Source organism: Aedes albopictus, chromosome 3, assembly GCF_035046485.1.
Source record: "Aedes albopictus strain Foshan chromosome 3, AalbF5, whole genome shotgun sequence".
Taxonomy (NCBI): domain Eukaryota; kingdom Metazoa; phylum Arthropoda; class Insecta; order Diptera; family Culicidae; genus Aedes; species Aedes albopictus.
The window spans coordinates 404,171,610-404,243,698 of NC_085138.1; the positions used below are offsets into that span (position 1 = coordinate 404,171,610).

General features: G+C 39.6%; 2 protein-coding genes and 1 long non-coding RNA gene across 3 annotated transcripts; 2 read left to right on the forward strand and 1 right to left on the reverse strand.

The window, feature by feature from the left end:
- The first annotated feature begins 7,376 nt into the window (after window positions 1-7,376).
- LOC109411417 (leucine-rich repeats and immunoglobulin-like domains protein 1) lies at window positions 7,377-34,157 on the forward strand. The gene is made up of 8 exons (XM_062856150.1): window positions 7,377-8,132; window positions 22,626-22,769; window positions 23,297-23,646; window positions 23,763-23,913; window positions 24,312-24,469; window positions 32,218-32,364; window positions 32,430-32,868; window positions 32,985-34,157. Exons 1-8 carry the CDS (start codon window positions 8,066-8,068, stop codon window positions 33,158-33,160), a joined length of 1,632 nt encoding a protein of 543 aa, XP_062712134.1. The 5' UTR covers window positions 7,377-8,065; the 3' UTR covers window positions 33,161-34,157.
- LOC134291964 (uncharacterized) lies at window positions 24,760-25,759 on the forward strand. The gene is made up of 2 exons (XR_009999381.1): window positions 24,760-25,344; window positions 25,422-25,759. It is a non-coding gene; the product is annotated as an uncharacterized LOC134291964 (long non-coding RNA).
- Window positions 34,158-34,294: 137 nt separating the features above from the next.
- On the reverse strand, window positions 34,295-49,154 carry LOC109426280 (uncharacterized). The gene is made up of 3 exons (XM_062856151.1): window positions 48,143-49,154; window positions 35,604-35,805; window positions 34,295-35,535 (listed from the first exon to the last, which is right to left on the reverse strand). The coding sequence occupies exons 1-3, from the start codon at window positions 48,955-48,957 to the stop codon at window positions 35,305-35,307; spliced, it is 1,248 nt and encodes a 415-aa protein (XP_062712135.1). The 5' UTR covers window positions 48,958-49,154; the 3' UTR covers window positions 34,295-35,304.
- Between the last annotated feature and the right edge of the window lie 22,935 nt (window positions 49,155-72,089).

A 72,089-nucleotide genomic window follows, 5' to 3' on the forward strand; every position in this document is an offset into this window, starting at 1 on the left:
GAAAACCTTTTTGAAGAAAAGATTGTTGGAAAAACAGGATAAGAGAGATACGTTGTCTAGAAAGCTTAATGATATTCTAGCGTGGTATAACAGTACCCCTTCTACCGTTACAGAGAAATCGCCCAGTGAGATGCTCTTCAGGTTCAAGCCAAGAACGTTGTTGACAACCGTCAACCCGAAGGCACATTCGAGTAGGACGTTGGGAAACGGGATTAATCGTAAAACTGTTACTTTTGATGAGACTAAAAATTCTGAAATTGTATTTTACGAAAATAAGAAAATTGTAAAAAACGAAAATTGTAACTCCAACCAACAATTTAAAAAAGGGGAAAAGGTTATGTACCGAAACCATTTTAAAGAGTTAGTTAGGTGGATCCCAGCGATCATTTTAGAGAGAATCGGTAAGTTTTTGTATAAAATTAAGTTGGTGGAGAACGGGGAGTGTGTGGGTTTTGGGTTCGCGCGAAAACGGCATTCCGGCTGGTGATGCTACGGCGAAGCATCACCAGTGAAAAGTGTTAGTCGGGCTCGCCGGTTGGGGAAAAAAGAGACCTGCCGCGTCGTCGTCGTCGCCGATTTGGCTGTGCTCATTTTCGTACGGGCGGTTTAGTGTGATTTTGGAGGCAAAGTGAAAAAGCCGCTTTTTTTATTCGGACCGGCTGCGTCGTCGTCGTCGTCAATTTGAATGTCCACATCGTCGTACCCGTGTGTAGTTGTAGCGGTTCAGTGTGATTTCGGAGAAGAGGCCAGTTAGTGGAAGATGCTGTAGCACATACGCACTGGACACTTCGAAGGATGTTTATTGGTGACCTCTTTCCATTTTATCATAATAATTAATGCTAAAGGATTTATACAATTCTGATCTGGTTTTTGTGTATTTATCTAACAAATATTGAAAAGTTCGTCACGTCATGTGTCGGCGTTAGTACCCAATGCACATCTAGTTGATAATAAATATGTTTCTTTCATTTTTTGCATTTACATAAAAATTTGAATGGTTTGTCATCTTCGGTGTCGACATTTGTAATATTTTAGTCAAAATGAATAAATGTTTTGACTCAAGTCAGAGCGTTGATGATTGATCATGAGTTTGATCATGATTGGTGATTATTGATTAAGATTAATCAAAATCATTAATCATTATCACAAAAAAATCTCATTTAATCTTTAATCCTTAATCCTAATCACACTGTTTTTTCAATCTAATCATTAATCAGTAATCATAATCATAAGAAAAAATATCAATCAATCATTAATCATTCATCACCAAAAATGATTCATCATATAAAATATATGATCCAATTTAAAGTGGTTCAAATGCTGTTCTAAATAATATAATTTATGATTCTGTTTTCAAAAATCTCCCGGACAGAGTGATTAATCATGATTTTAAATCAATGACTCATTTTTAATCATTAATCATAATCAATAATCACAGATAAAACCAATTTAAATCATTAATCATAATCTTTAATCATCCTAAAAATCAAATTAATCATCATCAATCATCAATGATTAGTCATGATTAGAATTTTTGTTAGTCATGAACGCTCTGAAGTAAAGGTTGCATGAGAGTCCGTCTTGGTTCGTCGTTGCATCGCGTTGTCGTTCTGTGTGCGTGCTTTTAGAAAAAAAAAAACTAGTTTTTGTGCGAGTCGGTCGTGTGATGCCAGCAGCGGATGACATTTCAGCCCGTCTTGGTTCGTCGTTGCATCGCGTCGTCGTCCTGTGTGCATGCTCATCTTCGTACGAGGCGGTTTAGTGTGTTTTTGGAGGCAAAGGAAGTGCCGCTTTTTTCATTTGGATCGGCCGCGTTGTTGTCGACAATTTGAATGTGCACATCGTCGTACCCGTGTGTTGCTGTAGCAGTTCAGTGTAATTTCGAGGCCAGCTAGTGGAAGATGCTGCAGCTCTGGTTTTTGTGTATTTATCTATCAAATATTGAAAAGTTCGTCACGTCATGTGTCGGCGCTAGTTCCAAATGCACATTTAGTTGATAATAAATAAATTCCTTTAATTTTTTGCATGAGCACAAAAAATTGAATGGTTCGTCATCTTCGGTGTCGACACTTGTAATATTTTAGTCCAAATGAATAAATGTTTTGACTCATATAAAGGTTGCATGAATTTCTGGAAAAAGAGAGGGTCGGTAAAAGATAGACGGCAAACCATGCGGTAAGATCTTTCTGATTTATTTATCACGTGTTATTTTGTTAATACTTGTGAATTGATCACGTTCAGCATTGTCACGCGCGGAAACGCAAACTACAGATGCGTCGGTGTTTAGCATTGTGTTCTCCTTAGTTGCGAATGAATAACTTATGTAGGGTGAGTTTTGAGGCACGAAAGATCGCGTTCGTCGTCCAAGGTTTAGAAGGGTATTTCTTCGCGAGCGCATTATTAATCGCGAATCAAAACATTACACTCGTTTACCACGACAAAATCCTCAACACATCTCCATTTCCCCTGTCCAAACTCCTAGTGATTTCTCGTAGTAACGCAGAGAATTCCTCGGTTATTGGCCTAAGCGAGAATCACGTCATCACTTCCTTCCCTATCCTCAATTGACCTGCATTCGGACGCGGCCGGTGCTGGTATTGCTTATTGAACAGTATTGGGATTCCAGCATTTACACAATGAAGAGAAAGCTAATCCCAAGCATCATTTGTTGGTTCTTTGTGTAAATGCAGTTGTCCTTGCAATAACAGAGGAGCAACCGCGGGCGGTCAATCATGCTCATGCTCATGCTCAATTAAGTTGGTGGAGAACGGGAGTATCAAAAATGTACATGTAAACCAGATAAGATATCCAAGTTCATTTGTAAAAACTAATATTTCTAAGATACCTGTACGATTACCAGGATCAATAACTACTAAGCGTAGGCGTAGCGAATCAGTAGGTGAATCGCCTCCCAGGAAGGTTCAAATCGATGTTAGACGAAATCGAAGTGGATCAAATGATTCAATTTTCCTCAGAAGATCAGTTAGAACACGAAAGTTGCCAGAAAGATTTAGATTTGAAGATTATGAAAAGAAGTAGTCATAACTCAAAAAGGGGAAAGTTGTTATGTATCTAGATATAGTACCACAGTTATCTATGATCTAGATAAGAAACTGAGCGGTCACTCATTTCCGCCCTGTGTCGAATCAGGCAACCCTATTAGAATGATATAAAAGGACAGCCATGCCATTGTAAAGGCCTTTTTTATCTATTGCTCTCCGAGCGAACAACACAGTGTAAGTAATAAGTATAGCGTGTAAGAATAAAACGTTAAAACCAATACCGCGTGTGCAAGTGAGTCCCATCCTCCGAAATCCCCGAACACAATAGTAGAGTGACTCAATGAATGTAGAGTGAAGTCAATGTCAAAATTGGTTGGAACAATGTTCATCTACCAAATTTAGTTTTCTACAAGTCTGTAAAAATCTGGTATAAACCATTTCCATATAAAGGCCCTAAGTTCGCTTTCATATACATATATCCTTAATTTAGTGTCTCTTTCATGCTAAATCCTTGGCTAAATCATCAATTCCATCCAATACGTTTCTAGAAGATATGTTTTGAAGACTACCTTCAAACACAGCTTCCACTTTTTCAGGCTCCGCTTGAAGAGTCATTTGTTTTCTTCGAATTACTACCAAATGATGCTTGCTACAACATCAACCCACAACCAGTCACAGTACGACGTCCTACCTACATCCGACTGAGCTACAACGACGTCATCTGCCAAGGTCGTCTGATGGCTTATGGCTTCTGGTTTCTGGCTGGTGCAAAAGGATCTCACATTTATCAATGTAAAAGAAACATAACACAACACCCACTACCGCAGTACCGCACCGTTGGAGATTACAAGGTAAACCAAAAAGGGAAGCCATGAGCATGGTGGTGGAGAGGCTGAACTGGTAAGATGATGACGCTCCTAAATAAGCAGTTGTGAAGACTAGTGTGAAGATGAATTTTGTTGTCTTGTACAAGAAAGCTCGAGTTACAAAGGAGTTGAAGTTTAAAGCGAACTCTAAAAAAATATCATGTAAAGTGCATTCATGCGTACACGATTATGGTATTATATTATTGCATTATTCGAGTTATGCATAAGTTCCACAGGCAATTTTGATTTCAAGTGGAGGTGTCAGTCTTTTTTGTCAAATGTACAAATATTGTGCTTCATCTGTAACATCAGACAAACATCTATGAATCATTATCTCGGCTTTGTCATACAGATGTTGTCTTTTTGGTTTATTAATGCGTAGACCAATATTTGCTATTGTGTACTGCTGACTTCAGAAACAACAAACACGCCATGCTGCTTTTATGACTCTAAAATTTGAGATAGTCCCAGTCTTGGACCCATATGTCGACTAAACAGTTCTCTCACACAAATTCGGCTGTCAGAACCACCATGTAAATAGAGTTTTCCGCTCCATTTTATCATATTCTGTTAAAACGAATCTCTCCAAACTTTTCCGAAAATCGAGAAATCCCGAAGAAAGTTGACTCTCCTTTCATTGCGGGAGTTGTTTTGATCTGGATTTTCCTAGTTTCCACCTAAACAGTACGAACGGGAAGTGTAATCGAGATACAAGCAGAGGAGATTGAAACGGATCACCACAGAAGAGAACGTGTTCAGTTCATTCGTGCCATTCACGCCAAGTTGTACGGATGTTGCCCAATTTTCGAGCGCTTGTTCATTAACAAATTCTGCACGGAATAGAAAAAAAGCTATTCGATAAAAGCCAGTACATACTCTCTTCGATGTGACGGACACATTGAAATTTCTGTGGTCATTGTTCATGTTTTTTTTTTATTTTTTTAGACAGAACCAATGTTTACGTTAGTAGGCTGTGGCATATTTTTGAAAATTTGTTGAAACCGTTGCAAAGTTGTTGGAATTAGTATGCTCTTAAATGGCATAAAAAGAGAAACCTCCGAATTTGAGTCAAAAATATTGATATTTAGAGGTGGCGCAATTACCACTCCACTCCACTCCACTCCACTCCACTCCACTCCACTCCACTCCACTCCACTCTCTCTCAGAAATCTTTTGTATTTTTCCACAAATTACTTGGAATATTTCTCTAGGGATTGTTCTCTTTATCTCATTCATAAAGAAAAGTAGTCTACTAAATCTTCAAGAAATTCTTTTAATTCCAAGGAGTCTTCATGAGGTTCATTCGAGAATACCTGCAGGAATTCCTTCAAAAGTCTTTCTAGAGGTCCTCCCTTTGTTAGTTGATTTAGAAATTCTTCATAGATTACTGCAGAATTACTTTCAGATATCAGTTTCGGGGTCTGGGCTTTCCAGAAAGTTTATTGCCAGCAAAGCAAAGCAAAGCAAAGCAAAGCAAAGCAAAGCAAAGCAAAGCAAAGCAAAGCAAAGCAAAGCAAAGCAAAGCAAAGCAAAGCAAAGCAAAGCAAAGCAAAGCAAAGCAAAGCAAAGCAAAGCAAAGCAAAGCAAAGCAAAGCAAAGCAAAGCAAAGCAAAGCAAAGCAAAGCAAAGCAAAGCAAAGCAAAGCAAAGCAAAGCAAAGCAAAGCAAAGCAAAGCAAAGCAAAGCAAAGCAAAGCAAAGCAAAGCAAAGCAAAGCAAAGCAAAGCAAAGCAAAGCAAAGCAAAGCAAAGCAAAGCAAAGCAAAGCAAAGCAAAGCAAAGCAAAGCAAAGCAAAGCAAAGCAAAGCAAAGCAAAGCAAAGCAAAGCAAAGCAAAGCAAAGCAAAGCAAAGCAAAGCAAAGCAAAGCAAAGCAAAGCAAAGCAAAGCAAAGCAAAGCAAAGCAAAGCAAAGCAAAGCAAAGCAAAGCAAAGCAAAGCAAAGCAAAGCAAAGCAAAGCAAAGCAAAGCAAAGCAAAGCAAAGCAAAGCAAAGCAAAGCAAAGCAAAGCAAAGCAAAGCAAAGCAAAGCAAAGCAAAGCAAAGCAAAGCAAAGCAAAGCAAAGCAAAGCAAAGCAAAGCAAAGCAAAGCAAAGCAAAGCAAAGCAAAGCAAAGCAAAGCAAAGCAAAGCAAAGCAAAGCAAAGCAAAGCAAAGCAAAGCAAAGCAAAGCAAAGCAAAGCAAAGCAAAGCAAAGCAAAGCAAAGCAAAGCAAAGCAAAGCAAAGCAAAGCAAAGCAAAGCAAAGCAAAGCAAAGCAAAGCAAAGCAAAGCAAAGCAAAGCAAAGCAAAGCAAAGCAAAGCAAAGCAAAGCAAAGCAAAGCAAAGCAAAGCAAAGCAAAGCAAAGCAAAGCAAAGCAAAGCAAAGCAAAGCAAAGCAAAGCAAAGCAAAGCAAAGCAAAGCAAAGCAAAGCAAAGCAAAGCAAAGCAAAGCAAAGCAAAGCAAAGCAAAGCAAAGCAAAGCAAAGCAAAGCAAAGCAAAGCAAAGCAAAGCAAAGCAAAGCAAAGCAAAGCAAAGCAAAGCAAAGCAAAGCAAAGCAAAGCAAAGCAAAGCAAAGCAAAGCAAAGCAAAGCAAAGCAAAGCAAAGCAAAGCAAAGCAAAGCAAAGCAAAGCAAAGCAAAGCAAAGCAAAGCAAAGCAAAGCAAAGCAAAGCAAAGCAAAGCAAAGCAAAGCAAAGCAAAGCAAAGCAAAGCAAAGCAAAGCAAAGCAAAGCAAAGCAAAGCAAAGCAAAGCAAAGCAAAGCAAAGCAAAGCAAAGCAAAGCAAAGCAAAGCAAAGCAAAGCAAAGCAAAGCAAAGCAAAGCAAAGCAAAGCAAAGCAAAGCAAAGCAAAGCAAAGCAAAGCAGGGTCTTGAGGAGTTCATACAAGGAATGAACCAGATGAGTTCACCTTTACCGATGCACCAACAAACTAGAATGCGGGAAATGACTAAGTTCTTCTCTTCTATTTAGTTCTACCCACCGATTCACGCAGTCACCCCTAAACAAAATTCGAGCAGTTTAGTGTTCATCCCCTTAGAGTTTGTTGCCATCGCCATTATTGCCATATCCTCCCACACGCTACAAAACATCCTCGTGCTGCCGCCACATGAACCACAAGCACCACAGTTGACACTATGCTGGTACTCCGGCTCTCATCTCTGCTCTGCCGCAGCGCAGCATAGAGCGAGTCTACTTTCTATGCTCAATCTAATTCTCATCGCATCCATACCGGTCGGCGCGGAGGCGGCCGACCGACCACCCGTCTCTGACTAGAAAACAGCTGTGTAACCGCACGCACTTTCGCAACTTTCGGGGGATGTCTTCGAGCTGGCAACCACTGCTAACTCTCTATCAGTCTATTGCGCGAGGGTTGAACGTTCGGATCGGACCGGACCGGTGTGCTGTGTTTGCTGCGGTCGGTGGTGGATCCTAGCTCGTTGTGTGTCGTCGTACGCGGTGCGGTGGTGGATTTGGCGCGAAAGGGTAGGCGTTTTCCGGCATTATTGTTCGTGGGAAAGCTAATCGCGAGCGTAGTTGCCAGTTCCGGTTAACAAGGTCGTTTCGGCAGCGGGTTGGATTCGGGCGTGCGTGCGTGAGTGCGTGCGGCTAGAGGGTGGTGGGCGTTGGAGGAGAGTGGATGCAAATCAGCTCACCGTAACGCACGAGAGTAGAGTGAATCGAATGCGCTTTTTGTGTTGCACTTGATTGCATTATTGTGCCGTTGCGGTGAAAGATTGTTTGCCTTCTGAGTGATGGATGGCTATTCTACGTGCAAACGATAGCTGGAAGTATAGTGCAGTGTGCTCGTACGAGACTGTTCCCATTGAGGAAGATCGATAAAATTTTGTGGCTTTGTGGATGATGCTTCTCTTTCGTCGGCTCTGATTACGAAAGATTGATGAGGATTATTGGAACAACTTCTGACGAATGAGCCTTGTAGAACCCACATCAATCGAAGAATGTGTCAGTAGTTTTAAACTATTCCAATGAAGATGCTCAATAACGATTCCCAAGGAATGTTTCATCACTCAAGCTAAGCTTGAGGCAATTTCCGTGGACTGAGGCAAACTGTCAGTTGCAAACATCGGCGATTTAAAACTTCGAAAAGTACCGAAAACTCGTTGTGGTTTGTTTTGATTGATTAGGGTGCTGTGCAATCTGTGTAAGAAGGTAGCAGTTTCGTTAAAACAAGTGAATATCAACTTAACATCGCCTCTGGGATAATATGCTGTACATGGCAGTTCATAGTCTACGATGGATGATGATCCTGATATTATTGCTGTTTATGAAAGGTAATTTGCAGTAACAGGAGATAGACCTCACAGTAAATTCCATATTCATCATTGTTTTGTTTTCCATTTTGACACTATATCTGTATTGTACGTTTTATTTGTCGGCTTTTCGGGCCCGTATGAAGTTGATCACCAATATTAACTTCTTTTCCCGATCAGCCTAGATAGCTGTGTAGTGTCGGTAGCGGTTGGTTCAACTGGGTAGGAATAGCACTCTGGACCGTCTGTTACAGTGGTAGGGTCCACTAATCAGGTGACCCCTAATTCGAGGTGTTATGTGGCTTTACGCTTACCGTGCCTAGGAATGAATGGTTAGAGGGGGTCTTATAAAAACCTAATCGCAAACGGAGCCTGTGGAATACCAGGACGTCCTCCACAGTATTTGCCCTGGCAGCCTATTTATTGCACCCATAAATAAATAGAAACGCTCCATAGAAAATCAAAAAGCGCTCCATAAAGAATAAACATATGTTCCATGAAAATGTGCAATATTACCCATACATTATTGAAAACGTTCCATGCTTTATAAAAATAGTACCGGTAAAACATAAAATTTTCTCATTAAAAGTGAAATTTTGCACCAATAAATAATACTGAAATGCTCCATAATAAAATACAAATGCTCCATAGAAAAATACAAATGCTCCATAAATAATTAAAATTGTACCCATAGAAAATTGAATATTGCTCCTTGGAAAAATTAAATTGTACCATAAAAAATTGAAATTGCCCCATAGAAAATAAAAAAAAACTCCATGAGTATTATCAAACTGCACCATAGAAAACATGAATTGCTCCATGAAAAAATGAAAATCTTCCATAGATAGCATATTCTCATAATTTAATTCGACAGGGCTGAATTGCTTTACATTGCACTGCTTTAGTGGTGCAAATGTTTGAAGTTATTGAGAATTTTCAATTTTTTATGGAGCAAATTGTATTTTATGTGGTGCAGTTTGATAAAACTTATGGAGCATTTGTCTATTTTCTATGGTGCAATTTCAATTTTTTATGGTGCAATTTAATTTTTCTATGGAGCAATATTCAATTTTCTATGGGTACAATTTTAATTTTTTATGGAGCATTTGCATTTTTCTATGGAGCATTTGTATTTTATTATGGAGCATTTCAGTATTATTTATTGGTGCAAAATTTCACTTTTAATGAGAAAATTTTATGTTTTACCGGTACATTTTCTATAAAGTATGGAACGTTTCCAATTATTTATGGGTAACATTGCATATGTTCATGGAACATATGTTCATTCTTTATGGAGCGGTTTTTGATTTTCTATGGAGCATTTGCAATTTTTTATAGTTGCAATAACCTTTTGCCATTTGCCCTTGCTATGCTAACCGGAGCAATAGCGCGGTGGACCTTGTGTTTCTCCAAGACAATCAGCTGCCCTTCTTGAATCTCATACTTGAGGCTGAATAAGGGCGGGATTATGAAGATGTTATTAATTAGTTTAAATTTTCACCTATATGGTTTCGCATTATGCGTTTTACACTGTGTATTCTGTGCATCCTCGCCTTTGGCGCACTCAAATCGATACCGATCTGGCTTTATTGTTGATGTTCTTTATTGTGTTGTGATTGTTAAGAGTTTAATCTTGCCTAGTTTAGGTAGTGGCTACGGTTAGGATAGCTCAGATCAATCTTCAGCACAAAAGAACAGCAACGATCAATCTTTGCAGACTTATGCAAAATGGTGCAGCCCAAGTGGCGTCCAAGAACCTCACTTTCGTAGGGAGAATTTCTATCTAGGAAACCTGGTGAATTCGGTGTTTGCTACTTTCAGTAAAAATAAAATGGCAAACTCACGTGTCATGCCTCGAGCATGTGTGCTTGTCAACAACGCAATCGTTGCTACACTCATCTCTGAGCTAACTACTAGAGATGTATGTGCTATCACAATCGATGTATCTGTTGGAAACCTCAACAGGAAATACGTCTATTGTTCGGTATATTTACCGCATGATGGACCATCCCCTACGGATGCTTTCAAGCATGTCATTGCATACTGCACTTCAAATGGCCCTCCACTAATTGTTGGTAGTGTTGCTAATGCTCACCATATAATCTGGGGCAGCTCAGACATCAATTTGAGAGGCTCCAGTTTGATGGAATACTTAAGTAGTAGATCTTGGATTACTTAACATAGGCAACCGCCCAACCTTCATGGTATCTGCTAGAGAGGAAGTGTTAGACATAACGCTTTGCTCTAGCAGAATTAGTCACGAGCTGACCAATTGGCATGTGTCAGATGAAGAATCTCTATCTGACCATCGCTACATCTTGTTTGAACATGTGCATGTTACTTCGCAAACTTTGCGTTTCAGGAACCCTCGGTCAACCAACTGGGATCTCTTTACCGATTTGGTTGCATTCAAATTTCATGGATACTCACCATCCATTGACACTCCAAGTGATTTAGATGATGCCGTTGACTACAACGGCCTTCATCATGGAAGCTTTTGAAGGAGCTTGCCCTCTGCGGTCTGTGAAGACCACAAGAGGAACCCCTTGGTGGAACTCTGATCTGGCGAAGCTCAGGAAACAATGCAGAAAGAGTTGGAACAGCCGCCGTTCTGCAGGATCGGAGGCTTTCAGTTCGGCTCGCAAGACCTACCGGAAAGCTTTTCGGTTTGCTGAACGATCCTGCTGTAAAAACCTTTGTACAAATGTTTCCAGTCTGAGTGAAGCCAGTCGGTTGAACAAAATCCTTGCAAAATCTAAGGATTTTCAAGTGAACGAACTTCGTTTGCCAAATGGTGATTTCACTTCCTCTGATGAGGAAGTTTTGTAATGTTTATTCAGTACACACTTCAATCAAAGATTTTTAAGTAATTTATTATATTTGCTTCAATATTACATTACAATATTACAGGATGAACCTGATGTCTTTTCTTGTAGTTATCATTCTTTAGCTTCAGCTCGGAGTATCATTACTTTAGAATCGATTGAATGGGCACTTAATAGCTTTTCTCCTTTCAAATCTCCTAGGGCAGATGGAATTTGTCCTATTTTGCTTCAGAAGGGATTTGGTCATTTCAAACATGTTTTGAAAAAAAAAAAACTTGTTTGCAGTTTTGCTACAGGGTATATTCTCAAATCCTGGCGGGATATTACTGTAAAGTTTATTCCGAAAGTGGGTCGTACATCGGATGAAGAAGCAAAAAGTTTCAGACCTATCAGTTTGACCACTTTTCTTCTGAAATGCTTAGAACGCATTGTCGATCATCACATCCGTGATGTTCATCTGGCCAATGTGCCTTTTCATGTGAACCAACATGTATACCAATCTGGAAAGTCCACTGTGTCTCTTTTGCTCAAAAGCAATCCTGCTTGGATGTTTTCTTAGATATTGAGGGTGCCTTTGACAACGTGCCTTTCGATGCCATATTGGAAGCGTGCCATGGTATATCTCCAATGATTTCCAATTGGATTCATCAAATGCTCAAAAACCGACATCTCTGCTCCAGAGATGGCATGCTCCTCAGCGCGAAACGTGAGAAGAGAAAACATACACTCTACACACGACTTTCAACGAGAACGAGGGTGGATTACGCAGCTTTTTTCATACACAAACCAGTCGCTCACTCTCTGGCATCCTCTCAAAATGAGTGCTCAAACAAATGTTAGAACAAACATGGTTTTCAGTTTCTACGTGCACATTTTGTGCGCGCAGAAAACGTGCACTCAAAAATTCGTGTTGAGAGCGCTCTCAGTCGTGCTTCCAGTGCAATACTGTGTGTACCACCCACAGGCTTATGAAAGTACTAAGATGGTTTCTTTGGAAAAGTTTGTTTTTGGAAATCCAAGGGCTGTATGATGGACCATTCCTTTCGAGAACTTGCTACTAGATGGCGTAATATGAATGCTAATTTTATAGCTTTATATCTCAGGATCCTGCTTACTTACAAAGATGGTTTCTTCGGCAAAGTTGTTAAGTAGATCAAGGGCTTACATGTGATGTGCCGTTTATTTTAAAATTCTGGCACGGGGTGGCGCTAGTTACAGAATATTGAAAGCATATAAATGACAGTAAAATTAGAAGTGTTTTACTAGAAACGCTTTAACTTTGTGTAGAGTTAACCAATCAAGCCCAAATTTGTTCCACTTATAGATAAATAACTGAGAACTACTAGTAATCACCAGCATTCAAAATATGAGGATTTTTGATGAACTTTAGAGAAAATTACAACTGATTGAAAATTTTTAAGATTATTGTGAAGGAACCACTGTGCTGGCCGCACGGTTTAGCTCAAATGCCGGTCTTGTGCGATACGAGGTTGTTGAGTACTATGATGCGAGCGAATTAACTACAGGGGATAGACAAAATGATCGGGACAGGCAAAATTTTCACTTTTTTAAAAATGTTCAATTAGCTGTAACTTTTCGAAAAGTGCATCAAATATTCTCAATTTTTACTGTAAGTTCTTCAACTAGTTTTGTATCAGTGGACAAAATTTGGAAAAGATCAGACAATTCTTCACGAAGTTATAAAGATTTTTGAAAAAGGTAAAATTATCCGACAGCCAACTTTGAGCTGTTATATATCCGGATTCAATGAACCGAATGCTATGAAATTTTGACCATTTATGACTTATATAATGAGCTATGAAAAACCATTAACTTAACTTAATATTCTTAACACAAAAGAGAATTATAACGATTAGATTATTTTTCTAATAAAACACCAAATTATCCAAAGCATCAACATCGATTCAAAATTCAAGATGCAAATTATAGATCATCTAGTTTCCCTCTAATTGACTTATATATAAATGCGTTTTTAAGGAAAGTAACAACATAGCCGCCAATAAGTTGAAAAAGTAATGGGATGCATATTAAAAATAGACCAATTTACTAAAAAATCGTGAAAAAAATAAAATCGCTATAACTTTTTCGCTTGTTAAAAATTTCAAGTTAAGTCAAATGTTTTCCACAGTTCATTATATAAGTCTTGAATTGTCAAAATTTCATTGCAATCCGTTCATTGAATCCGAAGATATAACAGCTCAAAGTTGGCTATCGGATAATTTTATCTTTTTCAAAAATCTTTATAACTTCGTGAAGAATTGTCCGATCTTTTCCAAATTTTGTCCACTGATGCACAACTAGTTGAAGAACTTACAGTAAAAAATTGAGAATATTTGATGCACTTTCGAAAAGTTACAGCTAGTTGAACATTTTTTGGAAAGTGAAAATTTTGCCTGTCCCGATCATTTTGTCTATCCCCTGTAGGTGTAGGAAAACTAAATCAAAACAAACTGAAATTGAGCTGTAGAATCAAGTGTGGTTTCGGAGTGAAATTAAATTAAGAGTTTTTTGAAGAAATTATAGTTGCTTGAGAATTAAATCAAAAGGTGTTATAAGCGACAGGCAGTTACAGTGTTATTCGGTAGGATTGATATACATAACTGCTGGCATAACTGAAGAAATCATATAAACAACACTAATGTTTCAATTTATTTTATACTAAAAGGCAAATCTGGAGCTGAGCTAGAAAAATCTGTTAAACTAGATGAATTATGTAAATATTCAAAGTGAGTATCTACATTTTTGATACAGAAGTTATAGTGCTACATTATTCAAATTGTCTTTAGGCTAGTGTTGGATTTGTTGGGATAGAGGTGTCGTGGATCACTCGCTGTAAAAGGCACATAGGAGAAACTATCTCTGTAAGTGAGACCATAATTTGTTAAATGAGGAGAAACTAATCAAATTTAAATTTACAGTTTGGGGCTGTCCATAAACCACGTGGTCATTTTTTGGGACTTTTTAACCCCCCCCCCCCCCCCGCGTGGTCATTTGTCCATACAAATTTTTTTATTTGTCCATACAAAATGATCATTGGCCGAACCCCCCCCCCTCCCCCTATGACCACGTGGTTTATGGACAGCCCCTTTGAGCTTCTAGTAAGCTGCTACGAAAAGGTGGTGTATTTCCGATTATTCCGAACAATTATTTTTAAAATTTGCATGCTTTTAAAAAAATGCAACTAGCGCCACCTAGCTGCAGAAACTTGATCCAAACGGTGATTATTCTGAAAGCCCTTGATCTACTAAACAATATTGCTGAAGACACCATCTTTCTACAAAATCAGGATGCTGAGATATGCGAAATATAAAATTTGTTTGCTCCTAAGCGCCGCCTAGCGGTGAAATTTTGAATCTTAAGTCTTATTATCGTTTAGCCCTTGACCAGCCAAACAAATATGCCGGGTCGGGGCATATGGGACGTAATTTATGACGCACCCAGGAGGGGAGAAACGTCATCGAGCGAGAGGAGGAGTTTGTTCAGTGCCGCGTCAGAGTAAACAAAACGTGTATTTAGAAGAGAAAATAAAGTTGAGATATTTAACTGTAAACCGCGTTCTTTTGGCCTCGTTTCCCTTGCGTCCACCACATTGGACATATCAACTCTCTAAGTTATCAGGATCCTGAGATATATGCGAAAATTTCGTTAGTGTCACATCTGTTTGTCTGTGATATATGTGATATCTTAGACAAGCAGATGCAACACTGACAACATTTCCATGCCATATATCTCAGGATCCTGATTACTTAGAGAGTTGGTTTCTTCAGCAAAGTTGTTCAGCTGGTCAAGGGCTTTCAGAATATGAGCCGTATGATTCGTGATTGCACCGCTAGGCGGCGCTAGAGGCAAACAAATTTTACATTTAACATATCTCAGCATTCTGATTCTTTAGAAAGACGGCAAAATTGTTTGGTAGATCAAGGGCTTTCAGAATAATTATCGTTTGGTTCTGCAGCTAGGCGGCGCTAGTTGCATTTTTTTGCAAATTTCCCTGATATATACAGTATCGGACAATAAAAATGCACCAAAGCCGTTTTCCCATACAAACTAGTCAACTTTAGATTGCCATATCTTAGATATTTCTCAACTGATTTTTTACATTTTTCTATGACGAACTACAAAACATTTCAATTTTCAAAAACTATTGAAAAAGTACAGTGATAACTATTGTTACAAAAGTTACAGATAGGTTGAATTTTGACAATAAAAATGCACCAAGACAAAAAATTGTTTAGCATAAAATATTCAAGTCAAATCATGTTGGTCTCTTCAGCAAACTTATTCGTCATCACACAAGGAACATGTTTGCCGAAGACACCATAATGAATAGACGTTACCATTTTTTGCTATGACATGTTTTGTCTTGGTGCATTTTTATTGTCAAAATTCAACCTATCTGTAACTTTTGTAACAATAGTTATCACTGAACATTTTCAATAGTTTTTGAAAATTGAAATGTTTTGTAGTTCGTCACAGAAAAATGAAAACAATCGGTTAAGAAATATTTGAGGTATGGCAATCTAAAGTTGACTAGTTTGTATGGGAAAATGGCTTTGGTGCATTTTTATTGTCCGATACTGTATATGAAAAACAAAATTTGTTAGGTCACTAGCACCGCCTTTTGGTGGAACTTGGAACCAAACTATCCATCAACTGTAAGCCCTTGACCAGCTTAAGACTTCTGCTTGTCTCTGATATCACAGGATATAATACCCCTTAGCGGGTTTTGGACTCACTGGCATGCTTTCGGTTCACGAAATGCTCATGCAACACTTACGCCTTTGAACACTCTGCGTGTGCACTGAGTTCTGTTTTTTTTTTCTGCGTGGAAATTGGGTGTTTGTGGATGGCCCCAGATGGTATCAAGTATGTATCAGAAGGCCGGCTCCAGAGGCACGTTATCCTCCATTTTTGACATTTGTGCCATCGCCATACATATAAGCCTATTTCATCATTTACCTGAGGAAGATTGGGACAAGGGATGGAATGGGATTTGTAACCGTCGGTTCCATATCTAGCTTATTCGCCTTGACGGAGGCTCTCTGAGAGAATTGCGCTTGCGTGAAAACATTTTTTTTTAACATGGGAAAGGATAGGAGCTGCATTTTCAAATGCTTCTAATTCTTTATAGAAATTTTTTCAAGCAAAACGTTCTTAATGTTATCGAATGAGATTTTGATACGCTATATTATAGACATAACATTGTGATTTAAAAACTTTTGTCTAAAACCAGTTATAATGTAGCTAATTGAAAGTATATTGCAAAACATTAACACTTTTTTCAATCTGAAGTCCCTAAAATATTTTAGAAGCATTTGAAAATGCAGCTCCTATCCTTTCCCATGTTAAAAAAAATTGATTTCACGCACAGCGCAATTCTCTCAGAGAGCCTCCGTCAAGGCGAATGGCTCCACCACAAATCCTAAATATCCTGTTCCCAAAGCCTAATACGCCGTTATCCCGAATTAGTCACTAAAACCAATGGAGTGAGCGGCACTCATGCAGTGACTTGATGCATGAGAAAGTGCCATCTGTCATGCTCAAAGTGACAGTTCATATTCGAGCAGTTAGAACCGATTTAAATTAATAAGTTTAACCCACAGGTGTTGCGCAAGTTCCAAAATACAGACATGCCCCGTTTTTATCATGCGAAAAGTTGTTACGTTTATGTTAGGTTTTGATGTAAGTCATGATCTTTTGTTCAAATAAAAGAAATGTACGTAGCGTTGAGAAGTAATCATCAGTCGAAAAACTTTGTTAAAACAGATGTCACTGTTTTTAAGTAAGTTTCGCTCAGTGCATAACCGATTCGGAATAAACTGGCAGACGCATTGTCTTCATCGGCGAACGTACTCCTCTCACCGGTAGTCGATTTTATCGACAAAAAGAGAACTGTCATGGATCAATACCATATGCCACGTCATTCGCTGTCATTCGTAAACAAGACGAACCAAAGGAAAAAAAACGGGAGGAATACGATCTTGAAGCGAAGGAAGACATCCTTCTTCTTCGGGCCACCTTCAAGCCGTGCGGACATGATTAGCTAAACTGGGAAAAGTGTCACGGTTACGGGCCGGGTGTTCGTTTAGGAGATCGGTCGCGACGCATCCGCGATGAAGATTCCAGTGCCAGCTCTGCCAATCACACGCTCCACGAGGACGCTGCTATCCCGCAGTAAACGAGGCCGGTTGTCCAGTGCGGTGGGCCGGAGATCGTGGATCAACCGAAGATCGATCGGCGGGACTTGTCAGCAATGGCTGATCTCGCGGTGCCAGCCACTTCACGCCACTCGGCCAAGATCGGAGAGTCACGTCCCGTCCAGGGAGCAAGAACGCATCGATCGATGGGAATTGTTTCGCAGCGAGTACAGAAGACGACGTAGCACGTGGCGAACCTCCACGGACGATAAGGAGAGCTAGTTCCAGGCCAATTGGTTCCAATCGGTAAGCTACCAAGCGACAGAAGTGAGACGCAGAAAGAAAGCCGAATGTGTAAAGGAGAGGATAGGAACGAGCGATCGCAGGTAGGAGAAAGGAAGTGTAAGGTTAGGTGGGAAATAAATACATGTGTCAAATGAAAACTTGTTTATGCCGCTAATGAAGAGAAAATATGGAAAAGTTGTAACAAAGTGTAAATTTGCAAAAATGCACTCTATGCACACCATGCAGTTCTCTTTGTCTGGTGATTCACGAACGGTTTAGAAGTGTGTAGCTTTGTCCAATGTAAAAGTAAAAAATTGTAAAACCTTCTAGTGTTGAAATTGTTTTAACTTAAGTGTTTTGTTTCTTTAATATGTGGAATTAGTATTGTTAGTATAAAAGGCAATTGTTTCGAAAAATATGATAGTCATTGTCCAATAGTGTAGCAAGTACGTTAAAGTGTTAGTAATTGTTGAAAGTCACCTAAAAACTAATGTGTTAATGTTTGTAGATTTGTCGTTAAAAGTTTAAAACAACACTATAAAATTGTAAAATCAACGATTATAACGAAAAACAACAAGAAAAAGGTAAAATAATTGTGAAATTGTGAAAAGCGGTTAGATATGCGGTTTGTGGCGTCACAGGGGTCTAATGTGTGGTTAGGCCCAAGAATAGGGCCTTTTTCTTCTATTTACGGAGAATTTCTCCAACAGAACATGAAGGCGATACGGCGCACATCAAATACAACGTTCGAGGCCGCCATCTTGTTCTGCATGGCTGGCTCCGGTTCTATTGTCCGGTCTTATGGCTACAGGAATCCGTCATTCAACAGCAACACCAGTTCTCGAAAGCTATCATCCGCCACAGGCGGCCGCCTTCGTCATGGCAGGTCCGCCGTAATCATCCACCGAATTACCCCGAAGATGTTCGGCCTACACCGCCGAAGTCAACCAGATGTTCCCGACCCCCAAGCAACCACCCACAATAGCCAAAACCGCAAGTATACCCCCTTATAGTGACGTCACCACAATAAACAGAAATATTGTAAATTTTAAGCCGCAGTGGTTGCTTATTTAAGTAGCATAGCCCTGTGTTGAATCAGTTCCACCACTTTTGTGTAACTTTCCGCTTTGTCGGGCTCTAGATAAGCCATCAGGCCTCACTTTCCTTGAATCCCCAGAATTTCATTACGTTTTATACTTTCCATATCAACGAGCATTTTTCTGTATCGGTTTGTGAAACACTGGTGGGTTATTACAGTAATTAATACCGGTCCTGCTGGTATGTTCGACCTCAGCTGGAGATGTGAGAGCCAAGTCACGTTTGAACGACCCTGTGATCCACAATCCCTGAGCCACCGAGTTACAGATTTGGAAAGGGAAAGGTGATGAAATAGAAAGGGGTGCCCTAGAAGAGGGAATGAACGCATAAGCGCAACGAGAGCTTATAGCCCATACCACAACGGGTTTAATCAGTGCCCTGAAAAGGACACTGTAAAACGCATAAGCGTAATAAGCATACGCTCATTGGAGGCAGCTTGTGACGTCATGCGACTTTCAATATGACATTGAAAGGTACGTCATCCAAAGCATCCTCAATATTCAAGAAATCACCCAAACAAATACTACGTTTGAGCGAGCACTTTCTTGAAAACGTATACAACTTTGAGTAAAAGAGTCTCGGTGGACATCCCAAATTGGAAGGCATGTGAGTTCACATGAATAGGCATGTCAGCCAGACGAACATCACAGATGTGATAATCGACAATGCGTTTCAAGCATTTCAGAAAGAACGAGGTAATCAGAAACTCATTCCTTCTTCATACAACGCATCATTCCAGTCTGAGTGTCTGACGCGTTCAGACGTGTTTCTCGGAGCGCTTGTTGAATAACTAACTATTTCGGTTCGGTAGTGTTTTTTTTACGCACGGAGGCGAGTATCTCTCGCAGTTTCGGTATGGGTCATGCAGCAAACGCGGTTGCGGCCAACCCACTCAACCGCGCGACGAAAACACAAACCAACGAGGGGCCATCATGAAACTCTCCACTAGCAACTCCCAGTACGGTCTGATGGACGGTACGAAACAGAGCCGTTTTCCAAAACGGCAATTGGAGCCAACGGATGGAAGCGGTGTTCTCCCAACCAACCCACTGAACCAGGAGATGAACCTCCTGGAAAACAACACCTTTTCTGTGCTGAAGGACGGCGAAACCGGCAATCCGCTGGTGAATTAAAACAGGAAGCGAAAACAGCAGCAACCAACTACATCGGACGCGGAGCGCAAGCAAAAGTACCCAGCAATCTACATTAAGGGTGACCCCCCGAAACTTCGCTCGGTTTTTCGGGACCGTATTGCAAAGGGATTGCTCAAATGCACCCTGCGATTGTCCACCGAAGGACTGAAGGTAATGACGGAATCCAAGCCGCAATACTATCGGGTAATAGACATCCTGAAGAAAGAGGAGCTTGAGTATTTTACTCATGACATCCCCAGTGACAAGCCTCTGAAGGTTGTGCTACACGGTCTCGAGGATATGGACCTAAAGGGACTCGAGAACGAACTCAACAACTGCGGTCTAAAGGTCACAAACCTGTACAAGTTCGCCCGGCGTGACACAACCCGAAAATATCGGGATCAATTATACATGGTCCATCTCGAGAGCGGCTCGATCTCGATGAAGGAGTTTAAAGGTATCAATCACGTCTACTACACCGACGTTGAGTGGGATCGCTATAAGCCCAAGCACCGCGAAGTTACGCAGTGCTGCTGCGGCTTCGGCCACGGCACTAGAAATTGCCACATGGCCCCTCGATGCAACAAATGTGGCGCCGAAGACCACAATGTCGAAGGATGCGTCAAGGCGATAGTCGAACAACGATACCCGGAAAAGAAGCTGGAATCAAAATGCTACAACTGTGGCGATAAACACCAAGCATCCTCCAAGGATTGCCCGAAGCGGAAGGAGTTCATCGAGATCCGGAAGAAGGCCACGATGAGGCACCATCCAAAGAAAAATCTACCTCCGACATTGACGTCCCAGAACTATCCGGAACTAAGGCCAACCAAGAACCAACCAACCGAAGACGTTGCAGCATTCAACAATCAATAACCATTTGGTCAACCCAGTCTACAGTGGCCGGCGCCTCCCCCAGGGTTCCGCAAACAACATGATGGCGAACCTCGCTACTCTACACGATGGAGCAATTGGCGCCGATCTTTCAACAACTGGCAGAACGGCTGCGCAGCTGTAAGACACCATTCGACCAGATTTACACACTGGGCCTTTTCATTATTGAAAACGGTTTTGAGGGTGTATCTGGTCGACTCAAATCCAAACGCCTGCCTCCCAAAGCTGGCCTTCTTAGTGTAGTTAGGTAGGTTATCAAATTTTAAATTTCTAAAACCAAAACAGAGCTCAGGAAGCCGAACATAAATAGTTTGTTATAACAACTAGAATAAAAAATGGACTCAAAAGCATCGAAATGTTAACAAAGATGAAGTACTGAAAAGTAGACCACTTGAAATGTAACATTAATTGTAAAACACAAAAATAATGACAAATAAAACGAATTTTAAGTAAGTTCATACAACGCACGCACCCTTTCGGGATAAAACTATCAAGTAATTTCACGCCTTGAAAATACCCAATAGAAAACTACAAGAGTTCAAAACATGTTTGAAATATTCAAATCCCTCTGGAGAAAAATAGGACAAACCCCCATTTGCTCCTGGAGATTTGAAGTAAGCAGAGCTTTTTAGGGCCCACTAAGTCGATTATATAGCTTTAATTCTGGGGCGGAAGCTAGAGATTCGTAACTATACAACATAATGGTTTATCCGAAGATATTTTGAACTTGAACAGATCAGAGTTCCATTGAGGAATACCTCTTGTGATCCGCACAGACCGCAGAGGACAAGCTTGTTTTAAAGCAATAGACGCCCCAATTCTCTACAGGCTCCGTTTGTGGCTAGGATTTTATTAGACTCCCCTAACTATTCAAGCATAAAGCCGCATAACACCATGAATTAGGGGTCACCTGTTCAGTGTTATTCTTAGCCAATTAAACAACCGCTACCGACACTACACAGCTATCTAGACTGATCGGGAATAGTAGTACGCAACAAGATGCAGAATGAAGATTTTTACAGCACGAGTCGTACATTTATTCAACGAGGCTTGCCGAGTTGGATAATTACGACGAGTGCTGTAAACTTTTTTTGCAATTTCATAAATTACCACTTGGAGATGGTTTTTAGCAAAATTTCCTCATAAAACTGCACACTGATTTTCAAAGCCATGTTTAAGAAAGTCTGATCATAGCAAGTTATACTGTGCAGTTGTCACAATTTTCCAAACCGGTGTCCAGGAAGCATCAAGAAGTTGATCAAAACTGAGAACAGTGCTGTAACGGTTCATTACGCAACGCAAATCATTGCTGTAATAAACTGCCAATTTGATGTGGGAAAGTAGGCCTTTTCCTGGCGGATTTGCGTGAGGTAAAACAGCCTATTACTATGAGAAATTGCAAAAAATAAGTTAACATTGGTGGTCAACTTCCAAACGAGACCGAACAGCCATCAGTTGTTGTGAATTTCTTGATTTTAGCTTGAGCTTACCAAGTCAATTGGATATTACGAAGCTTACGACAATTTTCGAAAATAATTCCTCTCCCGCTCTGACATTCATGTACATTGCACACAACAGAGACGTGTATATGGCTATTTAATTCCTTCCGAAGGAGATTTGGATTGTGAAAATGAACAAACCATGGGCATTAGTGGAATCGATTTCAGTTCTGTGCCTTCAGGGGACGAAAAGGTTAAGTGGCTCCGTAGCTTGGAGGAAAGAAGCGCCTGTCTTGCGAATTGGGAGATGCCCACCGGAGCATCAAACGTGATTTTTTTTTTCATAATTCAAATCTCAATTTGTTCATCAAAGACGTATTTCTGTTTGAATGTCAGAACAATCAAACCTTTAATATGATGTTCACTGGCTTGAGGCAGCAAGAACTAAGGTTTCAAAGTATAGCCAATATCGGTGTTTTAACTGACAATGAAGCGTGTAAAAAGCGGAACCTTTTAACCAGAATACGTTAATGTTTTTTATTGCTTTCGGTTATTAGTATTGTTAAGCTAAAATTTACAATTTTGATGAACCACATGGAAAATCGCATTAAAAAATGAATTCCTTTTTGTTAAGGACTTATTTAGACACGCTATTCTTTTTTTTCTCACTCTCTCTCGATAGGCACCGCACCATCACTCTCGCGGTACTCCGGCGGAAATTACTTGGAAGAGGACAAATACTCGCCCGGTTTTCTGACGCTAGGACAAAAGTACAGCATAGCCCTCGGCTCGACCGTTGTACTGCCATGCAAAATTAATGAAACAGGTAAGAGAAATGGTTCCTTTTTTCCCCGTAGCACCTGCCAGTCACCCACACTGGCTGCCCTACGAGGAACACGATTTTCATGGCTCTACTGGCTTGAATAATTAGATGACAATCTGCCAGCGCCCTGTAATAGTTATTTATGTAACGAGTTGCAAAAAGTTGATTTTTTCAGCACGAGTCGTACATTTATCCAACGAGGCTTGCCGAGTTGGATAAATACGAAGAGTGCTGAAAAAATCGAGTTTTGCAACGAGTTCCATACAAAATTTTATGCAATGATTTTTTCCATAATGCAACCCATTTGAGTTGCATAATGTTCATAATGCAACTCAAATGAGTTGCATTATGAACATTATACAACTATTTTTCATTATGCAACTCATTTCAGTTGCATAATGAGCCAGTTCGGAAAAATTGACCATTATGATATCAAAATGAGTTATATAAAATGTAAATTATGATACTGAATTGCATAAATCAGTTTTCGCCTCCCATGTGTGTTACGTGTATCCTTTCCTATCCTTCAGAACGATCCGCTCAGTACATACTGGCGTGGAAGCGGGGCATCGCGGTCCTGACGGCGGGCAGCCTCAAAGTCACCGTAAACCCCCGGATACGGCTAATGCCAATGGTGCAAGGTCAGCCCGGGTATAATTTGGAAATCCGAGACGTGCACATCGGCGACGCCGGGGACTACATCTGCCAGATCGGCACCATGGAGGTGAAGGAGATTGTCCACACGCTGGAGGTGCTCGTGCCGGCCAAGATTGATTACATCGCACCGGTGCACCCGGTCGAGGTGCACAAGGGAGCTCGGGTTCGGCTGGAATGCAGGGGCACCGGAAACCCCATGCCGAGAATCATCTGGTCCAGACGGGTAAGTGGTGTTGGGTATGTATTCGTCGACATGGGGGAAACATGCTTTGATTCGGCAGCTTGGCTTATAATGGGATTCTTGTCTTTGTGTCGGTATATTTCTATTAATTTCTGTAGAATAAATTACTGCCGAGCGGAGATGCCAACGTAACGGAATTCGTATTTGAGATTCTTCATGTTAATCGTCACAGCAGTGGGCATTACCTGTGCACGGCCGACAACCGAGTCGGACAGCCGGACGTCAGAGAGTTTACCGTCAATGTGCTACGTGAGTATGTAGAAAATATTGGCTTCAGTATTTGTCGTCAGTTTTTCGTTACACGAGAGAACTGTTATTTTATATAGCGCATTTAGTTCACCACTGGACTATCGCACTAGTTTTCACGAGTGCGAAAACGCTAATAAAAGTGCGCGATAGCATCAAATCAACTCGGTGTCTTCAGAGCACTTGTTCTCCATAGATTGAAGAAATAGTGCGCCGAAGACATCAACCTGATTTGATGCAAACGCGCACTTTTATTTACGTTTTCGCACTTATAATGTCGCAGTTCGCAGTCCAGTAGTGAACTAAATGCGGTATACACAGAAAATACATTAATCATGCTGCATGTCTGATCGTTCTTTTTCTTTGCCTCTTATTCTTTTTCGCCTCGTTTAAAACTTAAGACTCACCGGAAGTTGAAGTTGAGCAGCATACAGTTCACGGTGGTGTAGGGTACGAGGCCCAACTAACATGCACGGTCCACTCCGAACCAGCGGCCAATGTGATTTGGCTGAAAGAGGGCACCGAGTTGGACAGCAGCACTAAGCATCATTCGCAATCGGTATGTATACATGCTTGCTCTTAAGTTAAACAGAATTTGTGGGCTTTGTAGCCGTGAGGTTAGAGGCGTCAGTCGTCTTGCCGTTTTGTAAGCCTAGGAGTGCGCTCAAGTCGGTGAAAATTTTCCGTCAAACGGTAAATTCTCCGCTGGACCACTGGGTGTTTGTGTGTTGTCGATACGATACGATACGATACGATACGATACGATACGATACGATACGATATGATACGATACGATACGATACGATACGATACGATACGATACGATACGATACGATAGATCGAAACACTCACGTTTATTCTGCGTGTCGTACGAGACGCGACGACAATTCTCACCTCGTTGTCACGCGACTCTTGTCGCTCGATTCTGATTGTCGTCTCGAGTGAGGTGAGAGCTTCATTTTAGATGTGAGAAACAAAATGAACAAAAACAAATGTGGTGTTCATTTGTAGAACTGTCAAACCGGCGGTGCATCAAGAATGCGCTTCGATTACGGCTTATTTGAAAAGCAGCATTTTGCTTTTATTTTTGATTAAATATTTTTTCATATTTTCACGTAATAAATACGAAATGTTATCCGTATAAAGAAAAGTTATATGGGTTTCAATAATTGTGAGGTACTTCACAACTTCCAAAGTGAGTGTTTTCTCATAATTTTGGTGGCGCAAACCTTTCGGACGTTTGGCCCTTATTTAAAATTATTCGTTTGCCTTGTGTTGCTGCTTCCAAGAAACTTCCGCAAAATTTTGTTTTTGCTCACGGATAGTTTGTTTCATGGGAATCTCTTAGAATTACATACTAGTGCCGGATGTTCCGGCCCGGAACCCGCATGCTGGCTGTGGCAGAAGTTTGATGACGGGGACTGTTATTTTGAGGTAAGTTTTACGATGTGCTAGGTGGGAGAATGTGATTTTATCCTCACGTTTCTATGCGTGTTTGTTTTCCCTTCCAGATTTCAGCGGCGGTTTCGGCGACGGTCGTGCAGCAGAAGTAGTGAAGGTGTATCGTACCGTATAGACGGAACCATTGGATGAAGTTGTCAACACCCAGTTTTGCTACCTTCCGGTCGTACCGGTTTGGAGCTTCCAACTGGTAGCAAGAGCTTCCAAGGACTGCTGCGAAATGGATTTTCTTCGGTGGAGTCTTGGACTACGTCATACAAGTGGACGTTGGAGCTGCCGTTGGGCTAAATTATGAATTGAAATTGTTGTGGACACAAAAGGACCAAGTACTAAAAAGTGTAAATGTTTAAGACCATATAAGACAAAGCATAATAAAAGTATTCCAGGACGTTGTTGCTTCTGTTTAAAATATTTCTTTTCTCCAACGACTGTATTGAAGAATTCGTAGCTACATTTTCACAATTGCTCAGATCTTTGATCAGGAGTTTTTCTTTTGTGGTTTCTTGTGGATATCTGAATGAGTTTTAGACAATTTCAAGTTTTCATCATCATGTATTCCTACGTATTTTTTGCATAGTTTTCGAACTTTTGGATTCCTACAAGGTTTTAGCGGTGGTCGCTAAATGAACTGCAGTTATCAAGCAGAAGCTGTAGTCGAGTCTTCCGGGAATTTCTCCAGGAGTTCCTCCGGAAATTCCTCCTTGTATTCTTCCAGCAACTCTTCCAAAGTAGGAACTTCTTTACTCCGGAAATTCCCCCAGAAGATCGTCCGGAAAGTCTTCCAGGCATTCTTCCTGGAAAATACATAAATTTTCCGAAAATTACTCCAGAAGTTCCTCAGGAAATTATTCCAAGAGTTTTGCCGGGAATTCCTCCAAACAGTTTCCCCGAGAATTTCTCCAGGAATTCCTACGAGAATCCTCCCGGTATCTCGGAGCATTTCTCCAGGATTCCTGGAAATTCCTGCGGGAGTTCCTACGGGAATTCCACCAGAAGTTCCTCCATGAATCCTCCAGGATTCCTAGAATTCCTCAAGTTTTCTGGAATTCCTCCAGGATCCTTGAAAATTCTTCAGAGTTCCTCCGGGAATCCCTCCTGGAGTTTCTCCGGGAATTCCTAAAGAATTTCCTTCGGAAATTCTTACAGAAGTTCCTTCGTTAATTCTTCCGGGAATTCCTCCAGGAGCTCCTCCGGGAATTCCTCCAGAAGTTCCTCAGAAAATTCCCTCAAGTGTTCCTCCGTGAATTGCTACAGGAGTTTCTCCGGGAATTGCTACAGGAGTTTCTCCGGGAATTCCTACAGGAGTTCCCAAGAGGATTCTTCCCGGTATTCATAAAAGAACTCTAGGATTTCCTCCTGGAATTTCTTCAGAAGTTCCTCCGGGAATTTAGCAACAAGTTCTTTCGGGAATTCCTTCTGGAGTTCCTCCGAGAATTCCTTAAGAAGTTTCTTCGGAAATTCCTCCAATTTTTTTCAGGGAATTCTCGAAAGAGTTCCCAAGTGAATTCCGCCAGGAATTCCTCCGGGAACTAGTCCAGAAATTTCTCCGAGAATTCTGTCGGAAATTTCTCCGAATATTCTTTCAGTAGTTCCGCTGGGAGTTCTTCCAGGAATTTCTCCGGGATTAGGTAATTTCTCCGAAAATTCCTGTAGAAATCTTCGCAGGAAATCCTTAAAGAATTGCTGGAAGAATTCTCGAAAAAAAAAAATCCTGGAAGAATTCTTGCAGGAACTGCTGGGAGGATTCCCGAAGATATCCTTAAAGTATTCTCGGAGAAACTCCTGCAGGAATTCCTAGAGAAACTTCTCGAAGAATTCTTGGAGAGATTCTTTTAAGAAATCTCGCAGGAACTTATGAATAATCCCTACAGGAACTTCTGAAAGAGTTCCTGAAGAAACTTCTGCGGAATTCATCAAAGGTACTCCTGGAATAATTCCTGGAAGAATTATTGGAGGTACTCGGAGGAACTTCATAAAGAATTCCCAGAGGAACTCTGTGAAATTTCCGAGCTCCTGAAAGATTTTCAAAAAACTCCTGCAAGAATTTCCACAGGACCTCCTGGAAAAAAAAAATCCCGGAGAAAGTCCTGCAAGAGTTCTTGGAGGAACTCCTGGAAGATTTCTCGGAGGAAATCCTGGAAGAATTCTTGGAGGAAGGCCTGAAAGAATTCCCGGAGATATTCCTAAAACAATTCCCGAGAAAACTCCTGCAGAAATCATCAGACGAAACCCTGGAAGAACTACCGGAGCAACTCCTGGAAGAATTACCGGAGGAACTCTTGGAAAATTCCTGGAAGAACTCCTGCAGAAATCTCCGGGAGATATCCTGGAAACACCCCTAAAAGCATTCCCGGAAATACTCTTGGGCGAGTTCCCGGTGGAGCTCCTACAAGAATTCAAAGTCATTCCTGGAAGAATTTCCTAAGGAATTCCTGGAAGAAGGAGAAATTTCCCCGGAGTAATTCCAGAAAAAAAACTCATAGAGCTCCTCCGGGAATTCCTCCAGAGGTTCCTCTCTTTCGGGAAAATTCATCAATTTACATATTCTGGAATTCCTCCAAGAACTCTTCTACAGTAGGATCTTCTTTCCTCCGGAAATTCCCTCAGAAGTTCCTCCTGGAAATCCTCCATGAAAAATACATAAATTTTCCGAAAATTTCTCCAGGAAGTTTCTCCGGAAATTTCTCCAGATGTTCCCCCGGGAATTCCTCAAACAGTTTCTCCGGGAATTCCTTCGGGAATCCTTCAGGATTCCTAGAATTCCTCAAATAGTTCTTCCATGTTTTCTGGAATTACTTCATAATTCTTAGAAATTGCTGCAGGAGTTCCTCCGGAAATTTCTCAAAGAGTTCCTCCGGAAATTCCTCCTGGAGTACTTCCAGAAATTCCTCCCGGAGTTCCTCCGAAAATTCCTTCAGGAAGAAGGTTTTCCGGGAATTCCTACAGCAGTTTCTTTGGAAATTCCTACAGAAGCTCTACGTTAATTCTTCCGGGAATTCCTCCAGAAGTTTCTAAGAAAATTCCCTCAGGAGTTCCTCCGTGAATTCCTACAGGAGTTTCTCCGGGAATCGCTGCATGAGTTCCTAAGAAGATTCTTCCTGGTATTCTTAAAACAACTCCTTCAGGAATTCCTCCAGGAATTTAGCAAGGAGTTCTTTCGGGAATTCCTCCAGGAGTTCCTCCTAGAATTCCTTAGGAAATTCTTCCAAAATTTCTTCGGGAATTCCCAAAAGGAGTTCCCAAGAGAACTCCGCCAGGAGGTCCGGGAACTAATCTACGAATATCTCCGAAAATTGTGTCAGGAATTTCTCCAAATATTCTTCGAGTAGCTCTGCCGAGAATTCATCCAGGAGATTCTCCGGCATTAAGTAATTTCTCCGAAAAAAAAAGTGTGGAAGAATACTTGGAAGAACTCCTGGAAGGATTCCCGGAGATATTCCTGGATGAATTCTCGGATCAACTCCTGGAAGAGTTCTTGGAGAAATTCTTTGAAGAAATCTTGCAGGTACTTATGGATAATCCTGTAAGAGTTCCCGAAGAAATTTCTGCGGAAATCTTCGAAGGTACTCCTGGAGGAATTCCCAGAGGAACTCTTGGAAAAATTTCCGAATGAACTCATGCAGAAATCACCGGAAGGAAGTCTTGGAAGAATTCTTGGAGAAATTCCTGTAGAATTCTTTAAGTCACCCCTGGAAGGATTTTCCCTAGAATACCTGGAAGAATTCCCGGAGAAATTCATGAAGGAATTCCCGGAGAAATTCACGCAGGAACTCCTGGAGGAATTCCAGAGAAAACTCTTAGAGGAACATCTGCCGAGATTGCCGGAGGAACATCATGAAGAATTCCCTGAGAAACTCTTTGTTGAATTTCCGGAAGAATTCCCAGATGAGCTCCTGAAAGATTTGTCAAAAAAAAAAACTCCTGCAAGAATCTTCACAGAAACTCCTGGAAAAATTCCCGGAGGAAGTCCTGTAAGAATTCTTAAAGGAACTTCTGGAAGAATTCTTGGAGGAAGGCCTGAAAGAAATCGCTGAGATATTTCTGAAAGAATTCTCGAGAAAACTCCTGCAGAAATCACCAGACGAAATCTTGGAAGAATTACCGGAGCAACTCCTGGAAGAATTACCGGAGGAACTCCTGTAAAATTCCTGGAGAAACTCCTGCAAAAATCGTCGGGAGATCTCTTGGAAAAAAAACCCTGAAAGCATTCCTGGAAAAAACTCTTGGGAGAATTCCTGGTGGAACTACTGCAAGAATACCTAAAGTCATCCCTGGAAGAATTTCCAAAGGAACTTTTGAAGAAATTCCTGAAGGAGAAACTTCCCGGAGGAATTCCAGAAAAAAAAACCTCTTAGAGAAACATTTGCAGGGATTGCCAGATGAATTCCTGGATTAACTTTAGGAAAGTTTCTGAAGGAACTCCTGCAAGAATTCTTGGAGAAACTCCTGGAAGAATTCTTGGAGATATTCGAGTAAGAATTTCCGAGGAAACTTCTGTAGAAATCCCCGGAGGAATTCCTGGAAGAATTTCCGAAGGAACTCCTGCAGAATTCCTGGGGGATCTCGCTGAAGAACTCCTGAAGAAACTCCTAGAAGAATTCCCGGAGGAATTACTGGATGAATTCTCTTAGGAGCTCCTGGAGGAATTCTAGGAGAAACTCCTGCAGGAGTCCCCGGAAGAACTCCTGGAGGAATTCCCGGAGGAACTCCTGGTGAAACTCCTATATGGGCTACCGGAGGAACTCCGGGTGGAATTCCTGGAGAAACTCCTTGAGAAGCTCCTAAAAAAAAACTCCTGCAGAAATCTCCGGAGGAATAGAAAAATTCCCAGAGGATCTCCTGCAAAAAATTTTTGGAAGAACTCCTGGAAAAATTCCCGGAGAAACTTTTGGTGGTATTCCCGGAGGAACTCCTGGAGGAATTCCCGGAGAATCTTTTATAGGAACTCCTGAAAAAAAATCTCGGAGAAACTTCTGAAAGACTTCTTGGTGGAACTCCTGGGAGAATTCCTGAAGCAATTCCAGGAAAAATTCTTGGAGAAACTCTTGGAAGAATTCTAAGAGATATTTCTTGAAGAATTCCCGAGGATACTCCTGCAGAAATCCACGGAGGAACTTCTGAAAGATTTGCCAAAAGAAAAAAGAACTCCTTGAAAATTTCTGGACAAACTCATAGTAATTGCAGTGTTGAAAAAAAAAGGATCTTGGAGGATTTTTCTCAATTCCCGAAGGAATCCATACGAATTCATGCAATGGAAGGCAAAGAAAGCCCTTCAATTAATAACTGTGGTAGTGCTCAAAGAACACTAAGTTGGAGAAAAGGCAGGCCAAGTTCCAGTTGGAACGTCGAGCCAGAAAGAAGAAGAAGAATGTCTGGAAGAATTTCCTACAAAATTCTGGGAGTTCAAGAAAGAGTTATTTGAGAATTTTCCCAAAATTCTATCATTTCTTTAAACGAAATTTTCGCGAAAATATATGAAGGAATCTCTTGAAGAATTTCAGATGGATTCTTTGAAAAAACATAAAAAAAATCCGTTAGGAAATCTCTGCAGGCGTTTCTAAATTAATCCCAGGTGGAATACTTCAAAAATCTCAAACGAATTATTGGAGAAATAATCGAGGGAACGCCTGAAAGAATCTCTTCCTAGAAAAAAAATGGATTCGAATTTTTGAAGTTCTCGTAGAATTCTTGAAGGAATCTTCGGTCACCAAATTACAAAAAAAAATGATAAAGATGACGCTAAGTTGCTTCCTCATTAAACTCAAATAACCACAATTTGTATATGTACTTCATTTCGTGTTTTTATTTGTTATAATAGAGTATCCAATATTCGAAGAAAATGTATTGAAGTTTATCATTTTTTTTTCTGAAAATGTTTAGATCCGGATGGGCGGTTATGGCGATTGGGTTACTCCATGTAAAGCACAAAATAATCCAGGGTATTAAGGTGCAGCTTTTCATTTCGAAAACTTCCAGTGAGCTCAAGATGACCTTGTCTTTCCTCGACAGTTACCATGATTCTCCGGCGCATGTTTCCGGCTTGGTTTCGGTGGTAGAGGATCTTGCTTCTGGTGTGGCAAGCGGCATTGGAAAATATCGGGTAGACTGCAAATAGTCGTCGTGGTTGAATCCGAAGTTCCCCACACGCGACAATCGAGTTTTATTCAAATCCATACGTGAAACCTAACGTCAGACGTAGCGTCAGTGCGCGGGGCAGCGGATCTGGCCCTCTACCTACGAATTTGCGGGGAAACTTCGGTTTCAACCGCGACGACAATTTGCACTCTACCCGATATTTTCCAATGCCACTTTGCCACATCAGAAGCATAGAAGGTCGTCTTCCACCGAAACCAAGCTGGAAACCTGCGCCGGAGAATCATGGTCGAGGCAAAATTTCCGATTTTCAACTGCTCGGCGGTAGCTTGAAAAATTGGTCCTTTTTTGCATATTTTGGTCGATCTGTAAAACAGAAAACAAAATATTTGTAATTGAAGACGATTAATTAATCAAAGTAATTAAAAAACACTTACCACATTCTCCAATTTGATATTTTTATTCGCTGTCGACTCCTCCCGAGGTCACGACAATCCTCACATCAAAACGTCACTTGAATGCGACATTTGTCGATCTGAAGCGACTGTGGGAATGCGGTGAGAGTTCATTGGTGTTCACCCACACCGACTCTTGTCACCGCATCCGCCTACGGGAATCGGGTGACACATGCGACACGACTTTTGTCACGTCGCACGCCCAGCAGAATAAGCACAACTATATTATGCCTACCTTAATTTCGATGACTGAGAAAGTCAGAATATTGTTATGATATCTTAACTTTTTACACTATAGGTCAATGGGAATAAACACAGTCTCCTCATTCGTAACGTTACCCGCTACGATCTTGGAAACTACACCTGCCAAGCGTCCAACCATCTGGGCACCGATCGTGGAACTCTAAACCTGAGTGGTCTTCCAGCGATTTGTCACTTCGATTCGGTAATTCAACATTTGAAACCGTTAAAATTTTCTCAAAGCTATCATTTGTACCTATTGATCAACAGCCAATTGCGAGTAACGATCGGGACCAGTACAACATCACCTGGACGGTGGAAAGTCATTCACCGATTGAGGAGTACCGGCTGTTCTATCGGTTGCAATCTCCCAACCGGCATCCGTCGTTGGATAATCATTTATTCCCGCATTCTGAATTTGGTTTGTACGCTTCCGGAGGGTACAACTCGGGTGGATATTTCGGTGATGAACCATGGGAAAGCGTTTCCATACCGGAGATGGTGGACAACATTCACGGCGGTGGAGGCTATGGTAGAGGGATGTTCTACAGCGGTCCGTACGGTTACCAGCCGGAAGTCGTTCATCGTTCGAGTTTCCAGCTGAAGAAGCTGCGATCGGGAAGCAATTACGAAGCACGGGTTCAGGCTCGTAACGAGTACGGCTGGAATCAGCTGTCGAGCGTGTTTCATTTCTCTACGAAGGCGGATGGTGAGTTTGGTCATGATAAGTCATGATTATTTTTAGCTACGTCTTTGCCCAAAGCCTTACAGTGTTGGAACACTTTCTGAAAATAACCTTTCTTGTCTCATTTGTGTTTTTCGCAGATCCTCAAGTGGAACCATCTGCACAACCGGCTGTATACGGAATCGGTTTGCTCGAAAAAAGTCGAATGATTTTCGGTAGTGGAGCAAGTAGATCTTCGCCATTCTGTATACTTCTTCTGCTGGGTCTGTTGACGCAAGTCAGTGTCTTAATTGTAATCCAGCCATTTCTACTGTAAAACATTTCTCAGATGTTTTAATTAGTTATTATGTTAAGTAAGGTAAGTTCATAATGACTGATATATTGGAGAACCATAATTTTACATCAACTGAATTTATAATAAGAAAATACTAGAGGAAAGTATGCTTCTATATTTATTTCAAAATATTCATCTTAACAGTTTTATTTAAAGAGCGCATGAGGTAAAATAGTTTCTAAAAAAGTGAGGTTTAATAAGTTTGATAAACTTTTTTTAATTCATAATATAAGTAAGTGATGTTTATAAGCGTCCGTTTTTCGATTAAGTGGAAAAATCCGTTTGGAAACAACTCAGATAATTAGTTTTCCAGATAAGGTCTGGGACCATTTGGGCAGGAGCACCTATATTGGGCACTTGCTGCTATAACTCAGTCAATTTTGAACGGATCGACTTGATTTTTGAGACACGATCAGATACGCAAAGTATCTCGCCATGTGCAAAAATTCAAGTCAATCGGTTTAAAATTGACTAAGTGCCCACAATAGGTGCTCCTGCCCAAATGGTCCCAGACTCTATTTTGATTTATTGTATTTCAAAATAAGATGACAATTTTGGCCAATGTTTTTGGTCGAACATAGATCGTTGAATAAAAATCAAATAAATATAGTATCCAGAATTTAGAAAAACTTTTTTTACAAAGACATTTGTGAAATGAAACGAGCGATCAAATTACAAAATGTCTTATCTGGAGAAGATCTGTAAAACAGTTACCTACTTAATGTACATATCTCAATATTTATGTCAGTAAGTAATCATCACGAAGAAAGAACAAAGTATAGTGGAAACGCCGAATAGTTAGTAATACCTCTTACAGAATTACTAATGGGTCAAACGATTATTCTTTACATTATTCCATTTACAAATCCAATTGCTGATAAACTTAACAAAAAATGTGAGATTTATACACAAAATAATTGGTAATTCGAAGAGCTCATATGTCAAGAAATATAATAAAATATTTTTGAGTCACATTACCTATGTGTGGGTATTATTTATGTATAAATGCATAAATAGTGATATATCACCATCATTTACGTGAAGGCGAACGCAAAGGGAAAATGAAATTAGGCCTTTAGTCAAACATGTAACAAATATCTCTGTAACAGGTAAGTAAATCAACGAAATATTTTTTTTCTAATTTATACATAATGTGTTTTCGTTCGAAATTAAACAAACTCTTTTAGAATTGGGCCTAGCCTATGACAATTGATAGGTTTGGTATGTGAGTTTACTAAAAACTAGAAGTTTACATTACCCTGATGTCTACCAGGAACCATGTCATCGCTTGTTTTGTGTATATTTTGATGTTCAAACGTTTAAGAAATAAATAAAAAAAAAAAGAAAAAAACGCAGCTTTTTTTATTTGCATTCTTCTCCAATGAACACAAGGACAAATGATTATTGGTGAGCTCGTTTCATGCTATTGTGCATGTTAATCAAACGTGTACTAGTGAAACGAACTTATATTTTCATGAAACAGTCCTGATTTGGTTTAGTTGGGGTTTAACCCTCTAATACCCAAATTTTTGAGTTTGATCTAAATATCATTTTTCGTCATCAAAAATCGATCTAAACATGTTTTGGAAGATAATTCTTTTTAAATCTCGATTTCGTGAATTTCAGTTTTTGTTTTTCTAATTTTTACTTTTGAACATCCTCACACTTTTATATTTTTCCTGGAATTATTTTTCACAGAAAATTTTATTTTCCGTGTTATTTTAAGGAAAATAATTTTAGAGTGTATTCGATTCTCTTAAACTATTAAACAATGATAGAATGATTTGGGAAAAAATTAAAATATGTTAATTGTAACGATTCAATACAAAATAAACAATGACTTCTAGATTGTGATTAAAACATCAATTTTCAATGATCTTTAAAAAATGTAAATACGCTTTAAAAAACACCAAAAACCATTTCGAGATATACAGAACAGTCCTAAATATCAGTCAAAAATATAAAAAAATGATTTTCCACGAAACAAAAATTACAAAAATGCTCAAACTATACCCCGTCTAGAGGCGGGATTGGGTATTAGAGGGTTAAATTCGGAAAAACTGCTTTGTGACGAAAATTTAGAAATTCTTGGTAATGACCCAAGACACATCAAATTCACCACACGCTTAACTCATATTGATCAGGAACATCAGCACCGAGTAGCTCACATTAACCAAATCAACGAACGCCAGCGTGGAAATATCGAACAGCCCCAAACATTTCATCGCCCGGATGTTGCAACTGTTTATCCACAGAATCAGCATGTTGGACTTCAACCGAACATAAGCAGAATGCTTCTCCCTATGGTACGGCATCTTGGCACACAGCTCATACATCACGTCTCCAATCGTTTCGGCCTGTGGAATGCGCGTCATTCTAATAAATGCTGGAATTATTCTTGAACGAATTTGTTTCTTTTACTTACCTCATTCTGAATAGACTCCACCAAATTACACCACAGGTAGTATTCCACCAGGAAGATGGGCGTTGTGGCCATCAGCAGGGCCGAGAATGCATTGACACCGATGTTTTGGGTGATGTAGTAGAATCCTCCGATGCTGAAAATAGCGTAGTAGTGCACCAGGAAAAACGTTTTTTCGACGAGATTTCTCAGGATGTGGAGATGTCTGGAAGAGAATATGCTAAATTGAATTTGTATTTAATGAAAATTCCATGATCGGGTGTGTCGATATTTGACTATTTCGCATCCAGAAAGTCATATTGAAGACTACTTCATTGGCAGGGACGGATAGCAGCTTCAAGCGGGACGCAACAGACATGAACACTTCCTATTCAAAAGAGGAAGTGAGCGGAGAGGCGCAGGGGGCTTACGGTGAGCGGAGCATCATCTGCAGAGGAAGCGCAGATGAGTGGCACACTGCTCACGTGCCAAGTAACAATTCCATTGCTGATTGGTTTTGTTTGATTTTATTAGGGTTTTGTTGCAGCAATAATTAAAACTCACAGTTTTATGACTACTTTTATGAAAACCATAGATGAAATGGTATGCTTGAAGATATCCATAAAGCCAGATATGACACGAATGCCACAATAATGGTAAAGTGTCGTTAATAAATACAATGGCGTTTCGGTTTTATCACTAGTCGTTTTAATCACTACTCGCCCAAATTCACGGTTTCCTGTTCGATTATATCACGATTTTCATTTCGTTTTTATCACACTTGTTTTAAAACATTCCAAAATCAATATAAAATCAATACAGCATTGTCCAGTCCACCAAAACAGTTAAAAAATATAAGCTACGACTTATATACATATTTTGCAGCTGAACGATTTTGGATAAAAAAATACATTTATTTCTCGTTTCGCTAAATTCACGGTTTCGTTTTTATCACGGTAAATTTTTTATTGACCGTGATAAAACCGAAAAACCACTGTAGTAATAATAATAGAAATAAAGCCAGATTATAAAAGTAAACAAAATTCTCCGATGTGTAAACCTTCTGGCATTCATTATTACCACAATAAAACTGTTCAAACTCTCAACAGATGGCGGTTCGTTCGATTAGTAACGACATCTGTTGGTGGAAAAGCAGAAACTACGGCACTGCTAGGATTATTGCTTTCGTTTTATTTTCGATAATTGTGGTCGTCGCCATTGTGAAGAATTAGCTGACGTGAATGGAAAATAGTTAAATTTTATCAAATTATTAGTGAATTGAGAGTTTGATGCCTTTTTCATAACATGCTCACATAAATAAACTCTCTCAGCTGAGTTTTCTTGTGATTGGAGATAGTTTTACTAAATTAACAAGTTGATTTATTTCATTCAAAGATGATAATTGATCATTTTCGAAGCGCATTAATTTTATGTTTCTGCAATCCAAATATTCACGGTAAAACTGAATGCGCATAAGCTTATAAACACAATAACTACTTAAATATTACTTTGAAATGATCGCTTTCTAGTTACGAATGATGTATCCTCCAGAACTTCACATACCATCGAGAGGGTTATCAAAAGATTTTGTTGTATAAATCAGTTTTTTTGCAAGTTTTTATAAAATTGGTCATGAAGATCTCTGATAAGCCGAACAAAACTTAAAATGTTACTTGGGGTGGGATGCCTAAAATGATCACAGAACAACCTTGTGAGCTGATCGAGGGCTGCTTAAGGTGAAGATATGACGAAGCCACACCTCGAATTTTCAAGAGCACAAATCTGAAGAACCGAATGTCAGTTTGCGCGCCAGCGGGTTACCAATCGATCAACTTTTCAGCTCAAACCGACATTCAGTTTTTTTCAGATTTGTGCTCTTGAAAATTCGAGGTATGGCTTCGTCATATATTCACCTTAAACTCCGCTAGTCGGAGGCTCTGTCCAAGCAGAAATTCGATCTTTTGGTTAAAGAACGAAGCACGCTCGACGTGTGCAAAGAGGAGAGATTAATCCAAACGAATAGTATTTTTCATCGCCGGAAGGTCGACCATGACCTATTCCCTAGCTATAAACCACCCTCTGATTCGAACACCATGGTCACAGAATCTGCTACTGCAGACCGTCTAAGGAAAAGGCAACGGCTAGCACGAGTAGCAAGGCCCTCAAGCTGGCTGCAAAGCACACAAGGAGAAACTAGGGCCAAAAAAGGTGGACTTCTTGCAGAAATCCAGGAAACAGCCTGACCAGGCGAAAGAGACCTTCTAGATTTTGATAAGTAAAAAAAAAGTATGAGAAGTAAGGCTAAGCAGGTACCCAGACCGCCACGCTAATGTTTCCAGTAGAGGAGGGTAAAAAGACTGCCACAGTCGAGAAGATCAGAGTTGAACGAACAGTGCCCACTCAGCATTGAAGAGCCTCCACAACTGATGGTCCACGTAGTTTCCATGTCAAAGGAAGACGTCGTAGTAGCGAAGATCTATGGGGTTGCCAGTTTTCGTCCATGCTAGATTCACTATCCAGCGCACTAGCCGGCTTGAGTCTCGTAGTCATGGAGTCTTCAACGCCTGGGTGGTCGATTGGGGCAGCCGCTTGATCAACTAAGAGGCTGGACTCTGCAAGGCGTTAACAACACCTAATATAGGATTATTGATTTATCATTGTCTTGCTCTAAACCTCAAATCAGACTGGAAGGCTGACGATCGGAACACGTATGGTGACTATCTGACAATTCAGTACAGGGTTTCTATGAAGGAAACCGACTCCTCTACCACCGAGGGTCATCGATAGCCATTGTGGATGGCTGACCCGGACTTTGACAAGCAGTAATTCGTGGTGTACTTGATCATGTATGGTAATAACGATGACCTGTCTGGTGTTGAACTAGTCGAAACCCTCGATCGCGTATGGTACCCTGGAAAAGAGCCTGCCAGTGTAATAGCGGTATCTGGAATCGCAGGGCACCACGCAACCTTCCTAGGACCCGAGCAGAAGTGAAAACCTTACAAATACCATGCAAAGAGTCATCTGTTCTTTAATTATAACATTTATATAATGGATTTCTTCAGAAATTGCTCTTGAATATTTTTCAGAATCACCTCTAGATGGTCCTTCAGAAATTTCCTCAAAGAACCCCTCAAGAACCATTTGCATCGGTTTTTTTCAGAAATCCCTCCACACATTCTTTAAATATTCTGTTCGAGAATTTTTCTACGAAATTATCCATGCATTGCTTCTGAAATATTTTCAGCGATTCGTTCAAAAATCGAACGAATGAATTCGAATGAATTTATCCACGAATCTCTGTTAAAAATCTTCCACTGTATCCTTCAGAAGTTCTTCGTTCATTTCCGAAAGTCTTCCAAGAATTTCAATGGAAATTTCCGTAGATATTCCTACAGAAAGTTATTTTGGGATTCCTCCATCAATTTGTGCAAGGATTCCATTAATAAGTCTTCTATGGATTCCTTTAAAAAAAATGTTCCATGGGTTTCTTCAGAAAGTTTAATTCAAAAATTCCATTAAGAAGAAATTTATTCCAAAATTCGTTTATTTAGACAAGACTTTACACATTTTTCTAGAAATTCGTTTAGACACCCCTTTTGGTAATTTGTCCAGAAATTCTGCAAAACTTTCTGCAAGGATTACTTCGGAAAGGCTTTCAAAGATTTTTTTCCTAATTTCTTCAAGTGTTTTCTCCTCAGAAAATTTTACAGATATTCCCTTAGAAATTCAAACAGGTATTACGATCGGAATGTACAGCAGATATTTGTTCAGGAATTTCTACTGAGATTTGTCAACAAAAAATCCTCCAGAGACTCCAGCAGGAGTAATTCTCCAGGATATGCTTCAGCATATTTCCAAAAATTTCTACAGCTTCTCCTTTACTGCCCGTAATCGCGTAAGAGTAACATTCGACAAAAGTAGGCATTGGAGAAAATAGAGCCCAAAAATTCAACTTTTAATGGTATGAAAATGAAGCTAAATTTTAAAAATTTCTCATAAATTGGTAATCAATCGTTTAGCAATAAAATTTGTACAGCACATCTTATATGCTAGACGAATTGCCAGAAAATAAATCGGTATGATTGATGACACGCTTTAGAGCCAGCCTTTTTTTTTCCAGCGTGACTGTTATGCGGCTACATTGGTCAATGAGACAAAATGACTTGGTATTTTTGTCATAAATCCTAGAACAAACTTGAAATTTTTATTCAGGAAGTCGAAAGTACTTGCGATTTGATGGTGATCCCTGCAGCTATGGGCAGTTTAGGGATTACTCTAACCATTTCTTTATGGATTCTTCAAAGAATTTAACATGTCTCTCTCTCTCTCTATCTCTCTCTCTCTCTCTCTCTCTCTCTCTCTCTCTCTCTCTCTCTCTCTCTCTCTCTCTCTCTCTCTCTCTCTCTCTCTCTCTCTCTCTCTCTCTCTCTCTCTCTCTCTCTCTCTCTCTCTCTCTCTCTCTCTCTCTCTCTCTCTCTCTCTCTCTCTCTCTCTCTCTCTCTCTCTCTCTCTCTCTCTCTCTCTCTCTTTAAAAAAACGTGGTTGAAAGAATACCTGCAAAAACAAGTAAACCTTGTGCAGGTATTAATAGAAGGTTTTCTGGAAAAATTACTTGATAAGCTCTAAGGAATGGATTCCGGAGTAAATTCAGTAGAAATTACTGGGAAAATCTTTGCAGAAGAAAAATATGAATGCATCCCTGCAGAAAGGTCTAAATAAACTCTTAGCATTCCCTGGCAAAATATCTAAAAATATGAACTTTCGCAGAAATTGCAACAATAATTCCTGGAATTGTGTCTTCTGAAGTACTCCTTGAGAAATGTTACGGGTATTTTCGGCTTTCAGTCTTCGCGTAATCATAAACGGATTTATGCTCTACACCTTGTGATTATCTATCCTTCGAAAAAGGCTCAATACATGTAGCCGAAACGTCAGGTGTAGAGCATAAATCCGTTTATGATTACGCGAAGACTGAAAGCCGAAAATACCCGTAACATAACCACAATCACAGTCGATCCCCATACTCCTTGAGAAATCCTTAAAATATCCTAGACATTTTTTTTTTTGAGAAACTTCAAGAAGAATTCCTGGAGTTTCCTTTAAGGATTGCTACGTAAGTGGTTCTACGACATTACCCGGAAAACCATTACCCGGAATGTCATTTACCGGAAAACCATTACCCGGAGTGGACCATTTACCAGAAAACCATTTACCGGAAAGACCATTTACCGGAATGAATCATTTATCGGAATGTACCATTTATCGGAATGAACCATTTACTGGAGTGAATCATTTACCGGAAATTTTTTTCCCGAAACTTGTTTCCAGATTACACAGCGGTATCAAGACATATGAACCCATAGCTTTTGAACCGGCCATCTTTTGACTCAAACCATGACCCGATCATTTAGCTGAACACTAGTTTTACCAAATTATGACCAGCAGTAAAATGGTTAACCGACGGAGCTGTCACGTAGTGTACATTACATGTAATTTATCAAAGAGTTTATAAACAATATGCTGAATGTGATTGCTAATATTTCCAGCAGATATTTGCCCTTCTTTCAACATAGGCTGTTCTTACTAGGTTTACTGTTATGATCATACAGTTCAAAGGTTATTATCAACATTACATCGGTTCTAAACTATTTCCTGGAAAGACATGTTCCGGAATAGTGCATTTCTCAGAAAACCATTTTCCAGATTGCCCCATTTCCCGGAAAGACCTACAAAAAGCTACGATCTTAGAAGATGTTTTGGTGTATTTGAACATGACCAGATAGTTTGTTTCTTATTTCGATAAATGTTAGCAGTTAAGGCGAAACTGTAAGAATTTCCTAATTTGTTTGGTTTTTGATTTTTTATTAAATAACGAAGCAATATTTACAAAATCGGTTTCCGTGCACATGTAGAGCATGGATCTAGGTAACTTCTGTTTTTTTTGTGGTGGAAAAACATTTCCATTTTCGCAGAAACCATTTTTTGTGAAATTTTGTTTAAAAATGGTTTTTGCATAAACGAAAAACATTTTCCACCACGAAAAAAAATCAGGGTATACCTTGATCCATACTCTACATGTGTACGAAAACCGATTTTGAAAATATTGCTTCGGTATTTTATAAAAAATCAAAATCCAAAAAGTGAGGAAATGGATCCAGTTTCGCCTTAATGATCAAGTTCAAGAAAATCAAACCTTAAAACTATATTCTAAATATTTTTTCAAGAATATGGAACAAAAATTTGAATAGACTGAATTAACATTTTTAGACTGGCAAACTGTAGTTTTTTTCCATATGACATTTTTTTCAATTTCGTCAGTTTAGGTTCATTTATGATGTTTATTGGCAATCGAACTGTTTACTGTATAGGAGATTTGCCCTTCTTCAATTAATTGGCTGTTCTTTCTAATGACGTGACGTTACATAATTGGTTGGCGACCAATCTATTAATTACATCTAGTGTTTTTCCTTCTTTAAAAAATGGGCTGTTCTTTTGACTTACACTGTTATAGAGCTGTTTGGTTACCATGCTAATTATTGGTAATTACTGTTTTTTAATGTAGGAGTTTTGCCCTTCTTTAATTGCATCGAATTGCATCGCTGCAAACTTGATACACGAAACTATTAACTTTGTCTGATATTTTTCCTTTTCTTGAAATGTGTTGTTCTTTCAACTAAGCCTGTTACAGAATTGTCTAAATAACATACTATAAATTCCACTCCTAGATATTTTTCCTTCTTCTATGTACCAACAGGCGGTTTTTTCGATGTCTGTTTTCGGTCAGTTTAGTTTGATCTAGCCTGATGACTATTTTGGCTTAATAATAATTTGGTTCTTCAATTTTATTCAAATTATTGCATAATTTGAATCAATCATTACCAAGAATAGTCAATCAATGTCATAATAATCACCTAGGAAATAAAAAATACCTCATGCAATGATCCTCGGTTGGACTAAGAATTAAACCTTCTGTCTGAATTGGTATTCAGAGGCAGTAACTATGTACAAGACTTAATATAGACCATATGGTATACAATATGGTAGGGGCAAAGTTCTCATAAACTATTTTTCTGAACATGCATACACATATACCGTCCACCCCCGTTGGTTTGACCGCATCTAATCAGAACGATTTTTAATTTGGCCCACGCATATCTGCACATCGTTCAAATTAAAAATTATTCAAACGTCGTTTTGCTCTGGGAACGGGGTAAAACGAAAAAGCAGAATCAAAACAAAACAACAAAAATAATTACCATTACTATGCTTTCGTTGCCCACTGAGTTACTAGAAGTTCAAATTAAAAATGAACTCCGTGGGTTTGCATATGGGGTGTCATTCAAACCAACGGGTGTAGACGGCCCCAGTAACACACTTGTCACAAAAGAGTCACGGCAGCGCAGGGTTTTGTTGCATAGAAGTCACTGCCAGAAGTAAGTCACAATGACTTCTGCGCAACAAAACCCTGCGCCACCGTTAATCTTCTCTGACAAGTGTGTTACTTGGGAGTAAATATATTTCCGGAAAATAGTACATTCCAGTAAATGGTTTTCCGGTAAATGGCATTCCGGGTAATGGTTTTCCGGGTAATGGTTTTCCGGGTAATGGTATAGAATCACGTAAGTTCTTGCATGCATTCTTCATGTATTTCTTCAAAGAAATCCTTAAATTAATAACCTTAATATTCAAAACAAACTTTTATTGGATTTCTTCGGTAACTTCAACCGTTATGTGTCTGATAATTGTTTTTGCTATTTTCTACACCGTGCTTTTTGAATGGGCGCTGGGTACCCGGGTACCCTGTCGACCACATAAGGGTTAATTTTATTCAAAGTATGAGGGAGTAAAGCTAGAAAATCGTCGTTGTGATTTTGTTGTTCAACAATGGGCCTCTGTTAATTTTAATTTCTATTCAATTTCTCTCATCACTCGCTTGAATATCTAACCACCGTTATCTTTCATTATTTTCTTTGCTTGTTCTTACTTTGAGTAGTATGAAAGCTAATAATAATTAATAACAGTTAGTAATAGCTACTGAAAGTTAATAATGATAAAATCATGGGGTGATTAAACAAGTAAATAATTTCCTGAATAATCCCAGAAGCAGCCCATGGATACACTCCCGATCAAAAGTTTGGGGTCACCCTCTCATTTTTTTAGGCCCATATCTTCGCCAATTTGCGTCCGATTTGAAAACCCTAGATCTCATTCAAAAGATAATAAGTCAAAGAAACTTTGAACATGATTTAAAAGAAACTTTCTCAAAAAAAATTATGTAAGCTTAACCCAAAGTTGCCAAATTTTCTAAAAAATGAATATAAACTTACAGCAGTGTCGCTGGAAATTGGGTCGACCAAATTTTAAGATGAGAGCGGTAATATAACCCATTTTCTATTAGCTTTCAACTGTTTTTTACAGAACTTAGCTAAAAAATCTAGAAAAAAAGTTATTAAGTAAATTAATCCTTGATGTCATCGACCAAAAGTTTGGGGTCACCTCTCAAAATGATGCGTCGGCCAAAAGTTTGGGGTCACTATCGTAAAACATGGAAAAGTGATTTGTTGATATCTTTGTCATCTTTCATTAAATTTTAATTCTTCTTGGCTCATTTGAAACAAAATGAATGATACTTATTGCATAGACATTTAACCACACATATTTGTTGAAATTTACATACTAAAACTTAACGTAAAGTTGCCTCATTTTTTGAAGTGTGGTGAAATGTGTTAACTTTACATAACATTTTATATACAAAAATCGTTAAATACGTTAAGTTAAAGACATCAAACGTAAATTTAAATTATTATCTTTGAAATGAGCCAAAAAAAATTAAAATTAAGCTATACAGGGGATACTCAAAATAACTGGGACAGGAAAAATTTTCACTGTTCAAAAAATGTTCAACTCGCTGTAACTTTTCGAAAAGGACATCAAATTTTTACTGTAACTTCGTCAACTAGTTGTGTATCAGTGGTCAAAATTTGGAAAAGATCGGGTAATTCTACACAAAGTTATAAAGATTCTATAAAAGGTATAATTATCCGATAGCCAACTTTGAGCTGTTATATCTCCGGATTCAATAAACCGAATGCAATGAAATTTTGATCATTTATGACTAATATAATGAACTTTGAAAAACAGTTGACTTAATTTGAAATTATCAATAAGAAAAAAAGTTATAGCAATTTCATTTGTTCTATGTTTTTTTAGTAAATTTATCCATTTTTCATATGCATCCCATTACTTTTTCAATTTAATGCCGGCTTTTTGGTTGCTTTCCTTGGAAACATAAATATATTCAAGTCAATTAGAGGGAATTTAAATGAACTATAATTACTACCTCGAATTTTAAAACGATGATGATGTTTCGGATAAATTGGTGTTATACTAGAAAAATAATCTAATCGTTATAATTTTCTTTCGTGTAAAGAATTTTAAGTTTAGTCAAAAGTTTTGAATAGCTCATCATATAAGTCATAAATGATCAAAATTTCATTAGATTCGGTTCATTGAATCCGGAGATATAACAGCTCAAAGTTGGCTATCGGATAATTATAACTTTTTCTAAAACCTTTTTAATTTCGTGTAAAATGGCCCGATATTTTCCAAATTTTGACCACTGATACACAACTAGTTGATGAACTTACAGTAAAAATTTGAAAACATTTGATGCCTTTTTCAAAAAGTTACAGCGAGTTGAATATTTTTTGAACAGTGGAAATTTTACCTGTCCCAGTTATTTTGAGTATCCCTTGTAGATGACGCAGATATCACCAAATCACTTTTCCATGTTTTACGAAAGTGACCCCAAACTTTTGGCCGATGACATGAAGAGTAATTTTACTTATTAACTTTTTTTCTAGATTTTTTAGCTAAGTTCTGTAAAAAGCAGTTGAAATCTTATAGAAACTGGGTTATATTACCGCTCTCATCTTAAAATTTGGTCCATCCAATTTCCAGCGACACTGCCGTAAGTTTATATTCATTTTTTAGAAAATTTGGCAACTTTGGGTTAAGCTTACATATTTTTTTTTTGAAAAAGTTTCTTTTAAATCGTGTTCAAAGTTTCTTTGACTTATTATCTTTTGAATGAGACCTAGGGTTTTGAAATCGGACGCAAATTGGCGGAGATATGGGCCTAAATAAATTACATGTTTTTGAGGGGGTGACCTCAAACATTTGATCGGGAGTATATAATGCCCACACTGAGGTGAGTGCATTAGGGAACTTCTGATTACATAATACTTTTGGCTGTGTACAATATTTGGGGCAATCCTTGAACAGCTCTTCTGAAGTAACTATACAAATTAGGGTAGACATTTATTTCACCGTATGCGCTAATTTTCATCATAGCAGATAAAAAATAGCCAACAATAATATATATTCAGGCATCCAATTGTTCACTTACTTGATCAAATTCCCCGGATTTATCCCCCTCCGCGATCATGATTTCTCACTGCATGGGATGAAAAATAAAAGTCTCTCACTCCTGCGCTCACGATAATTTTCTTTCTCTCCATGGATAACTCACGGATAAACAACAAAGCCCATATAGCCGAGGCGGTAAACGCACTGGTATTCAGCATGGCCATGCTGAGGGTAACGGGTTCGATTCCCGGTCGGTCCAGGATCTTTTCGTAAAGGAAATTCCTTGATTTCCTTGGGCATAGAGTATCTTCGTGCCTGCCACACGATATACACATGCAAAATGGTCACTGGCAGAGGAAGCTCTCAGTTAATAACTGTGGAAGTGCTCATAGAACACTAAGCTGAGAAGCAGGCTTTGTCCCAGTGAGGACGTTACGCCAAGAAGAGGAGAGGAGGAAACAACAAAGCATCACAATTTTTTCACTCCGTCTGCGAGTCACCGAACATCTCCACTTATGCACGGGATCAATTATTTGACGTTTAGTGGTACCGTGTTTACATAAAGTGTACTTGTTTCATGCGTTTAGATAATACGGCACCGCTCAGACGTCAACCGGGTGAAAACGTGGATTAGTGCAGACCGAGCAAACATTTTCTCCTGCGAGAGCAAACGATTTGTGAGTGAGCGCTAGTTGGAGAGACCATACTTGTATCAAGCAAAGGAACCGGAGTGAGAGCTTTTTTAATCGTTTATGGGTGCAAGGAAATATCACAGAGGCTGCTTTATCCGGATAATATCGCAGAGTGATAGATCGTTACTCACGTGAGTGAGGGAAAAATTTGGTGCCTGAATATATTTCATCTTACCTGTGCCAACGACTCATTAAATGGAAGCAAAAAGATGGAGGCTTTCAATAAGCAGCCCCCGTAGCACTGAAAATTGAGTAATTACGCTAAATTTCACGTTTCAATTTCACTCCACTTACGACTCCATATTTTTCCTCGTTTTACGTATGACGAAAGCAACCGCACCGAAGCAGCAGCTAGCCGAAATGTTCTTCATCACCGTTTAATTTTCACTTCGTCAGATTCACTTATTCAACTGACCTTCAAATCACATTCCACAAATAATCTGTGATACTTCAAAGTTGAATTTCACTGCTGTAGAAAGCTGCAAAAGCTGTTGAATTAATGAAACAAATTGTTTTTTTTTTCCTGCTGGTAATTTGTAAGCGAACAAATTGTCTTCGTCTTTGGGAAGATGCAGGCAAATGTGTGCGTAGAATTGCTACACACTAAACGTCGTATTTCACAACCACAGATAAAGATTTCTTCGTTGCACTGTGGAAGCGTTTTGTGATCTGATGGCAAACCTATTGACGGAAATATGTATAATGGTGTCATGCAAAAAGTGTTGTACCCAAAATATACTCAGACTTGATGGAAATAGAATATGAGGGACAATTATTTAATCTTGTATTTTTAAGGAAATGGTAGTTGTTTAACCGTTATGTGTCCGACATTTTTTTTGTGTTTTTTTTTTCAACAACGTCCTTTAAAAATGGGTACTGGGTATCCGGGTACCCTGCCGGCCACATAGGGGTTAACATAATATGTTTTCACACGATATGAAAGCTAATTTAGAAATTAGTCATTAAACCATACTGACCATGAGCATTGGGCAAGGTGCAAAAATAAACCTGTTTATTACACCGTTCAAAACTAAATTTTGTTATGGGATGTAAAAAAAATAACAGGGGTTTGGGACCCCAGAAGTGCCATAGTGAAAGAATTTTTGAAAAATATTGGACCGGGCCTTCACAGTTTAAGACCGAAGTTTGTATGGAGAACTTGGGGTGTTCAATTGATGTGCACGTTAGAACGGGCTGTGCATATATTTAGGCGTTAGACAATAACGAAACAAACCTGAATACCGAAAACGCCTAAATATATGCACCATACGTTCTTATGCTCGTATCAATTGAACACCCCAAGTTCTCCATACAAACTTCGGTCTTGAACTGTGAAGGATCGAACCAATATTTTTTAAAAAATTTTTCACTATGGCACTTCTGGGGTCCCAAACCCTTGTTATTTTTTTTCTTATCCCATAACACCAAACTTTGTGAAATTTTGTCGAGCAGTGTTATTGGTTGGTGCTTAGCAAGACGAAAATAATATCAAAACCCTACCTCCAGTACTCCATCTGTTGATCCACGGCGCTTCGCACCTCCCGATCCAGTTGCTCCAAATGGTGTTCTGTATCGAAACTCTTATCCATTATTTTAACGTACCGATTAGCCAAAATTTTTATGTTAGCCTGCATCCCCATCAAAAGCATTCCAACGGTCGCCATGTTGCAAGAAAATTTACAAAGAATCAAAAATGGCAATAGGCTTATGCCGAAAAAATGAATTATCACCGTCGCCGTCGGCCCAGCCCCTTTCATCTCCGGTGGAACGAAAAACACAATTGCCGTCGCTCCGCTCGGAACAGACAGGAAAATGGCATCCATCACCATCAGTACGAATAGAATTCTCAACAAGAAAAGCGCAGATCTTTTGAATTTCATCCGCTGCAGCTCATCGAAGGCTGCGTCTCCGGATTGCATTTCTTTGCCGGCTATGAACTTCCGGACGGCAGCTACCGATCGACCCAACCGGATCATAATGAACATTTTGAAGTAGGCCACAATGAAAAAGGTCCACTTCATGACCTCGACAAATAAGTCGAACACATTATCCCGCTCAATCACGTGCTTCGTCTGCAGGAATGCTATGACCGTTTGGAAAGCGTACAAAGCATGTAGAAAGTAGCGAACTGTACTTTCCCAGCGCCATTTCGAAGTGAGTTCATTCGGAACTCCAGCCAGATGAAGCAACACATCCAGCGCGTAGAAACAATCACTTCCTTCATTGGTGGACCATACTTGGCCAAATTTGGACGAGGTATCCTGGAACCATTCGCGAATGATGGTCCAAACTGGTCGACCGAAAGAGGCAATCATTTTTCGAAGGAGGTTAAAAGATGACTGACTGGTCACAAGTTCGCTGATGGATCAAAGGTTCAGCTTCGGTTTGGTAAGCTCCCGAACTGGAAGAGGTGATGTAACCAGACCCTCTTAACACTTTCCTTCCCACGAATTTGAGCGACTATATCCATGCCAAAAAAGCGTCTTCCAAAAAAGTGCTTGAACAAAAGTTATTGCAAATAGGCTGAATATTTTGAAATCAATGAAAAAATGTTGGTTGTAATTCAATAGGATTTTTATAGTTTATCAATAGTTCCACTATTGAAACAGGTAGTTAGTAATTGGGTTAACCGCATGAGGTTACAACCATATTTTAAAAATATTGCATCATATTTATCTAATTCCGTTCGTCCCGAATTCGTCGCAATTCGATGCTGCTCTAGAGTAACCATGGGAAGTACTGGGTTAATCTAACCGAACCTTCGTAAAGTTACACTTCACCAAATCCACGCCTGCTGAGAAGTAGGCTTTGTCCCAGCCGCCAAGGAGAAGAAGATAAATGTGTGGTATAAATATTGCTTTTGTAGGGTTGTCGTCTGGCATTCTCATAGCTGTTTTATTTTTATGACTTATCTTATTTATTTTTTATTTTCTCACATTCTTACAGATTTGGCAAATGGCCAAAAGAAGAATTCCTACATAACCCGAGATCAGAGTTTAATTGACTTTTGTGACTCCTGTGCGAGTATGACATAAGTCAAAAAATTTGAACCTTTGCGTTTTCCTTTAGCTCGGGCCAATAAACGTGCGATCAAGACACGTGACATCTAGAAGTATTCGAATTGCGGTACATGTGTGGAATTCGCAGTGTACCACCTCAACGCGTTGGGGGCGGGGCAACGTTCTCCTTGACGTTTCACCGCATCGATGTCGCGGCGGAACGTATAATTTGCTCATCGTTTCATCTTACAGACCACAAGTGCCGTCGTAGTAATTTTCTTCCTACAAAGGAATGTGCTTTGTGTACTTCCTTATGTATGATTTGAAAAGTTTATTGTATTGTAGAAGAATGGAGATATATTTTTGCCATTGAACGAATTTTCCCACGCAAAACTACTACTTCTTCAATCGAGAATAGCTCCATAGTACAATTTCTTTGAACTGCTTGGAGAGGTACAAGTGTCCTATATTCCGTTGAATAAATTATCATGAATTGCAACACAGCACATTTTGCGGAAATTGTTAAACTTGTATGAACATATTGCGCTATTATTACACTGTAGTTTCAAAGCACATCCAAAGAGTCTCTGTAATTAAAAAGTTTTTTTTTTGGGTAACAATATGAAAATTGATGCAATTACAAAACAATTAAAGAATCCAGGCAATCGTAGCTTGATCTTACTGAATGATCGTGCTGCTTTGATTTATTATTTCAACCCAAGTAAGATGTTGGGGTAAATATGACCCACTGACCGGGGTTGATCACCGTGAACGATTATTATGCGGTTTTATTGGCAATTATCGGTGAAAAATAACGGAAACAGCTTATTTTGCGTGACGCGTTTCGACCTACTATTCTTCGGTCATCATTAGACGCATTCAGCTGGAATCACCCCTTCAACTTCGTCAGTTACAGTGTATCAAACAATTGTCCGTACAGCAATTTTTTGGTCAACATAATTTTTCGTTCAAATGTTTATAACTTTTTTATGCGTCAATCAAAAACGCTGAAATTTTGACCAATCATAAACCATATATTGAAGCTCCAGTGGTAAAATTTTCAGCGAGATCGAATAAGTTTTCTGAAAGTTATAGAACTTTTGGTAAAACTTATAAGATTTTTGAACACATTTTCAAAACATTATATCTCAATATGTACTTGATGAAACTTTTTCAATCTTTTTTGTGTGACAGCTTATACCTTAGGCTTTCATATGCAGCTTTGTTTGAGGTTTAATATTCACTACAAAAAATATGAAAAATCTGTATATGTTCAAAGAATTATTTGGAAATTTATCATATTTTGAACAATAAAAGTGCCAAGTGTTTTCAACGTTTTTAAACTCTCTTAATGTAATATTTTTATACAGGACCTACTAAACTACATATGAAGAGTAGGTCCTATGCATTTTTCGTTCAGTTAATGCACTTTTATTGGTGGAAAACGTTTGGCAGATTATATGTGCAAAATATGGTATTTTTTTAAATATCGTCAACTACATAAGCAAATTTTTCATATTTTTGTTAGTGAATATAAAACCTCAAACGAAGCTGCATATGAAAGCCTTAGGTTTAAGCTGTAACACAAAAAATATTGGAAAAGTTTCATCAAGTACATATTGAGATATAATGTTTTAAAAATGTGTTCAAAAATCTTATAAGTTTTACTAAAAGTTCTATAACTTTCAGAAAACTTATTCGATCTCGCTCAAAATTTTACCAATGGAGCTTCAATATATGGTTTATGATTGGTCGAAATTTCAGCGATTTTGATTGACGCATAAAAAAGTTATAAACATTTGAATGAAAAATTATTTTGACAAAAAAATTGCTGTACGGACAATTGTTTGATACACTGTATATAATACTCCAGTCAGTATTATATAACTGACGAAGTTGAAGGGGTGATTCCAGCTGAATGCGTCTGATGATGACCGAAGAATAGTAGGTCGAAACGCGTCACGCAAAATAAGCTGTTTCCGTTAGTTTTCACCGATAATTGCCAATAAAACCGCATAATAAAAATATGACCCAGACAGGCCCGCTAATCGTACACTACGGCATCGTGGTGCGTAAATCCTAACATCCTTGGAGGGTTATATATATATGCTGTTTGGAACTGCAGTACAAAAGGATTACTTTTGCTTAATTGTGTTTATATTTACTAGTTAAAACTATCAGAATCAATTTAGTAAATGAAAAAACGTCACAAATACTTGAACATCAACACTAAAACTTCAACGAACAATCGTAAGTTTAAGTTTTCCAACCCTCACGCTACTATTTGTAGACAATTTTTTTTTTCCAAATAGCTCTCTCTTTTGTACACCTGGATACTTTGTCCGTTGCTGTTGCTGTTGCTGCTGCATATGGAACAATATTGGAATAACTCAATCGATGGGAATTCAGCTGCGGAAATAATGTATCAATTCCTGATGGGAAAATTCAATTTACTTTCCGCCATCCTATCATCCGTTCGGGGAAGGATGCTCCTCTGTCCACAAATGCACCCCATATGGGTCATTCCATGCACACTTATTTCTGATTTGCCCGTTCGGTACTTTTTCGACGAGATTATAACAGCAGTACGATCTCGGTAGTTTCGGTAATCGATTTTACTGAGGTTCAGTAAAACAACTGTCAAAATCGTATGGAAAAGGTAAACAATGCATTTTTGCTGAACGAGTTCGGTGCTCAGCAGTTTCAATCTCGTCAAAAAATTACCGAACTCGGTAATCAAAATTAAGTGTGTGGGAAGTGTCCAGTCCATATAATGTGTGGTCGACTACTACTGATCTGTACTGAACAGCGTAACAAAAAATAACTTTTGGTCTGTTTAAGAGCAAACTTATGTGTCTCTGACAGATTTTGGGCTGGTAAATCCGAATCCGGACCCAGGCTTGCTCCAGCACGTCACAATTTTGAGCTATACCTCAATTTATAGGGCAAAATATGTGATTTTGGGCTTTTTTGACTTGGAAAGTCACTAAGCATGGAAATATTTTTTTAACAATCAAAAGGTAAATTGGTCAATTAACAGCTAAATTAACGGCTCATGCAAAATATTTTGTTTTACCAAATCGAAGTTGATAGATTTAAGCGATTTATGTTAGGTACGATATCCCCCATACAAGTCACCCTCCAAAATTTGCATGCAGGGTTCGACACTAACATAAAATGCTTAAATCTATCAAATTTGATTTGGTAAAACGAAATATTTTGCATGAGTCGTTAATTTAGATGTTAATTGACCAATTTACCTTTTGATTGCTTAATAAAAATATTTTCATGCTTAATCACTTGCAGTCAAAAAAGCACAAAATCGCATATTTTGCCAAATTGAGGCATAGCTCGAACTTGTGACGTGCTGGAGCAAATCTGAGCCCTGATTCGGATTTAGCGGCCTAAAATCTGTCAGAGACACATAAGTTTGCGATTTCATCACAGATATAATCACCAATTTGCCATCATGCACATTGTCTTCGACACATTAATGATTAATCCGATTCGCCTGGCTTCACTCTTTAGTCGGATGTACTTTTCCGCCATCGTCTAAAATTTACCAGCAATAAAATTAATATATTCACCGAAACCAAGCAGCTGAACGGACTTCGTGAAAATCGTTCCACTCGTGTTTATCCCCGCTCTCCTAATTACACCCTCTAACACAATGTTGAACAGCAAGCACAATAGACCATCACCTTGCCGTAACCCTCTGAGAGTGTCCCTGATACTCGAACTACGCACATCACTCGATCCATCGTCGCGCCGCCTTGATTAATCGCATCAGTTTATCCGGTAATCCGGATTCGTGTATAATCTGCCATAGCTGTTCTCGATCGATTGTATCATACGCCGATTTGAAGTCGATGAACAAGTGATGTGTGGGCCCGTTGTATTCGCGGCATTTCTGCAACACCTGGCAGATGGCGAACATCTGGTCCGTTGTTGCGCGTTCACCCATGAATCCAGCCTGATATTTCCCCACGAACTCTCTTGCAATCGGTGATAGACGGCGGCATAAAATTTGAGAGAGTATCTTGTAGGCAGCGCTCAATAGTGTGATCGCGCGGTAGTTCCCGCAATCCAACTTGTCGCCCTTTTTGTAGATGGGACACACGATACCTTCCATCCATTCCTCCGGTAATACTTCCTCCTCCCAAATCTTGGTAATGCCCCAGTGTAGTGCTCTCACCAGTGCTTCTCCACCGTATTTTAGAAGCTCGCTTGGTAGTTGATCTGCTCCAGCGGCTTTGTTGTTTTTCAACCAGCAAACCTCCTCCAGGGGCTGGAAGTCTCTCGTAGAACTTTCGCGTGTCCTTAGCGCGGTACAGCTCTTCCATCGCTTTGCGATATCGTTCTTCCTGCTGGCGCTTCTTCATCCGGAAGACTGAGTTCTGCCTGTTCCGCGCCTGTCTATAACGTGCCTCATTCGCTCTCGTACGGTATTGCAGCATTCTCGCCCATGCTGCATTCTTCTCGTTTTTCAACTGTTCACATTCGCCGTCGTACCAGTCGTTTCTGTGATTTTGAGTCGCGAAGCCTAGTGCTGTAGCCAAGGTACTATCTTTGGCGGATCGGATGTCCCTCCAGCCATCTTCAAGTGTAGCTGCGTCAAGCTGCTCTTCCGTTGGTAGGGCTACTGCTAGCTGCTGCGCGTAGTCTTGAACCACTTCTACGTTACGCAACTGCTCGATGTTGAGCCTCGGCGTTCGACTTTGACGCGTGGTAATAACTGTCGAAAGTTTTGCATGCATGCAGCGACTAAGTAGTGATCCGAATATATATTTGCACTGCTGCGGTATGTGTGGACATTGTATTGATTATATCCGAGAAGAATTTAGCGTCGATTAGAACGTGGTCGATTTGGTTTTCTGTTTGATGGTCGGGTGACCTCCAGGGTGGCTTTGTGGATATCTTTACGGTGGAAGAAGGTGCTTCGGACTACCATACCATGGAAGGCTGCAAAGTTTACGCATCGCTGGCCGTTATCATTCGATACGGCGTGCAGGCTGTTTCGCTCGATTACCTGTCTGCACATTTTCTCCCTTCCTACCTACGCGTTCATGTCGCCGCCAACGATTTTCACGTCACGCGGCGAGCAACCAAACATACGATGTGCTCTAACTGCGCGTAAAACGCTTCTTTCTCGTCATCGGATCTCTCTTCATGTGGGCAGTGGGCGTTGATGATGCTGCGGTTGATGAAACGGCCCTTAACTCTCAACATGCACATCCTTGTGTTGATCGGCTGCCACTCGATCACACGTTGTCGCATTTTGCCTAACACTAAAAATCTTGTTCCCAGTTCATTGGTGGTGCCACAGCTTTGGTAGAAGGTAGCCGCTCGATGCCCGCTTTTCCACACTTCCTGTTCAGTCTAACAAAGTTCCTGCAACGCCACGATGTCGAAGTTGCGGGGATGTAGTTCCTCGGAAATTATCCTGTCACATCCTGCGAAACCTAGTGACTTGCAACTCCATGTTCCAAGTTTCCAATCGTAGTCCTTATTTCGTCGCGTGGGTCTTTGCCGATTGTATCGAGTCGTATTTACTCCTATGTTATTCGCAAAGGGGTTTTTTACGGGTGGCTTATTGGGCCTACGCCAACACTCCTGTCTCGCTGGAGGGCCATCGTGCCAGTTCTGTTTAACGTCCCAACCAACACTGGGAAGATCAAGCTGATGGGGCTACCACCTTGGATCTAGCTGGGCGTGATGCAGCAATTCTTGCTCAACCGCTGGATGCCAGAACATACGCTGTTTGAGCCGCACCTCCTTGGTGGACAGACGCTGATGTAGCAAGAGTACTCATGTAGGGCCCTCCTCTCGAAGTCATCCATAACAGGCGTACCGCGAAGGTAAGGAAGAGAGAGAATGAGTTTTTAGTGGCTCGAACCCGAGGACCCACCTCTTGGGTGATGACCAGGTATCAGGTATCAGGTATCAGAAGGCCGGCTCCAGAGGCACGTTATCCTCCATTTGGGACATTTGTGCCATCGCCAAAATAACAGCCTATTTCATCATCTACCTGAGGGAAAAGGAAGGAAAAAGGATTTGGATGGGGATAGGGACAGGCAGGGAAATAGGAAAAATACCCTGGAAGAGGGTACTAACGCACAAGCGTACCACAATGGGTTCAAACAGCGCCCTGAAAAGGGCACTGTAATAACGCATAAAGCGAAAGAGAGCCTATAGCTCTTTACCACAGCGGGTTAAGAACAACAGAATATCCTGAAGATTCAGGTTTCTGAAGTCAGTTTCACTTAATAAGTGTTTACCGAATACTCGGAAACGCAGTTGCGCGAAAACTGGACAGTTACATATCAAATGATACGAAGTTCCATAATCGGATTCACAGCTATCACAGGCAAATGAATCAGCTTGCTGAACATTCGTCATGTGATAGCTGAGTCGGCAGTGGCCAGTCAATGCTTTGACCAGCATGCTGCAATTCTGCTTAGACAGATTAATTAGATACTTCGCCACCCGTAGAGATGGCTCAGCACTATACAATTTGGTTTGACGACATGACTCCAAACTGTTCCAATATTGTCTGTGTTGAGTGACAGCCCAGGTGTGAATCTGAAGCTTAATCCAACACTTCGATATCGGAATAGCTGGCTCAGGGCCAATGAAGTCATGTGATGCTCCAGAGCGAGCTAACTCATCAGCCAATTCATTTCCAGCGATGGAAGAATGACCAGGTACCCATAGAAGGTGAACTGCGTTTGCTGAAATCAGCTCCTCGATTTGAGTTCGACAAGCGATAACTACCTTCGACCTGGAGTTGGCCGAAGCAAGTGCTTTAATAGCAGCCTGGCTATCTGAACAGAAGTATATTACTTTGCCCATTACGTGCTGCTGAAGTGCTGATTGCACTCCGCACATAAGAGCAAAGATTTCGGCCTGAAAAACGGTACAGTGTCTACCAAGTGAGTAAGACTGATACAGCCTTAGCTCACGAGAATAAACACCAGCACCTGCTCGACCTTCGAGAAGGGAGCCACCAGTGTAACATACGATGCCGTCTGAAATACTATTTTCCAGATAACCAGATGTCCACTCTTCCCGGGAAGGGAATTTGGTGGAAAATGTCCTATATGGAAAATTACAAGCAATTGTAAGATCACTTGGAGCAAGGACAATTTTGTCCCAATTCACCAAAAGTGGAAACAACGAGGTTTGTGTTGATGTGCGGTTCACAGGAGTTTCCTCTAGTAGACCGAGTACCCGTAACCGGTAAGTGCAAGAAAGGGCTTCTTGTTTGAGATGAATGTGTAGTGGGGCAACGTCAAAGAGAACTTCTAGCGCTGCCGTAGGAGTTGAAGAGAACGCTCCAGACATCGCCATTAAGCACATCCTTTGGAGATGGCCTAATTTTGATTGGACCGTTCTCACTTCACCCTTTTGCCACCACACAAGACATCCATAAGCCAATATTGGCCGAACCACAGTTGTGTAAATCCATTTGATATACTTGGGTTTTAGACCCCAAGTTGTACCAAAAGTACGCCGGCATTGCCCGAAGGCCATACAAGCTTTCTTGATTCTGAACTCAATGTGAGGTGTCCAGGAAAGCTTGGAATCAAGAATGATTCCAACGTACTTTACCTGTTCAGTCACATCGATTTCAGAATCAAAGAGACGCAAAGGTCGTACGCCATTACGGTTTCGCCTTTCCGTGAAAAGAACAATAGCTGTTTTACTCGGATTAACCTAAAGGCCATATTGGCGACACCAACCCTCATACCTGAAGGGCGTTTTGCATCAGGTCGAAAAGGGTGCTGATGCACATACCAACTAACAATGTTAGGTAGTCGTCGGCAAAACCATAAGTAGGAAAACCGCTATTATTGAGTTGCCTCAATAGCGTATCTGCTACGAGATTCCACAAAAGCGGTGATAAGACTCCCCCTTGGGGGCATCCACAAACACTCAATTTCCTAATCCCTGCTAGACGCAATGTCGAGAAGAGATATCGGTTTTTGAGCATTTGGTGAATCCAATTGGAAATCATTGGAGATATACCATGACTCCGTGCGGCTTCCAATATGGCATCGAAAGGCACGTTGTCAAAGGCACCCTCGATATCTAAGAAAACACCCAAACAAGATTGCTTTTGAGCGAATGCTTTCTCGATATCGTAAACAACCTTGTGTAAAAGAGTCACAGTGGACTTACCAAATTGGTAGGCATGTTGGTTCACATGAGGAGGCACGTTGGCCAGATGAATATTACGGATGTGATGATCCACAATGCGTTCTAAGCATTTTAGAAGAAAAGAGGTCAAACTGATAGGTCTGAAACTCTTTGCTTCTTCATACGACACACGACCCACTTTCGGAATAAACTTTACAGTAATATCCCTCAAGGATTTGGGAGTATACCCTGTAGCAAAACTGCAAACAAGTAGTTTTTTCAAAACATGTTTGGAATGATCAAATCTCTTCTGAAGCAAAATAGGATAAATCCCATCTGCCCCAGGAGATTTGAAAGGATCAAAGCTATTAAGAGCCCGCTCAATCGATTCTATAGTTACAATACTCCGAGCCGAAGCTAAAGAATCATAACTACAAGAAAAGACATCAGGATCATCCGAAGATGTAATATCCACACATCCAGGGAAGTGTGTGCTGAATAAGCATTCCAGAACTTCCTCATCAGAGGAAGTCAGATCGCCATTTGGCAAACGAAGTTCGTTCACCCGGAAATCCTTAGATTTCGCAAGGATTTTGTTTAACCGACTAACTTCACTCAAGCTGGAAACATTTGTACAAAGGTTTTTCCAGCCGGATCGTTCAGCAGACCGGAGAGCTTTTCTGTAGGCCTTGCGAGCCGACCTGAAAACCTCCGATCCAGCCGAACGTCGTCTGTTCCAACTCTTTCTACATTGTTTCCTGAGTTTCGCCAGATCAGAGTTCCACCAAGGGGTTCCTCTTGTGATCTTCACAGACCGTAGAGGGCATGCTTCTTCAAAAGCTTCCATGATGAAGGTCGTTGTAGTATCAACGGCATCATATAAATCACTTGGAGTGTCAATGGATGGTGAATATCCATGAAATTTGGCTGCAACCAAATCAGTATAAAGATCCCAGTTTGTTGACCGAGGATTCCTGAAACGCAATGTTTGCGAAGTAACATTTAAATGTTCAAAAAAGATATAGCGATGGTCAGATAAAGATTCTTCATCTGACACATGCCAATTGGTCAGCTCGTGACTAATTCTGCTAGAGCAAAGCGTTATATCTAACACTTTCTCTCTAGCAGATACCATGAAGGTTGGGCGGTTGCCTATGTTAAGTAATGCAAGATCTGTACTACTTAAGTACTCCATCAAACTGGAGCCTCTCAAGTTAATGTCTGAGCTGCCCCAGATGATATAGTGAGCATAAGCATCACTGCCAACAATTAGCGGAAGGCCTTTTGAAGTGCAGTATGCGATGACTTGTTTGAAAGCATACGTAGGGGTTGGTTCATCATGCGGTAAATACACAGAACAATAGACGTATTTCCTGTTGAGGTTTTCAACAGATACATCAATTGTAATAGCACATACATCTCTGGTGGTTAGTTCAGAGATGAGTGTAGCAACTATTGCGTTGTTGACAAGCACACAGGCTCGAGGCATGACACGCGAGTTTGCCATTTCATGTTTACTGAAAGTGGCAAACACCGGGTTCACAAGGTTTCCTAGATAGAAATTTCCCTTACGAAAGTAAGGTTCTTGTACCAAGGCCACTTGGGCTGTACCATTTTGCATATGTCTGCAAAGATTGATCGTTGCTGTTCTTTTATGCTGAAGATTGATCTGAGCTATCCTAACCGTAGCCACTACCCAAACTAGGTAAGATTAAATTCTTCGCAACAACAGCACAACAAAGAACAGCAACAATAAAACCAAATCGGTATCGATTGGAAACCGCCAAAGGCGAGGATACACAGAATACACTGTGTAAATCGCATAATGCGAAACCATAAAGGTGAAAATTGAAACTAATTAACAACTTCTTCTTCAAGTGAGACTAAAGAAGGGCAGCTGATTGTCTCGGAGAAACACAAGGTCCACTGCACCATTGCTCCGGTTAGCGCAGTAAGGGCTACATACTGTTTAGGGCGCCCTGGTACTCCACAGGCTCCGTTAGCGGTTAGGTTTTTATTAGACCCCCCTAGCCATTCATTCCTAGGCACGGTAAGCATAAAGCCGCATCACACCATGAATTAGGGGTCACCTGTTGGTGGATTCTTACCACCGGAACAGGCGGTCCGTAGTGTTATTCTTAGCCAATTGAGACAATCGCTACCGACACTACACAGCTATCTAGGCTGATCGAGAAAAGAAGTTAATATTGATGATCAACTTCATACAGACTCGAACAGCCGCTGTTTGAGCCGCACCTCCTTGGTGAACAGACGCTGATGTAGCAAGAATACTCATGTAGGGTCCTCCTCTCGAAGTCATCCATAACAGGCGTACCGCGAAGGTAACGAAGAGAGAGAATGAGTTTTTAGTGGCTCGAACCCGAGGACCCACCTCTTGGGTGATGACCAGAGAGAAGTTGGACGCTTCTTGTCTTGTTGTCAACTCATTATTTCGCAGAAAAACTCATAGGTTTCAGATTAAATGTTCATGGCGCTGTTTGCCAAATAATTTTATTTTTGATCTGAATTATACAAAGTATGCACTCTTTTTTGTCCATTTCCTATGGAACGACCCACACATGGAGTCCAAAGGGGAAGTGTGGGCTGCCATTGCAGTGCACTACGTAGTAGGTACATGCAACGTTCCCTTTAGTTGTTCCCGTTGGCATCTCAATCATCGCCGACTTTCCAACCATCGTCGGCGACGTGATGTTGTTTTTTTATTTCTTCTCGCTCGCAAGATCGAACTCTTCGGACCGAAGGTTGGTCGAGACCAGGCGAAGGGTTGGTCCCTTATTGACTGAGATCAGGACATGTGTTGTGCTGCTTCCGATACGATGTTACTTTTGCTGGCTGCTCGTATCGTGCTCATATCGAGTACCTACCTAGCCACTAACCCATATTATACATTGTTTAGTTTTTCATATCATAAATACCCAAGCATCTTCCTGTTTACAATACACGAGTGGCATCATTTCTTGGGAAAGGAATACGGATGCAAGAGCTTATTGTGTATTCCTGTTTTTTTTTTCGATTCGATGCATGCATGCAAATGGACGAATATTTAGAAAAAAATGCTAGTGTCTCATTTTGTCTGATCATTAGTACTGATTGTAAGTTGTTCATTTTTTTGAAATTTTAAGAAATTTCATGCCATTTCCATAAATCGGACCTTCACTGTAATTGCATTTGATGGTCAAAGGCAACCCACAATTCAGATGGTCTTCATCTGGCAAGGTAAGACGTCCTACATACCGACCTTACCAATCTTACCGAGTTGAGTTGATTGATGCATAATAAAAGTGAAATATTGTGTATGGGGAAATGCACATTTCCATTCCATTATTGTGCTGGGTTACATCGGAACAACACACAATTGATGATAAGAAAGGATGTTGGATGAGAGTGGAGACTGGTAATCATGGTAACATCAAATTTCTGGTTATGCAATGTGTGTAACATGAGGATATGAAGTTATTCCGATTAGGCGATAAAGAAAAGTAAATTGCTTTTTATTGCTAGACAACGGTAATGGAACAATAAGTAATCGTCTTTATTATTGTGCATATAAAGAAGAAACAATAAATAAGAGGCTAAAATATTTCAATTTCAAGTAATGATCAGATTATTGCTGTTAAGCATTGGGTGATCTAATGGATGTCGTTACTGGTTCAATTTTTATGTTGAATTCCCGCCCGCCTTTTTCCAACTACTTTCTCTCTTTGTGTTATGCAACTTATGCATCTTCATTTAGTTGAAAAAGCTATTTCCCGTCCAGAAAACTTTACAGTTCAATATAGTCAATCTACCACCCTACCACCCTCCATATAGGTAATTCACGTACCAAAGTGAATCTCTGACAAACAGTCATGTCCAAAACAATCCGACATTCGCATATATTTCCATTGACTGATATGAGTGAAATCATATGTTTTTTTAAGTGCTCATAAGGACACGGTGGAACACTAGTGCTGTCATGGTAAAATCAAATTCCAGTGCTCCCAATACTGGTACACGACATTCTTACTGGAATTGTTTTTGTGAGTTTTGCAAGAATGTCTTTTAACATTTCTAGAAAATTCTCCATTACCTCCAGGAACACCTGCTGAAAATCTTTTCATTGTAGATTTATCAAAAAATTTCTGGAACATTTACAGAAAGAAGATAATCGCAGGATTTTCTTCAGAAATTTCTTCAAATATTCCTCCTATGATTTTTAAGGATTTCTTTAAAATTCCTTCAAGGATCGCTACATTAGATCATGCTTGTATTATTCATGTATATCATCAAACATTTCTGAAGGAATTCTTCCAGAAATATTGACAAAATTGTTTTCAGGAATTTTTTTTGCGATTTCTCTAAAAATTCTTCTAAAAATATCTCAGTAAATACTTCTAGGAAATGTTATAGGGCTTTCTCAAGGAGTTCCTCCAAACATTTCTACGAGAATTTATCTCACATTCCATCAGAAATTCCTTTCGAGTTTTCCTTTAGAAATATTGAAGTTTTCCCAGAAACTTTTTAAGAATTTTTGGCTTGAATTTCTGCAGAGGTTGTTTCTGGTATTACACCATTTTCGGGGGTTTTCTCGTACATTTATTTAGTAATTCCTCCAAAAAAATATTAAGATATTTTTCTGCAAGCTCCTCCAGGGCTCTCTCCAATAGTTGCTTAAGGTATTTCTCCTGACATTGTTTTAAATTTATTCAGACCTTCCTTCAGGACATCTTTCAGAATCCAAAGATTCTCTCTACAATTCCTACAGAAATTTCTCCAAAAACAATTCCTAAAAACTTTTCGAAGAATTTTTCAAGACATATTTGTAGAGGGCAATATTTCAAAGATTCTTAATTTTTTTGTTTATTTCTACAGTGGTTCACTAAAGAATTCCTCCAGGACTCTTTTTATTGCTTCTGCAGGATTTACTCTAGAAATTCTTGCAGGTAGTAGTAGTGCATTCCAATTTTCGGATTTTTTTTGTATAAATCTGGTGAAATTGTAACGTTGTGATATTTCGGCTACACAAGGTTGTCGGATCTTGTCGTAACCCAGCAGGTTTGAAAGAAAATTTAGAGAATAACCAATAGTTGGATGCATAGTAACTTAAAATGTCCCAACATTTTCAATATCGCTTACGTCATTGCATGCAGAATAACGGTAGTTTAGAGATATCTTCAGGAGTTCTCTGACGATTTTCTTCTCTGACAGATATCTCAGAAGTTTATTGAGGGATTATTACAAGAATTCTATCATTACTTTTGTCAGTTATTTCTGCAGAACTGATTTCAGGGATTTCTTCAGTAATTCCTCTACGGATTTTTCCAGGTATCGCTCAAAAAGATTCTCAAGCATTTTTTTTTCTGTTTGAATTACTTGCCGACCTTTTCTATAAGTCTCTCATGTTTTTTTTCCTGAGAATTATGGGAGTTTCTTCAGGTATTCTCCTGGGAATTCATTCAGAAACCGCTCAGAAGATAACTTAGGAAATTACTTTAAGATTCTTTGTCCTATTTTTTTTTTAAATTTCGTTGAGAAATTTCCAAAGTATTTCTAAAGTTGTTTAATGGATGTCTTGAGATAATCCTCCTGAATTAATGTTTTAAATTTCTTCGGTAAAGAATTCTCTTAGAAACCTTGTGAAAATATTCGAAGCAATCGCTGTAGGATATGTTAAGCAACTTTCAGAAACATATTTGATAAACTACAAAGAAAAACTTTTAAAGAAGTCTTTTTCCATATTTTCTGAAGTTTTTTTTTATATTTTTTTAATTTTCTTCTAATTATTTTTTTTATTCTTTAATCCTTAACCTCGAAACAGCCGCGAGTACTTTGGCTTCCCAAACTAACATAGTATTAAGGCAGTAATAAATTGTAAAATGTAAAATCAATATAAAAATACATGATTTCGTCTCAGTTGCGCCACATGGGCCAGCCTTCCAATTAAACGAATAAGTAAAAGAAAATTCTGAACAAGTTTCTAGAGATAACATTTTTTCCCTAAAGGTATTTCAGAAGCAATCCCAACACGCCTTTCCTAAAAAAAAACTCTGAAAACTTTTTGAAGAAATCTTTAGCATAAAATCCCTGTAGAAATGTTTGAAAATACATACTTTTGAATGAATCTCTCGAGGAATATCCAAAGAAATCCATGGCAAATTCTTGAAGGAAACCCAGGAGAAATTACTTTAGAACTTCTTGGAGAAATGCCTGGAGAATCTTTCGGCGAACATGTTAGAAAAAAATAGGAATTTATTGGAAAATTTATCAAAATTTTGCGTGGATTTTTGAAAATATTCTTGAAGAAGAGACGGGCTTGGTGGTCTAGTGGCTACCGCTTCTGATTTATATGCAGAAGGTCCTGGGTTCAATCCCTGGCCCGTCCCTTTCCTCCTACTTTGTATCTTTCTATATACTTTCTCTCTGCTCTCTTACATATACAACTCATGTATATAAACATGTTCATAGCCGTCGCTAGAACAGAAACGGGTTGAAAAAGCCGTTTCCCTTCTGTTGCGGCGGCAATTTGGTGTTTGGTGAAACTGGTAACGCTATGATCTAATAGGAATCAATTAAATGTACTGGGATCGCAAGAAGGTTTAGTAGTAAGATACACGTCGAGTTGGCGAGTTCGTTCCTCTACCGGTGAAAAATAGGAAACTATCATGTAAGTTAATTTTAGTGAAAATGTAATATAAAGTTAATTGAATGAATTATATTTCATATAGCATTGAAGCTACCGTAAAAAGTTGCTTTCGATATGTGTTTCGATCCGGAAAAACTCGCGCCAACAAACTTCAATGATGATATCTCATCAAAACAAAGAGGTCGGTATGGCTACCCGACTGGATATCCTCAAACAGCAGCTCGAAGAGTTGGAAACCCAGAAAGCGCTTTGGCGCAAACAGTGCGAGGATGAAGAACGGCGCATGGCACTGGATTTTGAGCGCGAGCTTGCGGAGATGGAGAAAAAGTTCTCTGATGCGATGGAGAAAATTGAATTGGATTTCGAAGCAAAGAAAGAGGCACTAATGTGTAAAAATAGTGGGAAAGGTGTCCGAGCACAATCGACAACAGCAAGGTCCGATTCGTGCAACGACCAAACCCAATTAAAGTTTGCTTGCGCCAATCCAATCACAATGACGACATCCCAACCAAATTTCGTTGCTCCGCGAACGCAACTTCCACAGCCGCTTTCAGCCGTATGTGGTGAAAACAATGGCATCCCGCACACGGTCCCCATCGTATCGACGACAAACCGAAACCATTCTAATCAGAATCAATCAACACGCAGTGTGCAGCTTGCTGCTGATACGGTAAAGATGGATATGAAACAATCAACGGTCAATGTGGCACAAGAATGTGCACTAGTGAAGAAGGCCCCCGTCGTCGTCGTCAGTGTTGAACGCAACGCTGTTTCTAGATGTGTTGTTTTCGACCCGGGTGGTGCTTTGTATAAGATCACCGCACCGATTGTATTGCACAGTGGTACAGAAAGGTGTTATCGAGGATATTAAATGCAACAATTAAACTGTACATATCAGGCCAAACATGTCTAAAGGTCCTATCTGCAGAAGAGAGGCTCTCTTTGGTTTCCCTCTCTTTATTTAATATCTCAGGTGTTTATTTGTATTATGATTCTCTCCTTGCATTGAACGATAGTCAAAACAATCGTCTTTTGATTTGTACTGCAAAAATAGTTGAAAAGTGTACCATTACATTGCAATAATTGAAAGAGAACGTGAACAAAGAGAGCCTCTCAAATGCAGATAGGACCTTTTGAAATGTTCGGCCTGATATATTCGACAAGTGATAAGTTAATTAGCTACCAGTCTCACGGGGGGGAGAATGTTGCGGCGGCAATTTGGTGTTTGGTGAAACTGGTAACGCTATGATCTAATAGGAATCAATTAAATGTACTGGGATCGCAAGAAGGTTTAGTAGTAAGATACACGTCGAGTTGGCGAGTTCGTTCCTCTACCGGTGAAAAATAGGAAACTATCATGTAAGTTAATTTTAGTGAAAATGTAATATAAAGTTAATTGAATGAATTATATTTCATATAGCATTGAAGCTACCGTAAAAAGTTGCTTTCGATATGTGTTTCGATCCGGAGAAAACTCGCGCCAACACCTTCCTTCCAAACTTTCATAGCACAGTGTCTCAATCCTATTAGAAAACGCCTACAAGTTATGCAATCAAGCGAACTGTGCCGCACATCTTCAAAATAATAAAAACACACAATTCTATCTCCTTCCCCTGGTATCCACGCACCAATGTGTGAACCTCCTGCCAACCAATTCCCACCAACACTCCAACATCCGCATGAATTTGTGCTGGCGCAGAGGTATATTCGGCCAGATGTGGATACAAACGATTGCAATCATCACTTCCTTACCCCTTCCCCACATTGACCTGCAACCTGACGTGGCAGGCGCCATTGTCGCCTAAAAATAGAAGATCACCAACGCTCACACACTGAAGATGTCTGCTAGTCCCCGGCAGTTATCTCATTGGTCCTTGTGTGAGTGTAGCTGGTCTGGCGATACTGGAGTAGCATCCACGGGCGGTCAATCAAGCTCAAGCTCAAGCTCAATTTTTGAAAATATTCTTGAAGAAATCCATGGCCAAATTTCAGAATTTCCTGAATACCTGAAGGAACGCTTAGATAAGGCCTGCAAAAATGAAAAAAAAAAACTCTTTAGATATTTCCATAGAATTAACTAGGACATATGTTTGAATAAATTTCTTAAGGAATCCGTGGAAAAGTTATAGGAGATATCCTCAGAAGAAATTCCAGAAAAATATCTAGGGGATTACATGGAGGAATATCAGAAGAAGATCCTGAGGATATGTGTGTATTAACCCCTGCTGGAATCTATGGAGGTAATACTGCCTGAATCCCTGAAGGAAATAACGCAAAAATCTCTGGAGGAAATCCTGCAGGTTTTTTCGGGATGGTTGCGTGAAGAAATTTCTAGACACGTTCATGTGGGAATTTTCAATGGAATCACTAGTGTAAGTCCTGAACAGATCTCTGGTGAACCTCATGAAAAATTACTCGAACAAATTTCTGGAGAATTTGAAGAATTTCTTAATATCTGGAAAAGTTTGTAAATAAATCACAGGAAGATTATTCTAAAGAATCTTTGAAAGAATCCTTGGCAGTATACATAAAGTGATTTCTGGTGAAGTTTTAAAAGAAACACATAGAAATCTATCTAAAAGAATTCTCGGCAAAAATTATGAAAGAATATCTGAAGAAACGCCTATAGAAATTCTTATAGAATTTATGAGCAAAAAAATTGCAGGAAAAGTTTATGTAAGAAACCTTGGTATATTTTATGATCGAGTTTTTTTCCTGGAGTCATTTCCAAAGGAAACCATGAATTAATTTTGGAAGAAATCCATAGACGATCTCATAGAGATGTTTTGCACATATTTATGAAGAAATTTCATAAGGAGTTTCAATATGAACTCCCAGGGAAATTTCATAAAAAAATTTCGCGGATATCGCAGAAAGCATATTTGAAAGAATCCGAGGATGATTTCTTGAAAGGCTTCATGTACGCAATCCCCAAAAAATCTGTAGAGGATGTTTTAAGTAAATCCAGAAAAACTTTTCCAGGGGAAATTTTTGGTGAAGTTTCTAGAGAATCATCCAACAAAAAAAAATCTGAGGATATTCTGAAGTGATCAATGGAAGATGTTCCAAAGAACTGTCTAAAGAAATCCGTGAACGACTTTCCGAAAGGAATTCCAGGAGGATTTTCTAAAGGAATCCATGAGAAAATATCAAAAGGAGTCCAGAAAAGATTTCATAAAAGGTTCTTAAATTGATTATTAGGGTAATCTCTAGAAAATTTTAAAGGCAATGCTTAAGGAAACTTTGCATTTTCTAGAAGAATTAACTAAAGAATTCCTGAAGGATTTCTAGGAGAAAACTCAGAAGGAATTCATGGCAGAATTTCTTAAAAATTTCCTGAAAGATTTTCTATTGGAATCGCTGGAGCAATTTTTGTAGAAAAACGTGGAGGATTTGATATTGATTTTCTCAAAATATCCATAAAAAACTTAAGAAATCATACAGAAAAACTTGTAATTAGAAGGCACAGAATGTTGCTAATTGACAAATTTAGAGATGAATTTGTGAAAAAAAATCGCATTCTGGTGGGATTCGAACCCACGACTCCGTATTCGCTGGACCGGTGCTTTAACCAACTAAGCCACAGAGCAGGCAATGGTTCTATGGAATAGAAAACAATTTGCCCTCACTTGTAGTCCCAGAGAACCAATTTACACGTATAATGCAGTTTATGTTCATGTTATACGTACTTTTATGCGTTAAAGTTACATCACATAAGATGCAGTAATGTGCCTTATGCGTACAAAAGTGAAGGCGCTATACGTACATTGACGGAACAACAATAACGTTATATGACTTATGCGATGCACCGTGAGCACTATTGCGACGTAATTCCGCATCTTATGCGACTTAATAATATTCAAAAAAAAAACAATTCTTGTCTGATCGATATCGAACTTTGGATTGTTGAGCCACACTTTATACTTTACACCAAACGCTACTTATGAAACAAGCAGAATAATTATCATGATATTCTAACTCACCTCAGTGTTTGTTGGAATGCACTTGAATCACCTGCACTATGCGTGTTTGGCAGAATATCTGGAGTTAAAAACGACAAAGCACCATTTCTCGCACAGTTTCCCTCTCTGGCTAGCACCTCCCATTGTTGATTATCAATCCAACAAAACAAATAATGATGACTTTGTAACCATAATTACAGCTGTTCACTTTTTTTTAGCTTTTTGGCACTGCATCCACAGTTCAACAGCAACTCTTTCATTGTTATCACATACAAAATCGCATTATGTCAACATAAACGCTTCTAGCTTAAGCGAGTTTGTTTGCACGCTTTAACGAGTTTATTTATACTGTTATGCCATTTTATCTGTACACCAATGCGACAGACACAACAAGAAAAGTACCAAGCGAAGTCGTTTAATCATCGCAGTACGCAATAATGCGAATTCATTTGACGCTTTGCGAGTTAACTCGAACGCTTTTGTGACTAAGTAAAGTTCATCGTAACAAAACATCAGAATATCATCCACTACGATGTACTCATACCAAATAAAAGATGATTTGTATTTTTATATGACTTTACCTGATACGTCGTAATAAGTTCAAAAATAACATCATATGCGATGAATATTGTCCGTCCGCTGTACATATTTGCGATAGTGACTTAAAATAGTACTGTATACGATGTACAGCGGGCAATCTTATGCGACTCCTGGTTGTCTGGGGTTAGAGGGAACAAACGCGGGTGTATTGTGGATTGGTATCTAAGCCGAAGAGGTGGTTTGTTGAAAAAAAGGAGTATTCATGGTGTAGACTTGGATTCAGTTGAGCCTAGGCCCAGCCCTAGACTGGTTTATCTCTTTAATAAATGAGACTTTTTACACGTTTATAAGCCCAAAAAATTACAATATTCACAAACTAAATTTTGCTGAAATTTGTAAGGGTGCCAAACTCGTACTTAAGGCGAAACTGGAAGCATTTCCTCATTTTTTGGTTTTTGATTTTTTATTAAATAACGAAGCAATATTTTCAAAATCGGTTTTCGTGCACATGTAGAGTATGGATCAGGGTATCTCCTGATTTTTTTACGCGGTAGAAAATGTTTTTCGTTTTTGCAGAAACCATTTTTGAACAAAATTTCACTAAAAAATGGTTTCTGCAAAAATGAAAAGCAATTTCAACCGCGTAAAAAATTCAGGAGATACCCTGATCCATACTCTACATGTGCACGAAAACCGATTTTGAAAATATTGCTTCGTTATTTAACAAAAAATCAAAAACCAAAAATATGAGAAAATGCTTCCAGTTTCGCCTTAAGGGAAGGTATTGGGGGTTGAACCCTTCCTATTACCCAAGTTCCATACAGGGTGCGTGCGATATTTTTGCACTAAATCATATCGCAATCATAAAACACGTTCAAAAAATAATTCGACAAAACAACAAATAGTAGAACCCGAAATGTTATTGGGCGCGCTAGTGTAAAACATAGGATATGAAAATATTTTCTCATACCACCACGTTTTTGATTATTAATGGTTTTATTTTTTCACAGTTCACTAGAAATATGAAATATACATTTGATGATGTGGGATTTATATTTTTATTGCAACCCTTTGATGAAATATTCCTGTTTGAAGGTTAGTGCAAAATTACCGCACGCACCCTGTGTAGTAGGCGCCGCTCCACCTTATACAGAAAAATACGAAAATCTCCTCCCTTGCCGCCTTTTCTGGAGAAAGTGTTTTCTTGTATGAAAATAAAAAAAAAGTCTTCAGGTTCCATCCTATTCCAAAACAGACGATTTTAGGGTATGTGTGCCATCATTAATCTCATGCTCCCATTTTTATCCTATTCGAAAGCAAGCGACTGCGGCATCAATGACTCCGTTCTTTTTGTTTTCATGGATGCTCATCTAACAAAAAACACAAAAATAAGAAACAAAACAAACAGCGCTTCAATCCTTTGTTTTTTTTTTATCTGTATTAACGAGATTTTTAGCCTTTGGGCTAGTTCATCTCGGAAACCTTTGTTTTTCGTGGGATGAAAATGGGAGCCACATGCCTAATAAGGGAACTAATACCCTAGTACCGATAGATTCCGTTCTTTTTGTTATAATGCATGCTCAATCCTATTGGCTTTGTTTTCGATAGGATGAGAATGGGTGCACTTCGCTTAAGCTGGGTTCCGTTCCCCTAGGTTGTTTATCTTAAACATATTTACGTTGGCGCTCATTCTGGAGTTGTTTTGACGTAGGACTACGTCTCTCTTTTCTATACCGGGTGTCATTCTAAATTTTCAGAAATCGGCCGCGTTACGTTTAATGTGGAGATTTTGAGCCTTAATAACTCAGCCATTTCTTGATGAATTTTCAAAATTTTGGCACCAATCGATTGCAAATCTTTACACCAATTATGTCCAATAATAACATTTACTGATTTTCAATAACAAACTATTGAAAAATTGGGAAAAGTGAACCCATGTTTATTCCAGCCAATCACGATCGAGCACATTTTCGATGCTCCCGTCGAATATAAAAGCTACTGCTTCTTCGCATCTTGCCTCATTTGTCATTGTGGTCTCGAGGTGGACGCATCGAACGAGAGCTGCCCATTTCTTCGATTGCGTTTTCGCTCATTCTTCTTTTACGGCCGTGTCGGCTCGGCGTTAGTGGTTGTCGACAAACTGCTGCGCATTCGCCTTATAACCGTCTAACGCGGCAGACCAAGGAAGGAAAACTTTTCATCGATTGCTCGGCGGTGGTGGCAGAGACAGCAGCAAAATCCACCAAAAAAAGATCCACCACAACGAATTTGCGAGTTGTGTCGCTTTTCCTCAGGGCTCGGTCGGACCTTTCACGGATTGATTGACGGCGGCGCATTGCTGATAGCATCAGGAAGAACATCCAGGTCAGCAAGCGGCGGGCCAATTCTCAGTGGCGTCCAGCATTCAGCGCGAACAAAATCAATGCACATTGGGTGGCATGACGAATTGATTTCAATTTCTTCCTAAAACCGTCCAAAATTCAAACGGTTCTTCTCAGAACCATCGAAAATGCTTCCAAGAGAGTCAATTGGAGAAATTTCCTGCATCGACCGAGAAAGTGTAGTGAAACCAAATCGTGAAAGATTGAATTCTTGGTGGTGGCTCAGCAACAGTGAAGGCGATCACTAATCTCATCCACGGCAGCAAGCGGCGGGCGAATTTTCGACGGCGTTCAGCATTCAACACGGGGAAATCTAACACGCATTGCGTGGCATGATAAATTCATGTCAATTTCCTGTCTGAAATCGTCCAATATTCAAACGGTTCTTTTCAGGACCATAGCAAATTATTCCTCAAGAGTTGTGAATCAGATAATCATTTCATTCCATCGCTTGGTAAAAGTGTGGTGTAACCGAAAAGTGAAAAATTGTATGCTTGATTGTTTGGTGGCCCCGCAGCAATAATGATGCCGGCCACTAATGATTCCACCAGGAATTTAGTAACGCTTTATCCTATCCAGACCATTTTTCGTGAAACATTGTTTAATTAAACCATTTTTCGAATTGAAATGATCTAAATCTTCCAATATTTTGGTTACTTTATTCGTTAAATGAAAGTTTTCTCATTTCTCGGTTGATTGATCGTTTGAAGTGTACGGAGCATACGGGGCGGGACATGCAATCGAAATAAACTGTCAAGCCAGCCGAATGGGAGGAGCTTCATC

What these genes read in the sequence shown, in the direction of transcription:
- LOC109411417 (XM_062856150.1), top strand. Translation starts at nt 8,066, where the DNA reads ATGCTGTACATGGCAGTTCATAGTCTACGATGGATGATGATCCTGATA. An exon ending in ATGCAAAATTAATGAAACAG is followed by an intron (nt 22,770 to 23,296) that starts GTAAGAGAAATG and finishes CCTATCCTTCAG; the next exon opens with AACGATCCGCTCAGTACATA. An exon ending in TTTCTCTACGAAGGCGGATG is followed by an intron (nt 32,869 to 32,984) that starts GTGAGTTTGGTC and finishes TGTTTTTCGCAG; the next exon opens with ATCCTCAAGTGGAACCATCT.
- LOC109426280 (XM_062856151.1), bottom strand. Translation starts at nt 48,957, where the DNA reads ATGATTGCCTCTTTCGGTCGACCAGTTTGGACCATCATTCGCGAATGG. An exon ending in CAACAGATGGAGTACTGGAG is followed by an intron (nt 35,806 to 48,142) that starts GTAGGGTTTTGA and finishes ATTCTCTTCCAG; the next exon opens with ACATCTCCACATCCTGAGAA. An exon ending in TGGAGTCTATTCAGAATGAG is followed by an intron (nt 35,536 to 35,603) that starts GTAAGTAAAAGA and finishes CGCATTCCACAG; the next exon opens with GCCGAAACGATTGGAGACGT.